Genomic DNA, 70,856 nt, shown 5'->3' with positions numbered 1-70,856 from the left:
AGGGATGACCTCACCCTCAGGCACCTAGGGTGTAAAGTAAGCCTTGTAAGGACCACATTAAAAGCAATATGTTATGTAAATTCACCTACGAAGGATGAAACAGAAACAATGTTCTCATGTTTTGTAAAAAGTTACAGCTTGGGATACAGTTTCTAGTGACAGCACCCTGCTTGACAGCACCTAGCTCAAAGAAATGAGACAAAACTGAAAGCCATATAATGTACCCTGGAAAACTATTAACTCACAAGTGGCAAAGAAACTGGATGACAAAGGGGCAAGTAAGGAGTTTGAATGATGTAGCTTCATTGAATGGGAGCACGGAAAATCAGCGAGACGGTCGTTTGGAATTGATATAGATAATACCTGATATTTTAATGTATGTAATGAAATTAATACATTTTATATTTTAGGGAAAGATTTGACTGTTTGATCTGGGTCATTAAATCTTTTATGGATTTTCTCACATGAAAATGTCTTTAATGGTCAGGGTCCCCTATCTTCGAGGACATGAGGGAGCTTCCTGAGTTTAGGTTGAAGCAGGAGACACCCAGGGCTATAGCATCAATACCGTTTTTGCGATTTTAGCTAATTAGCAACATGCTAATTTTTTAAAAAAATTTTTTGCCCACGCGGTTTGCAGGATCTTAGTTCCCCGACCAGGGATTGAACCCACGCCCTCGGCAGTGAAAGAGTGGAGTCCTAACCACTGGATCACCAGGGAAGTCCCGCAACATGCTAATTTTATCCAGGGCCTTTAAGACAGTCATCTTTAAAAATTCATTTCATAGGCTACAAGTAAATAGCCCATTATTTTACACAAAAACCAAGTCAACACAATTAGACCTCTTTTTCAGGTAAGAACCAAAAAATGGCTATTTCTTTCTGCCCACTTCAGTCCCCAAGGAAGGACAAACTTTGAGAATGTGGAGGACAGATGGGCCAACAGGTAGGGAGCAGAGAGAGGGCAGAGCGAGGTACAGGAATCCCCGTAGGACGAGCAAAGGGGCTGCATCTGAAAGGAGAGAGGAGACCCGGGGCTTTGGGGCTGGGGTCCCTTTAATAACAAAAACTCACATCGCCTTTTTCTCAAACACTTTGCTCCTGGTACAGCAGATGCCTTTAAGCAGAGGCATTCTACCTGGGCTCACCTGGGAATCTCCTGGCAGCAGAAAATCCTCCAGAGCCCCAGGTCTTGCCCCCATTGATTCGGACCTGAGTGGCCTGAATGTGGCCTGAGCATCCCTGGTTTTCCTGGAGCCTCACAGGTGAGTGTAAGGGGCGGCCAGAGCTGAGTACCGCCTCCAAAGAGTTAGGGACGCGCTTCCCTTCAGAGATGGGGAAGGGAGGTGGATGCTAAGCCAGTATGTTCAGAAGAGTCGCCAGCAGCCTGCAGGCCAGAGGGCTGACCCCCAGACCGACAGACCCCTCCGGTCCTCCTCCAGCCCCTCTCCGAGACTGAGGGGCCCCCCTTGATGGTGGGGAGCCAAACCCGCCCCCCCAACAGGTGGTCTTTGAGAGTCACCTTTAAGACCCAACTCCCACCCATTCTTGGGGGTGGTCTTCAAATTTTCACTTCTCTGACTTCTAGAATATTTTTGAAAGACCAGGTGCCTCCTTGCACTTCCTAAGCTGCTATCTAAACACTTCTATCACACATCTAATTAGTGAAGTATGGAATCCAGAATATTGTGAATATTGACATTTTAAATACAATTTTTTATCATCTTTAAAAGGTATCCAATAGAATCTAAATAACTTACAGATCTGACCGCCACCACTGGCCACTTAGAAAGTACAGGAACCAGTCCTTCTTTTACAATCAGGAATTTCACGTGGATTTTTTCCTCCCTGAACTTGCATTTCCACCCTCCCGCCCTCCCGATTTAATCCCCAAATAATCGGTTCAATATTGATAACGCTGAATTTTACCTGAAGGTTTAGACATCCCCTGACCCTTCTGTGTTCCGGTAAATGGCTCACAGCAAGAGCCACCCCCCCTTCTTCATAAGACTTAAGAAGGCTCCCAGGGGCCCCCTTGTTTACCTGTGACGAGGCTGTGTGCAGACCCTCCGTGTTCGCATTCTTTGCCTCATAAATGATCAGCTCAAGTGGTCATTCCCACTGATCACGGAACAAAACGCTGGTTACCCAGAGCGAAGCTTCTCTCCTTCCAGCCTCCTGAATTTTGGCCCGTGCCCCAGGCAGCCTCTCCTCCACCAGAACCCCTGTCTTCCATTCATCTCACTTCCCTGGGCCCCGTGCTTTTCTAGTTTTGTTCGCTCTACTCTAGGGAAGAAACCCCCTTTCGCATCATGAGATGCAAGTCTTTGCTCAGAGTGGCTCTCCTTTTGCAAGAGGTCCTTTTCCTCCCTTGCAATAGCCTTTCAGATACTGTCTCTCCTTACTAAGCCTGGATTCAATTTGTTTTTGATTTGACAATATGTATTTATGGCTTTTTGGATTAACCTGTCGGGCTTCCTTGGAAGAAAATGTAATTTTTAAATTACCTGAGGCATAGGGCACTGAGTGTCAAAAAAGCTCTTGAATTGTGAGTTTTTGTCACAATGCTTAATGCATAGCTGATGATGGCAACGTGAGTATATAGTATCAATTTTGATGCGATTGTAACTTCCATGTTTAATAAACCGTTTGTTGGAACAATTAATGAGATGGTGTGATTTGAGAATGGAAACGCATGCACACACAGCTCCTTCTAAGGAAACGTTACCAACCCACTGTCTTCATAGCATGATGGTACCACTCCTGGCGTCTGCTCCCAGGCAGATGGCTCGATCTTTCCTTACAGGAAATGCCCCAGAGGCCCATCAGCACTGCAGTGGCAGGTATCCGCAGACAGCACAAGATGCTTTCAAACCCCTCACCTCAAAATCCTCTCCTGTCTGTGTCCACCTACCCTACCATCCGGCCCAATTCTAATCAAACCTCTCTCCCGCCAGCCAGCCAGACTTCCAACTCACGAAAAATCCCGACCTTGTTCCCCCTTCGAGACACTCCCTCCCCAGCTCCGCGGAGCTGGGTGCTGCCCAGCCTGGTGAGCAAGGAACTCGGCTTGTCGTGGGAATACAGGCAATGGACTGCTCCAGTTTTCCCACCTTGGCTATGTTTCCAGATGAGTGAGAAGTCGGGCATCAGCTGGATCTCTGCTCTTTGATGTATAAATGTCAGGGCTGAGAAGCTTGCTGATCTCAGTAAGAAGCTGGGAACAAAGGGCTGGTCCAGCCACACTGCCCATCTTTGAAGTCCTTCCGAGCGCCTGGCCAGAATCGCATGATGTAAGCCAGGAAGCCAGGCTCACTAGACCTGACACCCCTCTCCCGGTCTCCCCACCTTCCAGGTGGGCCCAGTGCTGTCCAGCCCTGGGGGGTGTGCGTGGGCTATGTCGGTGGGGCCTCCAACAGTGCCTGGCACACACGAGGGGCCCCCTCCGGGTGTGAAATAATTTTCAGCACGCTTTCAATGATCTCTCTGTGACGACCCACTCAAGGCCCTCATCTGCCCGGGTTTAAAGCCAACCTGGAAACTGCACCCCTCACTTCCTCCGACTTAGGGGAAGGGCAAGGTCAGGAGGTGGGAGGGGGCTTGTTTTCAGCTGCCTCTCAGCAGAGCAATTTGAGTGTGGAGGCAAGTTTGGAGGGTGAGGATTAGACAGTGATAACCTTGACACCATCCTTGACTTAGCAGCCGTCAGGGACTCTCCGCTGCCCCTGACTCGGGAGCTCATCTCCTGAACCTTTTCCTGGACTTCTTCCAGCCCCACGGGGACAGCCTGCTCTGAGCTGCCTTTCTTCTTTGAAAGCAACAAAGGACGTCTGCATTCAAATACAGTTCCTTTCCCCAGAGCCCTCCTCTCCCTTAAATCCTCCTCGACTTCTGAGACGGCCTCTTAGCTGCTTTGTCTTCTCGGCAATGACCTGGGAGATGCATCTGAAGGGTCCTCTCTCTGCTGGCTACAGCTTCTGTTTCCAACACAAGAGTCAGCTGCAACTTAAAGGGGGGTGCGTTGGGGGATGTGTTTCCTGACCTACAGACCCCTCGGTTCAGATCCCAGCCCAGCCACTTATAAAGCGTGAGGCAACTCAAGCTACTTAACATCTTTGAGCATCTTTTCTTGTAAAATTGAGATTCCATCAACCTCATAAAGGTAGGACCTAGGCTGAGCAGACACTTAACTAGGTCTCAGATTGGGACCTGGCCGCTGGAAGGGGAAGCCGCTCAGTAAATGTGTCCAGACGAGTACCATCCCTGCCCACTGCTGCCCGGGCCTTCAGGCACCCCAGATATGGAGACAGGTGTCCCCCACCACACCACCACACTCTGCCCAGCCCTGGGCCCCTGATGGCCTCCAAGCCAACAACCCTTCAGGCCAGGTGTCAGCAGCGGACCAAGTTCTAACTGCAGCTATTTCTGTAGAGCTGTGAGTGAAAAAATATTGCCTGTCATGTCAGTAAACAAAGGATGTTGCAGCCATCAAGCCATCACACGCAGTCGCCCTGATGGTGAGCCCTGAGAGAACTCAGGATGGAAACAGGACGTCCCCCATCCAGCAGTCAGTTGCTGCAGTCACCCCTGACGGTGCCCCCTGAGGAGACGCAGGATGAGAAAGCACAGGGTACTGGCCCCAGAGAGCTGAGGTGCACATCAAAGGAATGATTTCAGTGAGCCCGGACTCTTGTATCTTCCCATACAAGTAAATTCCTTAACTTGAGACGTCTGGTTTTCTTTTATTAACAGCAATCTTTTGATGTTCCGACTGTCTGGTCTTTATTGCAAAAATCCCGTACGTCCTGGCTTCTCCCTGACCTCTTTGGAGCCGTCCCTCAGAGCCATCTGAGATACTGTGTCCCAGGCTTACGTCCTCAGAATGTCCGCCACATAAAACATAATTCTCAACTTTCAGGTTGTGCATTTTTTCCAGTTGACAGAGCCATACCTGTCACTCCAGAATGAACTCGTTCTTCAGGGTGGGGAGTCTTGAGAGCGGGAAGGCAGTCGGCACACCAGCTTTCCTCTGCCTCGGGTCAGGTGGTCCCAACTCTCAAAACCCACTGCCTCCCCAGGCCAGTCCCGGGGCTGACGAGGGAATGGTCCCTCCACCCGCGCTGTTGTCAGGATGCCTCTAGCCTGTATCGGTTCCCCACCAACGTGTGGGACGGTTCCGTCCTTCGAGTTCTGTTCTGTTGCATTGGTCTGTCTGCGGTTCCGTGAATGGGCCCACACTGGTGTAACCACTAGTCCTTTAGTGATGGTCTTTTTTTTAACATGCACAATTGGCTACACATTTTCTTTAAAACATAAAGAAAACCAACATTTCTATTTCCTTCCTGCAGGAGACATGGACACCCTGACACCCAGCTTCTAATGATCACTACTGTCACCTACTGGTTAACCTATTTTAAACACACAACAAAGGGCTGTGTGTGTGTGTGTGTGTGTGTGTGTGTGTGCGCCCACACATACTTCTCTCTCTATTAGTTTTCTTCTCTATTGCTGCTCTAACAAATGACCACAAACTTGGTTGGTTAAATAATACAGATTTATTATCTTAGAGTTCTGGAGGTCAGAAGTCAGACGTGCATCTGAGCTAAAACCAAGGTGTAAGCAGGGGGCTATGCTCCGTTCTGGAGATTCTACGTGGGAATCTGTTTTCTTGCCTTTTCCAGCTTCGTGGCATGTGTGGCCCTGTTCTCCATCTTCAAAGCCAGCTACCTTCTATCTCTCTGATCCTCCTTCAGTAGTCACAGTTATCTCTTACCTGGACTGGAAAGGTTCTTTCATAATTAGGCTGGGTCCACCTGGATAACTCCCCATCTCAAGGTCCTTATTTTAATCACATCTGCAACGCCCCTTCTGCCACACAACGCTGAAGAGTCCCAGGTTCTGGGGATTAAGGCATGGACATCTTTGGGAGCGCCATCGTTCTGCCTGCTGCACTTTCTGTCAATAGAACATTTAATTTCCTGCTGTTTTGTCAGTTTCTGTGTTCTTCATTATTTCTTGAATCACCTGCCTTCCCTGAGTTTCGATTTACTTCTCACTCAAGTTCTTATGCTAATTTTTTTTTTTAATGAAAAATGGTGAGTGGGAAACTCCATTAACCTTTCCTTGTCTAAAAATATCTGTATTTTCACTCTCACTCTTGATTATACCATTGCTGAGTACAAGATGCTAGCGTGACAGTGATTCTTGCTCAATGCTTTGAAGATTGTCCTTCCTCTGGGGTCTATTACTGGTGATGAAGAGTGTGCTGTCTGCTAATTTTTGTCCTTTTATTGGTAATCTGCTTGTTCTCTCTGGCAGCCTTCAGGATTTCCCATTATCCTTAAAATTCTGAAGCATCACTGCCATATCCTGCATCAGCCTTTACCTTCATTCGAGTGCTCAGGGCTTGGAGGCCACTCGGGTGTCAGAGCTGGGGTGAGGGTCCCCACCAACAGGCTCTGGTCAGTCAGGGACCTCGGTGCCTGGGTGGGTCATCCCAACTTGCTCTGCATATCAAAATTTTTAATTGGTAGGTAACTGACTTTTTTAGTAGCTTTTTTGAAATAGAATTCACATACCATACAAGTGATCCATTTAAAATGTACGATTCAATGGTGTATATTGAAGAGTATATATTCAATAGATATTTAGTATATTCACAGAGTTGTGCAGCCGTCATGACAATCAATTTTTGAACATTTTCATCACCTCTGAAAGAAACCCTGTCCCCTGTCGTATATCCCCATCCCATCCCCCACTGTGACCCTGGGCAACTTCTAATAAGTCTGCTGTCTCTGTCTTGCCTGTTCTGGACATTTTGTACAAATGGAATCATACGATATGTGACTTTTGGAACTGGCTTCTTTCACCTGGCATAACGTTGTCAGGTTCACCCACATTGTAGCAGGTGTCACTGCTTCATTCTTCCCTTTTGTGGCAGAATAAGATTCTAGGTAAGTCATTTTTAACCCTAAGGAAGGCATGAAAGAGAAGCAGAGGTCAGAGCTGAATTTACCATGAAATGAATTCAGCTTAAGCTTCAGGCTCTTCAAGTGCAAGAGCCCCGACCAAGGCCCTGGGCACTAGACACAGTGAAAGTCCAGCCTATGTGTATCAAGTGAAGGAATAGCCGGGACAATCTTAGGGTTTAAAATATTTGTAACAGTTAAGAGAATTTAGACTACTTGAGAATATAACAAACTGGATTGTGATTCCAATCTAATGTGTTTTTGAGTAATTGATGCAGATTTTGATATCAACTTGAAAGATAGAATCTTACTAAGTTTTTAAAAACATTATTAAATATTGGAAGATGGCTGGCAAGTCACTGTATTTATAACCTTAGATTGTTAAAATTACTTGGGTGCTTCAACAAGTTTTGTTTGTGAGATAACTAAAGTATTTGAAACAAAAATATAAATATTTAAAAATAAGAAATGCAGTTCAAAATGTTTAAGGACATTGAATAAACAGTTTTTGAAGCACCCTTCCTCCACTAAGGCTTATCAAAATTCTCCAGTTTTGGGGCTTCCCTGGTGGCGCAGTGGTTGAGAATCTGCCTGCCAATGCAGGGGACACGGGTTCGAGCCCTGGTCTGGGAAGATCCCACATGCCGCGGAGCGACTAGGCCCATGAGCCACAATTACTGAGCCTGCGCATCTGGAGTCTGTGCTCCGCAACGAGAGGCCGCGATAATAAGAGGCCCGCGCACTGCAATGAAGAGTGGCCCCCACTTGCCGCAACTAGAGAAAGCCCTCGCACAGAAACGAAGATCCAACACAGCCATAAATAAATAAATAAATAAATAAAATTTAAAAAAAAAAAAAATTCTCCAGTTTTGTAAGTAGAATAAGATAAGGTGAACTTCAAAGCCTAAGGAAAAAAAACAAGTTTTAAAACTTGTCACTATTGATAAATCAAATATTAAATTTTTTAAAAAGGCAGTAGTGGGTAGTTTTTCCCATGCACAAAAGAGGTCCTCCAGGACACCACGAAATCCAAACAGAAAAACACAAGTTCCTGCTCCAGTTACAGCTCTGAGAGGACTCACATCTTCTGTAAAATTAATTTGCCAGGAGAGAATTCATGTTCCAAAGATCAATTTCTTGCATGTCATAAATGCATTGGCATTTATGATGGAGTTTGGGTGTCCAGCCCCTTTGAGGTGAGCCCACCTGTCCCGATGCCGTGGATTCCTGGGGCTCCTTCCTCCTGGCCCCCTGCTCTCCATCCAGAGCCAGGTCCAACCCTGGCACTCAAGGGCCCTGTCCTGTCCTCACTGGGGGCCCAGGCCTCCCGGGACCAGTTTCCTGACAGCATCCCAGCGCGGAGGGGTACAGAGTTATTCCAGCCTGTGCTTCAAGCCCTGAGTCCGAGTCTGGCTCTTCATCTCTCCGGATGCCCCCCACCCCCCAGCCATCTCCCAGGCCACTGGTGGCCTCAGGGTAAGCGTTCTTGTCATTCAGCCTGTGGCCAAAACACCCATTGGCCACTGAGTACTTTGTATTTACGTTGCGTGCCCCCACAAAAGGGGTTTTTCTGTGTATTCCTTTTTGTTTCCTTTTTACTTATGTCATCCTTTGTTGCTGTATGTTTTGAGGCAACAAAAAAGTCTCAAGGTACCAGACTCTGGGGGAGGTTCTATTTTCCTCTTTATATATATTTCTGCAACATTTAAACTATTTGCAAACATTTATCTGCTCCTTTAATATCAGAAAAAAATTTCAAAACACAAATTGGGAAGGAGGGATGTTGTGGGCCCTCATCTGACTTGATCCTCGGTGGCACTGGATCCAATGATCATGACTGATCACGCCCTCTGGTGCACACTTTCTCCTGGGTTTCCGTGACCCCACCCGGAGTAGTATATCATAGTACTGCAAACTGTGCAGCTTAAACAACAGAAATTTACTTTCTCATTGTTCTGGGGGCTGGAAGTCAGAGATCAAGGTGTGGGCAGGGCTGGTTTCTCCTGCAGCCTCTCTCCTTGGCTTGTAGAGGGCCGTCTTCTCACTGTGTTCTCACATGGTTGAAGGGGAGCAGAACATGCCACCCCAAAATGTGCCTCTTTAGCCTGTGGATTCTTTTGAGCTGAAGGCAATCAAGACCCAGCTGACTTATATAAAACTTTTACCTCTCCCTTAACTGCCTGAAAGAATTTAGATAGAGGGCCCGGCCCAGAAAGAGGGCTCTTATCAGAGATAATTGTTTATCTGACAGACTTACCTGCATGGAAGGTCAAACATCTAATGACCAAACCTCTGCTCTTCTTAGCGTCCTGTGAGTGACCCTCCTCCCCTTGGGAGCCTAGGCCCCCGTCCCGTTCCTTAGCTCAGGGCGGTGTATCAGCCTCAATTGCGGGAAGGCCTCTGGGTCTCGTATTTTTATGCGGATCCCATACAGACAAATTATATGTGTTTTTCTCCTGTTCGTCTGTCTTACATCAATTTAATTATCAGACCAAAGAATTTAGAAGGGAAGAAGGGAAAATTTTCCACCACGTGGCCTTTCCCACTTGCACGTGCGCCCCGAGGGCTTTCTGAGTCCTCCTCTCCTCTTATTGGAAGGACACCAGTCAGACTGGATTAGGGCCCACCCTGAGGGCCTCATTTTACCTGAGTCATTTCTTTAAAGACCCTATCTCCAAATATAGTCACACTCAGTGGTATGGTGGGGTGAGGGCGGCAATGAGGGGGTAGGGCTTCGACATGGGAATCTGGGGGAAGTCACAGCCCAGCCCAGAGCCCCACCTTGCCTGGTCTTCCTCCCGCCCCTTTCCAGGATCTCTGCTGCCCCCAGGCCTCCACCCAGAGCTCCTTTCTCTGGCTTCCTCCCCTTGGTGACTGCACACAGCCACAGGCTTTAGACATTGCTGTCTCCACTTCTGTACAAATGATTCCCACATCTCTCCTCCCGCCCTGCCCTCTTGCCCCAGCTCCAGCCTCGAGTTCTCAGTTCCCTCTGTGATATCTCCATTTAGGTATCAAGTGAGCATCGCACATTTAACTTGTCCAGACCTGTACCATCACCTCCCCACAGACTTGCCCCTTCTCAGCTCAGTAGCTGACAACCCCATCCTTCCAACGGGTCAGGCCAAGAACCCTGGAGGCATAAGACTGGTCCTTCCCACTAATCAGGAGAGCAATGCGCTTGAGTGCCTTTCTTCTAAACTAACCACATGAGGCTGCAGACAAATCAAGGCCCAGAACTTGCTGCCGGCTGATGGCGGGTCTGGGCTTCGTGCCGGATCCCCATCACCTGCAGAAACAGAGGCTGGAAGGGCTTGGAGCATCCAGGTGAAGAAGGCCTTCCCAGCAGACCTGTGCTGGCTGGGCGTCTGTCCTCTGGCAAAAGCTGAGCGCTTCACAGCCCTGCGACGAGGCAGGGCTTGGTACCAGAGCTTCACCTTGGAGCACAGAGTGGGGTTTACCTGGACGCTAAGGAGGTGAAAGCCGTGGGGCCCTGGGAGCGTGGTGCTCACGTGAGCATAGCATTTTTGCAAACATCGTACAAGTGAGATGTTATACCTGCCATCGTGAGGACCGCTGTCTCTGCTCACACTTGCCTCCACGCCAGTTCTCCTGGTGATGTTGCAGCTGCCATGAACATATTTGGATGGCTGTTCAGGGGAAGCTGAGTCGGGGGTACATTGCAGTTGAGATGAGTAATTTTTAAGTTGTCTGCCATCGTGTGTAGGTAATTCGCTGTTAACTGGGAGGTGTGGGAATGGCTTCCAGGAATGCTCCTACCGCCCACAGGGCGAGCTGGGGCGCAAGGATGCTGGACAGGCGTCTCCCCAACGTACGAGCACAGTACGTCCTGTGGTGCCCAGCACCTGACCTTTGTGGGAAGTGGAGCAGAGCAAAGGGTCTAGACCTATGGATCCAGAAGCTGCCCTGCTAAGGAAAGGCACGGGGTTCCTCCATCCTCTGCACAGAAATGCTATTTTTAAATTGTTGTCATAAGAAGTAAGCAAAGAGTACGCTCCCTGCCAAAATGTAGTTTAAACGTTATTCTAGAATTAATAAAACCCTTAGGTTATTTTTCTGAATTTGTACTATCGTGGTACTGTTAGCTTGTTAGCATTTGCCATTTATTGTGGTTTCTCATTTTATTTTATTTTTTTGAAATTAAACATTTTAACCCTATCCATAAACACTTCTGCTCTATTCATGTTTTATTACACTTAAAAAAAATGAATTCATGACATGTAGTATAAAAACGAAGTAGCACAAAAGGAATGAGAAAAGAGTAACTATCTCTCCCCGTCCCTTAGTTACAGAACAGATTCTTACAGGAAATGCAATTACTTTAAAATATTTCTGTGAGCAGTATTTTGTGATTATCTTCAAATTACAAAAATATCACTATTTATTGACGTTCATGTTTTCCTGTTCCAATCGGCAAGGATTTTGCGTATTCCAACACCTCTGTTACTCCTCCTTCTACTCCTGGATTTGGATTGTTCTATCACTGGTTTTAGTTCCTTTAATGGATATCTCTGCAATGTGGATTCTCATTTTAAATAGATGTCTGATCTTGACCTGCTTTGGGATTTATAATTTTGTATTTTACTCCTTCAAGAGGGTCTTTCCAAATCAGATAAGCTCCAGCAGTGGGTCTGGTCCTGGTAGGGGCTCTTGCAAATATGCATCCCCTTCCTCCAGTAGCGCTGGGTTCCCAGGTCTGTGCAAACAGGTGGTTTGTTGACAAAGAAGGAGAGCTGGAGCAAGCCAGTGCCACAGAAAACCGGGCTTCCCACCTGCCCAGTTGCCTGTCCGGGTCGGTTTGAATTGAGGTTTTGTTTGGTTCTCTGCAATAGCTTTGCTCTTTCTTCTCTTTTCAAGCCAACTTCAGATCCATCATTTCCTGGACCGTTGACGCAGTAAGGACGGGCACACCCCCAAGTCCCTGCATTACAGAGCTGGACACGGTCGCCGGCCGGCAACCATCCCGCTAGACCCTGGGGGCCTGGAACCTGAACCCAGATTTCCTGGAAACTCCAGTCCTGGCCTGGATGCATGTATGGCCAGTGAGGGAAGTCGTCTGAAATTTCCAGCAACAGCAGAGATGTGTTCAAGGAACCGTTCTCTCCTCCGGGCCCAGAGAAAGAAGCCCACAGGCCCCAGGGCTTAATTGCCTCTGTGGGTGTTTCTGGTCCAACTGGAAAAACCAGGTAGGCTGGGCTCTGGGTGATGGGCCAGTGGGAAGAGGAGAAATGTTTCCTGGTGCACCTGGTGAGAAAGGGGAGAAGCAGAGAAGGTGAACCATCCGGCAAGGAGCACAGCCGCCAGATCTGCTGGGGGAGGGACAGAGCCGGTCCTGGGGGCAGTCTAGGCCCCACATGCAAGCACCCCGGCTATGGACCAGGCCACGCAGGCCCGGCAGAAGGAGGGTCAGGGCTCGCTTCAGTCTCTTGCTGAGTCCCCATTTCTACCAGCCCCCCAGCTCCCTATCCCACCTCCCAGGTGTCAACCGGCTCCCTGATAGGACAGGGGACCACACTTCATCCAACAACCTGGCCAGCACTTGCTCTGTGGCCTAGAAGTAAACTTGGAAATGTCAGAACCTGCCTGCCCGGCGTGCTAGACCCCCTGGGGCTGGGTGTACGGCCTCTAGGGCTCAGGCCTAGGCCTGACTTTGCTGCCTCCATCTCCAGGTATGGTGCAGTCCTGGCAGCAACCATGACCGCAGCCCCCCGGCACGTGGGTGCTGAGCCTGACGACACAGCTACGTTTAAGGACACGCAGCCCCTTCCCCGCCCCAGCCTCGACCACCTTGCGACTCTGAACAAGATGCTACAACGCTGGGCCTCATCTCTCAAGCAGGGCTAGTGACACCTAACTCCTTATTCACACTCAGGAGGCACCACTGATGTATATACAGCACATGGTAGACCCTCCAAGCCTAAAAAAATAATTAAACCTGTTAGTCTATTCAGGCTTCTATATCATAGATACCAGAGACCAGGTGGCTCAAACAGCAGACATCTCTCACAGTTCTGGAGGCTGGAGCTGAGGACACCAAGATCAAGTTGCATGTATGTTCAGTGTGTGGTCAGGGCCTCCTTCCTGGTCCACAGATGGCCGACTTCTCACTGCATCCTCACACGGCCAAAGGGGCAAGGCAGCTCCCTGGGATCTCTTTCATAAAGACGCTGATCCCATTCATGAGGGCTCCATCCTTAGGACCTAATCACCCCAAAGGCCCCACCTCCTAATACCATCACATTGGGGGTTAGGATTTGTGGATGAAGAATGTCACCTGCCATACCAGTAAAAAAAGAATGTTGTGACCAACAAGCTATCAGCTACTGCAGCAGTCCTTCGGTTCTGCATCAAACTGTCACCACCTTTATTCCCTAAAGATAGCAAGACCCTTTCCTTGCCTCTCCATTTTCTTGGGTGAACTGGACCCTGGAGAACACAGCAAAAGAATTGTCAGATGCTGTCCACGTACAGTAATAACAGGCTGCAACTTGTGCAGAATCCAGCAAACATAGTGCCAAGTCTGCTACACAGCTTGTGTCCTTTAATCTTTCCAATAACCCCATGGAGGCAGGCGCTACCAGTCCCATATCACTGATGATAACTGAGGCTTAGAGGATTTCAGTAGCTTTTCAAGATTACACATGTTGAGATTTTAACTCATATATTTTTCTTACACCTTCCCTTTTCCCCGTCATTCGGCTAGAGCTGGCTGTGGACATTATTTCCTGGAGATGGAGGTGGCAGATGGACAGAAGTGGGTCTTTCTGGTTCTTTTAGTCCAAAAGCCTAAATCCTTAGAAGAATTATTTAGAGAGCATCCTTTTAAAAGGCTGTAAAATGAAGGGAGGAGAGACTTTGCTAAGAAGGAGAGGAGAGGGCTGGGGTTTTGTGTTTGGTGTCTATGCCGTGCCCTTTTCTAGGTGGAGATCAATTGTTTCAACTTCCTCTTGTATAGACCGCTGGTCACCTTCTCCACAGGGGATGTGGGTTTCCAGGTAAGACGGTGACACAGTCGGGCAACCTGAGTAGCAAGTGCTGTAGTTTTGCCGGTTTTGCCTTTTCCCCACATGGGGCCTCATCTGGGCACCACAGGGCCCAAGGAGACAGCTACCAGCAGTTGTTATTCTTTACATTTGTGCTTTTTTTTTTTTACGGGACTGCATGGTATCTACTTTAAAATTTTTATATTGAAATTCGTGGATTCATGTGGTTTGAAAATTTGAGAATTTAATGTAGCCGTTGTGATAATGAAACGTATCTTGAAAAAAAGATCCAGGACTGGGAATCCCTACAAGGAGGCCTGAAAGGACTGGGCAGGTGTGTTATTTACGAGAATTGATTTATATGCCACCTGTCACAAGAGTCTGATGCAAGATTGCAGAAGAGAATAAGAAGACCAAAGCAATAAGGTGACTAAAGTCAACAAGCGGGATAGAAGGACAAAGAGGAATCAAAGCATACTGACTACAGAGGTGAACACAGCAAACGTGTTTTGTTTCCGAGCTTCCTGGAAACCGAGGGCGTGGGGGGCAGCACGACAGTTCTCCTTGGGAGCAGACAGTCCTTTCCAGAAGGACCGGATCTGACACTGACATCTTTTCACCAGGCACAGACAGGACCGTGTGTGATGTGGGGTCCACGCCCACAGGGAGAGCTGATAGCAATGCCCATTCCTAGGCTGGGTTTTCCTTCTATAAATAATATAGAAGAAAATCCTCCATTCTTGGAAGGACCTTAAGATTGCGCCTCCAAAGGGCATGAAGTGTCTTCTCCTCCCCTTCCACTCTCTCTCGACTCCCCAGTAACCAGATGTACCACCACTGGAATAGCCCTCACGGTGGTCCTGGGATCAAGCCAGGGTCCAGTCTGGTCCTTGCTTACATCACAGGCCAGCTTTCCCCTTCTGCTCGGAACCCCTTCTTCTTTCAGCCTCCCAGGCCCTCTCGCCCCTTGGTCCCTCCCGACCCCGATCATGGGCTGTGTCCTCTCATCTTCCTTCCCTGGGTTCCCCCCGACCAGCTCCATCCGTGGGGGACACTCCCTTCCAGGGGGCCTGTCCAGACCCCCGGCTCTCAGTAGCATCCTCTGCGGGTGACTCCAACTTTGGGTCTCCTTTCCCTCAAGTCCAACGCAAAGTCAACGTCTCCACTTAGAGGCTCAACTGGCAACCGTCTTAGTTTCCTAGGGTCACTGTAACTAAACACCACACACCGGGGGGCTGAAACAACACAGTTTTTTCCTCACAGTTCTGGAGGCCAGAAGCCCAAGATCAAGGTGTCGGCAGGTTTGGTTTCTCCTGAGCCTCTCTCCTTGGCTTGTGGGTGGCTGTGTCCTCACATTTTCTTCCCTGTTTGCACACATCCCTGTTACCTGTGTGTCCAAATTTTCCTTCCTGTAAGGACATCAGTCAGATAGGATTAGGGCCCACCCTACATGCCTCATCTTAACTGAATCACCTCTTAAAGGCCCTACCTCCAAATGCAGGGTATTCTGAGGTCCCGGGGGTTAGGGCTTCACCATATGAATTGGGGACAGACACACTTCAGCCCATAACAGCATCTCAAACTCAATCTGCCCAAGACCACGTTCTTAATCATCCCCAAATCTGCTTCCCCATCTCAGTAAATGGCCCCTCCAGTGCCCCAGTTGTTCAGATGAAAGCCCTTGGGGGTCCTCTCTGAGCCCCCGCTTGCCTCTCAGCCCACACGCAGTCGCTAAGGCCGCTTCTGTCAGCTCCATCACCATCCCAGCTGCCAGGACACTCTTGGCCTCACTGAACGCGCCTTCTCCGTGGACCTCCCTTATCCGCGTGGCTCCCGGGTAATTCGCTCTGAACACAGCGGAGAGCAGAGCGCCCCTTCCACAGGTCAACCAGGCCCTGGCATTTCTCTGCTCCCATCCAACTCAGAATACAGCCCCACATCCTTCGCGAGGTCCCGAGGGCTCCCAGAGCCTGTCCCGTTCCCAGTGCCCCCAGCTCTCCTCTCTTACGTGTTTTTTACGGTTCCTGTTTCTTCTCCCACACAGCCTAGGACTGCACCCCTGGGCCTCTGCCTGGAAAACTCTTCTCCTACACAGGGGCACCTGTTTCCCTCCAGCCTCATTTTGGGGCCTCCCTAATGAGAAGGAGCCCCCTGTCTGCCCCCTTGTCCTGGCTGAATTTTTCTTTTTCGCTCTTAGCCCCATCTGACACTCCGTGTTTATTGTTTATGAGTTTCTGCCTTTTCCGGTGTAGCAGAAGCTGCATGAAGACTCGCTCTCCCAGAGCCCCCAGCACAGGCCTGGCTCACGGCAGGGGTTCAGTACACTTGGGGGCCCCCAAGAGCAGAGGCAGGCGTGGGTGGGGGGACCCTCCGCTGGTTCCCCCACGGCCTCTACGTAAGGATGTGAGGAGTGGAGAGGGAGCACCGAGGAAGGCGGAGGTGTTTGGGTTGCTTGTCCGCAGCTTCTGGTCCCAACCTTCCAGGGAGACAGGGACCCAGAACACGTTGCTGGGCATCCGGCACTGACCGTGCTCCAGAGCTTCTGGAACAGATCGTACAGTGGTTCCAAGTGTGTTCCGTGCCAAGGCCAGCAAGGCAGATGCCCACGTAAACAAAGGAGAGCAAAGAGCTCTGTCAGGCACCCACTTCTACAAGGATGAAGTCGTAACCCACGGCAGTGCCCAGTCAGAAATGAGGGCAATGACGGGAAGAGGTACCCTGTGCTGTGGACAAGGAGGCCCCCCTAGATAGTTACACGCATGTTTCAAAAGAATGTCAGTGACCCCAGATTCTTGCATCTTTCATGCATAGAAAAGCACTGACATCATTAACTCGAGATATTTGTTCTTTGTGACCAGCAGTAAGTAATCTTTGACCAGGATGTATGCTTGCTGGCAGGTGTTTCCCAGACAAAAATCATGCATAAATCAGCTTCTCCCCAACCTCCTGGGAACAGTTTCCTCAGAGCTGCTATAAGGCTGTCTACCGGGCTATAGTCCACAGAAAGTCCCTGAATAAAACTTAAACTCACAACTCATACGTGCTGTGTTTTTTTCTTTAAGTAGACAGGCACGGGGCTCCTGGGGCCACCCCAGTTCCATCTAAAAGGTGTGGGCCCACTCACCCAGAACTTTCAAGTCTTAAAGAGAAGCTGAAAAGCTGGATTTATGTGACGTTTCCTGATTTTAAACTGTTGGTTCAAAATGGTTTTAGAATGTTGTGTTTCTGGGAAGACATGTCATACCTGGCTTGGCCACTACAAACAATTAAGAGCTTTGTTCTAGATCAATCTAAAGTGCCTTGACACATTTTTAAAGTGATTGACACTTTTACTTCAGGCCTCTAGCCATATAGTTAAGTCAAAGAGAAATTAGGACACAAAAACAGTGACTTAACTTTGCAAACCATGGAGAGGAGAATACTGCCGTAGGGTTTATTCCTCCTACTTACAAGAGGCTGCGGGGACAGGCAACCTCACCACTAGCTTGTTCAGCACTTTCACGTGAATTAGAATAAGTCACTCTTTCCACAAGACACTCTCTGACATCTGCTGGAAACTGTCGTGTTAAAGACATGCATCCCTCATGGCTACAGATGTGAACGGCACCCCCTGGAGTTGTGCAGTCCACAACCTGCACATCCACACACGACACCCTAGGTATGGATGCCTCTCTCCAGCCCTTTCCAGACCTACACCAGCTTGATAGTTGTCTGAATTCTCCACTCCTTGGAAAAGATGAAATCTTGGATTTGCCTAGCTCTTTTCAATTTGCAAAGTCTCTCCTTATTCACTGGTTAATCTAACAGAAGTATTTATGTTATTATGCCTGTTTTGTGGATAAAGGAACTAGTTAAGCAATTTGCCTGTGCGATTACAGAAGGAGTTAGAGGCAGAGGGAACTGGAACCTCAACGCTCTAACCTCAGGGGTCCCTGGAGGCGTGGAATGCTCCACCCTGCGTGGCTCTGGACATCCTCTTCCTTATCCTTTGGGTAGGTGGTGCTTTCACTCCCATCCCAGCACCCAGAGTTCACTGGGGGGCCATCTCCAGTCCCCACCAGGGCACCTCCTCGGGGGGGACTGGAGAGGACTGGGAGCCATCCTTTTTGAAGGACATAGTAAAGGAGAAAAGAGATTGTTGTTCTCTTCCATCTTTTATGCACAGTGATTTATTGTTTTACAGCAGACATTTTGTACCCAGGACTGAAAGACTTTTACAGCCGGGAACATGACTGCTGTTTAATTTTCTTTATTAGCTCTATTGAGTAATTTATCACTGTCCATCTACAGAAAATTGGCCCATTACTGTCAGGTGCAGGCTCCCTTGATAGCCCTCACCCTCTGAGACAAAGCCCAGCTCGCTAGTCATGGTGGAAAGGCAGAGTTCGCCTGTGTGGGAGAGGGGGGCAGGTGGGATCTGCCCTGGACTGGAAATTGGGGGCTCTTAGGGGGTGGGGGTCTGGGAGTGGGGACAGGTATGATTAGGGTTGGGTGTGGATCATGCTACCAGAGCCGGATTGGTGGGAACAGCCAGGCGAGGAATTTGAGGCAGGGGTTCAAAGAACCTTAGGGCACAAACTGTTGATACTTTCCATTGAAGAGTTGGTGGGCCGAAATGGACAAATTCTTAGAAAGGTATAACCTTCCAAGATTGAACCAGGAAGAAATAGATAATATGAACAGACCAATCACAAGCACTGAAATTGAAACTGTGATTAAAAATCTTCCAACATACAAAGTCCAGGACAAGATGGCTTCATAGGTGAATTCTATCAAACATTTAGAGAAGAGCTAACACCCATCTTTCTCAAACTCTTCCAAAAAATTGCAGAGGAAGGAACACTCCCAAACTCATTCTATGAGGCCACCATCACCCTGATACCAAAACCAGACAAAGATGCTACAAAAATAGAAAATTACAGACCAATATCACTGATGAATATAGATGCAAAAATCCTCAACAAAATACTAGCAAACAGAATCCAACAACACAATAAAAGGATCATACACCACGATCAAGTGTGATTTATCCCAGGGATACAAGGATTCTTCAATATATGCAAATCAATCAATGTGATACACCATATTAATAAACAGAAGAATAAAAACCATATGATCATCTCAATAGATGCAGAAAAAGCTTTTGACAAAATTCAACACCAATTTATGATAAAAACTCTCCAGAAAGTGGGCATAGAAGGAACCTACCTCAACATAATAAAGGCCATATATGACAAACCCACAGCAAACATCATTCTCAATGGTGAAAAACTGAAAGCATTTCCTCTAAGATCAGGAACAAGACAAGGATGTCTACTCTCACCAATACTATTCAACATAGCTTTGGAAGTCCTAACCATGGCAATCAGAGAAGAAAAAGAAATAAAAGGAATACAAATTGGAAAAGAAGAAGTAAAACTGCCACTGCTTGCAGATGACATGATACTATACATAGAGAATCCTAAAGATGCCACTAGAAAACTACTAGAGCTCATCAGTGCATTTGGTAAAGTTGCTGGATACAAAATTAATGCACAGAAATCTCTTGCATTCCCATACACCAACAACGAAAGATCAGAAAGAGAAATTAAGGGAACATTCCCATTCACCATTGCAACAAAATGAACAAAATACCTAGGAATAAACCTACCTACAGCGGTAAAAGACCTGTACTCAGAAAACAATAAGACACTGATGAAAGAAATAAAAGATGACACAAACAGATGGAGAGATATACCATGTTCTTGGATTGGAAGAATGAATATTGTGAAAATGGCTATACTACCCAAAGCAATCTACAGATTCAATGCAATCCCTATCAAATTATGAGTGGCATTTTTTATAGAACTAGAACAAAAAAATCTTAAAATTTGTATGGAGACACAAAAGACCCCAAATAACCAAAGCAGTCTTGAGGGAAAGAAACGAAACTGGAGGAATGAGACGCTCTGATTTCAGACTATACTACAAAGCTGCAGTAATCAAGACAGTATGGTACTGGCACAAAAACAGAAATATAGATCAATGGAACAGGATAGAAAGCCCAGAGATAAACCCATGCACATATGGTCATGTTATCTTTGATAAAGGAGGCAAAATATACAATGGAGAAAAGACAGCCTCTTCAATAAGTGGGGCTGGGAAAACTGGACAGCTACATGTAAAAGAATGAAATTAGAACACTCCCTAACACCATACACAAAAATAAAATCAAAATGGATTAAAGACCTAAATGTAAGGCCAAACACTATAAAACTCTTAGAGGAAATCATAGACAGAACATTCTATGTCATAAATCACAGCAAGATCCTTTTTGACCCACCTCCTAGAGAAATGGAAATAAAAACAAAAATAAACAAATGGGACCTAATGAAACTTAAAAGCTTTTGCACAGCAAAGGAAACCATAAACAAGATGAAAAGACAACCCTCAGAATGGGAGAAAATATTTGCAAATGAAGTAACTGACAAAGGATTAATCTCCAAAATATACAAGCAGCTCATGCAGCTCAATATCAAAAAAACAAACAACCCAATCCAAAAATGGGCAGAAGACCTAAATAGACATTTCTCCAAAGAAGACATACAGATGGCCACGAAGCACATGAAAAGCTGCTCAACATCACTAATTATTAGAGAAATGCAAATCAAAACTACAATGAGATATCACCTCGCACCAGTTAGAATAGACATCATCAGAAAATCTACAAACAACAAATGCTGGAGAGGGTGTGGAGAAAAGGGAACCCTCTTGCACTGTTGGTGGGAATGTAAATTGATACAACCACTATGGAGAACAGTATGGAGGTTCCTTAAAAAACTAAAAATAGAATTACCATATGACCCAGCAATCCCACTCCTGGGCATATACCCAGAGAAAACCGTAATTCAAAAAGACACATGCACCCCAATGTTCATTGCAGCACTATTTACAATAGCCAAGTCATGGAAGCAACCTAAATGTCCATCGACAGACAAATGGATAAAGAAGATGTGGTACATACATACAATGGAATATTACTCAGCCATAAAAAGGAACGAAATTGGGTCATTTGTAGAGACGTGGATGGATCTAGAGACTGTCATACAGAGTGAAGTAAGTCAGAAAGAGAAAAACAAACATTGTATATTAACGCATATATGTGGAACCTAGAAAAATGGTACAGATGAACTGGTTTGCAGGGCAGAAATAGAGACACAGATGTAGAGAACAGACATATGGACACCAAGAGGGGGAAAGCAGGGGTGGGGGGAAATAGTGGTGGGATGAATTGGGAGATTGGGATTGACATGTATACACTGATGTGTATAAAATTGATGACTAATAAGAACCTGCTGCATAAAAAAAAAACTAAATTAAAAATTAAAAAATAAATAAAATAAAATAAACAGAAAAAAAAAAAAAAAACCAGTGGGCCTTTTGGAGTTTTCTGGAATGAATGAGCAAGTCATGTGCCTGGGCCTCCTGGAATAGCAGTCATGCTATGAAGCCAGTGGAAGTAAAATCCTGTTGATGCAGAGACAGGGAGGTCTGGGCATGGGCATGGGTGCTTTCAGTGTTTGTATTTTAAAGGACAGAGTCACTGAAGCAGCTACAATTTCTAAAAACCAGTGAGAAAAGGAATATCTGTGTATTTGGATCTTTAAAAAAATATACACACACATTACATATACATACTGTGTATTTATACGTGTATGCACATGTATGGGTTTATGCACACATACATATGTGTACATATATGTGCATAGATATCGAAATTGTGCTCAGTGGGTCACACATCTCAAATGAACTGAACTAGAGGCATGTGAGTGCAGATGAACTGGGCGGCGTATTGATCAGTTACAGTTCGTTTCCTGAGTGCGGGTAGCCACACGGAGAGCAGCCTCCTGCCTGGAGAAGTGGAAGGAGGGCCAGGCGGTCCCTGCAAGCTGCGGGCCACCCCGGGGTTGCTCCTGTTCCGCTTGGCAGCACGTGGCCCCCATCCCAACAGAGCAGACGCCTCTCTCACATTCTGCATAGACTCACGGCTGGACACTGTGTCTCTCTGGGGAGAAAGAGATTGACGGGTTTTATGAAACTTTGGGCCAGCCATTAACAGGGAGAAAGAACCCAGAAAACAGATGCAGCTCCCAAAGTTGCCTTCCTGACCCAGAGCAGGAGGGGTTTTTAGCGGAGAGAACGTACTAGGGGTGGTACATTCAGCCAGTGCCAAGGTCTGGCTGTCGAAGCTTGGGGATCCCGAATGTCTCCTCAAAGTCTGAAGGGGCATTTAAGCATGAGCGCCAAGAAGAGCGTCTGTAGCATCACCAGCAAGGCTTAATCTTTTTCCAAAAGGTTATTTGAATGCTTATGAGCCAGAAAAGAGAAATCAGGTTCAAGCATGAAAAAATCAAGCATGTTTTATAATGAGAAATACTTGTGAAAAACAAAACCTCTGAGTTTTAGATCTTTAAGAACTTACTATGAATGGAATAACATTTCTAAGTTTTCTCTTTTGCAAGGAAAAAAATTATCCGGATCATCGACACCACTCTTTGTCAGCAGTGTGAAGATTCAGAGCTCACATAGGGGTTCAGTGGTGTCCATTTCATCAGAGCAACCTTTCTGCAAATATATTGCATTTGGTAATGAGCACATTTTAATTTCTCTTGACTGTAATGTGCGTTCTGCAAAGAATAATGAAAACTGTATCGCTCATTTAGAAAAAAAATTTAACAAAATGCTAAGAAATGTAGGAGGGGTGGAATATTATTTGCTATGTAAATGAAGCTTATCAGAAGAGTCCCCTGGGTGTCTGACCTCACTGAGCACCTCTCCCCCACAAGCACCTCCCCCTTCCTGCTGTGTACCTGCTGGGGGAAGGGCGGGGAGAAGAAACCAGGGCCGCAAATCCATCTCATCTCCCCTCTTAAGCCCTTGAAGGATGGCCCTGCACTGAGGTCCAGCCAAGCTCTTCAAATGGGTCTGTGCGGTCTCCGAGGTCTGACCCAGCCCAATGTTTTCAAAGCAGCACATTTCCAATGAAATCTTGTCCACGCTCCAAAATGGACCCAAGCAGACGTGGACAAAGGAGAGAGTTTGGACCTGCCGGGATTGTCCCACCTTGGCCCCTATGCGCCCACAGGACTTGGTCCTCTCCAAGCATGTGCAGTGGTTACAGGCCTCCCTGCCGGGGCTGGGGAGAAGCAGCTTCTTTACGCTGTCTCTGTCCCCCACTGGAACCACTCACTGGCCCCCTCCTCCCCCATCTTGCCAAGACTGCCAGCCTGGCTTTAGTCCTGGTCCTGGTTGGGAACTCCCAGCCCCTGGACAATCCCCGAGGGATGAGCTGGCCAGCAGAGCTGCTGGCCTCGGTCTTCTGGAAAGCACAAAGCTTGAAAGGGAAGGATCTGTGACCACGACCTCCCCCGAAAAGTGGCCCTTTATGCCTCAGCACCTGGCCGTATATAATCTTTCATTCAACTCTGCGGTTTTCAAAAAGCTCAAGATGTGGGCTTGAAATGTAACTCTGCTGCCTGACCTTTAGGGAAGCTTATTTAACAATAAATTGTTATTGTGAGAGTAGTGGGGCATCTACTAAAACGCTTTAAAGGGCATGGCAGGCGCCTGTATATAAGCTCGCATTTGCACTTTACCTGCAGTTCTGCTGCCATTTGTTGTCTGAAAATGTTGGCATTCAACGATATGATGAAAATATTAGTCTTGACCTAATAAAAAAAGTCTTTCACTCACTAAGGGATAGAAACACAATTCACTGGGCTCTTGACAGAGGATAGGTATTGGGGGGTCTGATGATAACAGTCTTTGGTGCTCTGAGGTAGAAATGTGGTTTGACAAGAGACAGAGCTTGAAACTCACCAGGCTGAGGTTGATGGTTCCTCCATCAAGGGGTTAATTCCAGAGTGGATTAATTAGAAATGGATGAATTCACATACATAGGAAGTGAATACCCTAAATTTATGGTTCTTAGGCGCATGTGTACCATCTTCAGAGTCAGGAACACGTCGCCATGATGATGTGGGTCCGAGTCAGGGGAGAGGTTTTGCTAGAGGGGTAGCAGGTCATGTTTTAGGGGGAGGTGCTGTGTCCTGAGAACTACTAGTAGTACTACCAGTAGTAACAACGGGGTAAGAGTAATACGTTTTCTAAACCTTTTACATGCCGCTATTCATTTTAACCAAACTTCCTCTCTATGGCTTTTCCACTGAGGCACTGAGAGGTTGAGTGACTTCTGTCCTGTGCCAGGTTCCCCGGGAGGCGGGAAGTTTCTTGAGGAGTGTTACTGGGGTCAGTGTTTTGGGAGTGAAGGAAGCAGAGTTGGACAGGGGATGGGCTGAGCTGAGGTGCCGTCACCACAGAGGCCTGGGCCACCCCTTTGGGGAGCAGAGACCTCCTACTCAGTGGTCATTGTGCAGACGCCCTCCTGGGAGAGGGGGGTCCTGGGTCTGGGAATCTGGTGCGTCAGGGTCGGAGGTGGGCGTTTGGGCGGGACGCAGCGGGAGCCGCACGGGATGTCATGGAAGAGCCGGTGCTCCCAGAAGGACTGCAGTTAGAGGGTTACAGGGCTGTCCCTTCATCGCTGTGAGAGGGGACAGTCACGGGTGAATAAACCTATCAGCTCAAGAGTTCATATTCTTGAGAAGAGAAAGAATATCAAGCGAGAAAAAAAGTCACAGAATCATGGAAAAAGCCAGAGCGTGACGCATGCCCCTGGCCTGGCCAGCACAGGGGAGGCCCCGGGAGGGAGTGGGGTCCCTCCCCAGCACCCTTCGTTGTCTGCACCAGGCCACCGGCCAGTCAGGGCCAAGGACCAGGCCTGGGTCTAGCTGTGAGGAGCCTGCTTGACCAGAACTGGTTGATGGAAACCAAAACCCAGCAAGCTGGCCACAGACCTGGAAACTGCATCTCCAGAGATGCCCCATGCAGCATGGAAAAGCCATAAAGCCTCCACCCGGAATTGCAAAAGGACGTCACTCCAGGGCGGAGCTGGGGGCCACCAGCACCTCTCAGGACGACAGCAAGGCAGGGAGCCCCGGTCCTCCCCACTGGAAGAGGGTAAGGGACGGCCAGGGGGCCACCAGATGCTGCTCTCCTCCTCCCCTTTTCCAAGCGGCATTTTTTATTGCCATTGTCCTGTTTTCTGTCCATCATTATGAATCTGGTGTGCTGGGGACAAAGTTGGAACTTAGCCCCCAGAGCCAGGCTCAAGGAGGCCTGCTGACCTGAGTGAGTGCACATCCGCCATTGCCCGGTCCTAGGTCCCTGGGTGCGGGGTGTCTCCCGTGGAGGTGAGAGCAGCTGGGTGGGGAGGGCCAAGTTCACATGCATGGGACCCAGGGCACTGGAGGAGGCCGGCAGAGGGAAGCAGGAGGTAGGGTGGGCTGTTCCTCACTCACTGCCAGCTGCTGTGGGTTCTCCCCACGCCCCTGGCACACCCTGTGCCCGTGCAGTTGTCTCTCCCTGGGTTCTGGGGCAAAGGGGGCCAGTAGGACTTGGGACAGACTGGGAACACTGGCCCCTCCCACATCCTCGTGCCAGGAGCCCCGGCCCCTGTCTGATGCAGCCACCCAAGCGATGGCTGAGCCCATAGACCCAGTTCTAGTCTCAGCCCCACCTGTGTGTGGAAGGCAGGTCAGGTCCCACCCCCTGCCCCCTGCCCTGAGCCCCAGGGTCCTCAGCTGTAAAATGGGGAAATCAATGTACCTGTCTCACAGTGAGGCAGTGTAAACTCCAGTGTGGTGACTGGCACAGTAAATGTTTAACGAAAGGTAATTGTTATTTTTACAGGGCCAGAGACCCAGGACACGCTGAGCCTTGGAGCAAAGCCTTACAACTGGCTCCAGCCACGAAAAACAACAAACATTGAAAACTTTTTCCTTGTTTGAACAAGTGGGATCTGAATTCACCCAAAGAACTTGCTGAAAGCACGGAGACGGTACCAAGCAACCATGGGAGATGTTTTTCCAGCAGTGGCGTTTGGGTAAGGGGCCTCATCCACTTCAGAAGGACGGGCCAAAGGTCCTGAGCTCGCCCAGGGATGGCTTCATGTGTCTTCTGAACAGTCCTCCCCATCATTTTGGCTTGGAATAAATTCTCTGTGTCCTGCATCCCTGTATTTCAATAGACTCAATTCTTTTTTGCTCCTTCTGAGTCTGGGTACCCATGGGACTCTTGGAGCTGGTGAGTACCAAAACCACAGCACAGGACTTCCCCGGTGGTCCAGTGGTTAAGACTCTGCACTTCTACTGCAGGGGAAGCGGGTTCAATCCCTGGTCGGGGAATTAAGATCCCACGTGCCGTGCAGTGCAGCCAAAAACAAACAGATAAACAAACACCACAGCACAGAATTATCATCTCCATCTTAAGCAGTGAGGGCCCAGAGATGGTCTTATTACTGACAGATCATGACTAGCTCCATCATTCCCATCAGGGGAGTCATGTTCAGTTACACACATTTTAAAACCAACTTGGTTAATGATATCACATCAGTTGTAAAATTATGAAATATTCCATGCATACAATAGCATATATATAACGCAAAAAGCTATAAAGAAAACATAAAGGGAACCTTTATGTTTTACCTACTAGGCAGTCACCATCCAGGTTAAGAAACATGTTATCACTGATACATTATGCATTATGTCCAGTTCCCCCAGTTTGCATCTCCCCCCCATTGAACCCTATCCATTTCCACCGGGGGAAAACCACAATACTGAATTGGGTGTTTATCCATTTCTTTCTCTTTTCCACAGTTTTGTCATGTATGTATATACCTCTAAAAACGTTATTTAATATTGAATGTTTAGAACTTTATCTAAATGGAATCCTCTGTATGTTGCCCTCCTGCAACTTGCTTTTTTGCTCCACATGTTGTGAGATTTATTCATGGTAATGGGTACAGTTGTAGTTTGCCCATTCTAATTGCATCATCTGAATAGATCAATACATACTTATTTCTTTTCCCATTAGAAGGGACTGACAGGAGTTTCCTGACAGTATTTAGGTTGTTTCCAGGCTTTTGCAATAGAAATAGTGCTTCTGTAAACATTCCTGTAGAAGGTTCTGGGCACTTTGCAAGAATTCTTCAGGGCACAAACTTGGGGGTGAAATTGCCGGGTGAAAGTTTTAAACAACTTCAACGTTACTGCAGGACTCTGAAGTTTTTCAAAGTGTGTTCACCAATTACACTCTCCTCCTTTATCCTCCCCTCCCCTCCAGCTGACTCAGTTTGGGCCATACATGGTAGCGAGTAATTTTAATTTTTGCCAATCTGGTATGTGTTTGTTTTTGTGGTAAAATATACATTACATGAAATTTACCGTTTTAACCATCTTTAGGTGCACAGCTCAGTGGCATTAAGTGCATTCCCAGCGTTGTGCGACCATCACCACCATCCATCTCCAGAATTTTCCACCTTCCTCAACTGAAACTCAGTCCCCATTAAACACTAACTCCCCATTCCCCTCCCCCAGCTCCTGCCACACACCATCTACTTTCTGTTTCTATGCATTTGACTCCTCTAGGGACCTCATATAAGCAGAATCCCACAGTATTCGTGTTTTCGTATCTGGTTTCTTTCACTCAGCATAATGTCCTCAAGCTTCCTCCATGTTGGAGCCCTCACTAAGTTTTAATTTGCGTTCCACATTCTACAATGATATATCTACAAAGATATGTCTGTTCTACAGTGATAACAACCCCCAAAAGGGGTTGGTTAGAGGATTTGACCTTGTGCTTGAGGAAGTTGTCTAACCAGTCTCTGTCTGGTTCTTGTGTTCTCATCTGATGTTGAAGCTCACAGACCACAGGGCACTGAGTGATCTCGTATCACTCTGCTCAGGCCACCATAAAAAAATATCACAGATTGGGTGGCTTAAACAGCAGACATTTGTTCCTCACAGCTCTGGAGGCTGGAAGTCCAAGATCAGGGTGCCAGCCTGTTTGGATCCTGGTGAGGACCCTCTTCCTGGTTTGCAGACAGCCGCCTTCTTGCTGTGTCTTCACATGGCCTTTCCTCGGTGTGTACAGAGTGAGAGAGAGAGAGAAAGAGATCTTCTTTCTATGAGGCCATCAATCCTATCAGTCACCAATCTACCTATGACCTCATTAAACCTTGATTACCTGAAAGCTCTATCTCCAAATACAGTCACATTGGGTTGGGGCTTCAGCGTATGAATTTGGGGTTCATAATTCTGTCCACAACAGGTGTAAAATGGGGGAGGGCAAGGACAAGCTGTAGCCCACAAGGTTAGACTGTTGCCCCTGACCTTGACAGGGGTGTCCTACAGAAGCTGAGGTGGGGCTCATCATCACAGAGGTAAACACATGTGGCCAGGAGTCCCAGAAGTGGGAGGGTCGGGGGAAGGGCCTGGCCACTGCCTCATGCAGGAGGTGAGCCAGCTGACCAGCAACAAGTGTGGGAAACCTTTCATTCCTGCTTCATTTCTCCCCAAATCTCCTTTATCAGGTAAGAAATCTTCCTTTTATTTATCTTTGCAAAGGACTTTTGTCATGAATCCATTTTAAATTTTATTGAATGCTCTTTCTATATATATTAAGATGGTTTTATGATTTTTCTGTTTTAATGTGTTATTGTGTTGAATTACACTAATAGCTTTTCTAACGTGAAATCAGTATTACATTCCTAGGACAAACCCAATTTAGTCATAATCTTTTTTGATACATTGTTGGATTCATTTTCCTAATTTTTAAAAGGATTTTCACTTTTATATTCATGAATTAGATTGGCTTATAATTTTTCTTGAACTTTCTTTGCTGGCTTAGGCACTGATGAGCTGGAGAGTATTTTCTAAATCCCTATTCCTTGGAAAAAATATTTGAAAGACTGGAATATTGTGTTTCTTAACTCTTTCTAAGAATTAACCTGGAAAATCCTCTGGCCAATTATTTGGTGTAGGCATCTGTATATGTCCATTAATAAAGTTTGCTCATTGCATTGTTCAAATCTTCTATATCTTTACTGAATTTTTATTTATTTGTTTGGTTGACCTATCATGACTAAGAGAGATGATGGTGGATTTGAAAAGATCTTGCAGTTCTATAAATTTTTCTTTGTACATTTTTTGGAGACTATGTTGTTAGGTATAGGCAAGTTCACAACTGTTATATTTCTCAAGTGATTTGTTTCTTTTACCATTACTAAGTGACTCTCCTTATTCTCAATAAAGCCTTTTATTCAAAAGTCTGTTTTGTCCATTATTAAATTAGCCAAGCCAGTTTTCTTTTACATATGTTCATTCTACATAGGTCTCATAAATTGCATGTTTCTGTCTTTAAAAATTAGACAATCTGATAATCTATATCTTTCAAAAAATCTATTCATATTAACTGGACAGTTGGGAGTATTTACATGTATTATGATTACTGATGTATTTGTATATATTTTTAGGTTTGTATTTTATGCTTTCTATTTGTCTTATTTTTTTCGGGGTTTGATTTTACTCCTCTTCCTCCCCTCATCTTTCTTTGCTTTATTTTGTTAAATTTCACTGAGTGTTTTCTTCCTTATCTCACTTTTTTCTTCTTTGGGTTTGGACTAGGTCAACATACATTCTATTTTTGTTCTTTTACAATTTTCCTTTTAACAAGCATACTCAAAGAAGTCTCAAGTTAATCTATGTGTTTATTCTCCTCCAGAAGATTACAATTATTACAATGCTGTAATTCTGTTCCTCCCACTTAGAGGAACAGAATTAAAGCATTTTCCAATATTTTAGTTCTACTTTTTGTTGTTGCTGTCACTGCTTTACCTATATAGATTAACCATTATCAGTGGTGCTTTTTTAGGGTGTCAATATTTGTTTAGATTTATTTACATTTTTACCTTATTCTTGCCTCACCATTTCCTTTTGCATGTGAGACTTGCCTTCTGGGATTATTTTTCTTCTTCCTGGACTTCATCCTTTTCAAGTTTCTTTGTTGTGGTCAACACTGTCTTGGTTTGTCTGTAAATGCCTTTTCCCTCTTTCTTGAAGGACATTTTTACAGGATATAACATTTTAGGTTGACAGTCATTTTTTTCTAACACTTTGAATATTTTATTCCACCATATTCTGTCTTCCATCTGGGGGCTAGGTCTTTCACTTCAGGATGTTTTTTAGATCTTTTCTTTATTTTAAGAGTTCTGCAGTTTCACTATATTACATTTAACTCTGGATTCCTCTTTTTTCTGCTCAGAATTTGTTGTGCTTCAATAATCTAAGGATTCATGACATATCAATTTTGGAAAAAAATTTAATCATTATTGCTTTTACCTTTTTTCTCTCCATTTTCACATTTTCGAGGTCTAATCAGACATATTTTAGATCTTCTTACTCTGTTCTCCATACCACTTAGCTTCTTTGTCATATGTTTTTAAAAATAATTTTGTCCTTTTATGTGAATTTTGGATAATTTCTTCAGGTCTGTATTCCAAGTCACCAATTCCCTCTTCAGCTATTGAAAATTTATATTGTTGTTTGTTTGTTTCTAGAAGTTCTATTTAGTATTTTACCCCTAATTCTGTTAATTTTAAACAATCCTTGCTTCTCATTCATTTTTAGAGTCTCTGCTTTATTTTTTCACCTAGCAAACATATTTATTTTGTCATTTGTATCTAATAACGCCAGTATCTCTGGCCTGATTCCACTTTTTGTTATGCTTGTTGATTTTTTTCATGGTGTCTTATTTTAATTGTTTTTAATTAAAGTAAGCTCATTTTAATTGACTGTGTGGGAGTTTCTCCTGGGTTGAGGAGTGTATTAGTCAGGGTTCTCCAGAGGAAAAGGAGCCAGTAAGAGATATATGTTATGTGTGTGTGTGTATATGTGTGTGAGTTTATTATTATAGAAATTAGCTCACCTGATTATGGAAAACAGGTCTCATGACATGCTGTTTGCAAGCTGGAGAACCAGGAAAGCCAGTGGCAGAATTTAGTTTGGGTCCAAAGGTCTAAGAACCAGGAGCATTGATGTTGGAAAGCAGAAGATGGATGTCCCACATTGAACAGAGAGAGCAAATTGGCCCTTCCTCTGCTTTTTAGTTTTATTTAAGCCCTCAAAGAAATGGATGAGGTCCACCCGCATTGTTGAGGATAGATCTTTACTCAGTCTATGGATTCAAATGCTAATTTCTTCCAGAAACACCCTCAAACACACCCAGAAATAATATTTTACCAACTACCTGGGCATCCTTTAGCCTAGTCAAGTCAACACATAAAATTATCCATCACGAGTGCATTCCACTAGAGAGGCTATGAGTTTGCTTCTGCCATGTGCCTGGGGCATTGCCAATCTGGGGCCACTTTTGAATAAATTCTTGACTTGATGTTTTTCTGACTACAAAGATAGTGGGAATTAGGGTTCAAAACTTAAATTCTCATAAGAGGACTTGCTGGTAGTTATCAATTCTCAGGAGAGCATTAGTCCCCCTCCGCTGAGAGCTAGGACTAAGATATAGACAAGTTTATTGGTCATCACCCATCAGTGGGGTAGATACAATTATTTTTTAATCATCCTTTTTCTGAGGGTAGGGCTTTTGGGTGTTGACGTTGTGGTATCCTAGCAACCTCCCACCTTGCTGAGGCCTGTGACTTTGTTTGTCATTCACCCCACCCCCTGCCCACAAAACTCTGCAGGACTAGAGGTGTTTAGGTGATTTCAGGATGCCTGCCACGACCCTGACTTCCCTGCATATCTGCTCCCACTTCACTTTTGTGTCTGAGTATTTTCCAAGTTTTCTCGCAAAATCAGCTGTAATTTTAAGCATAGTAACAATGTATATTCTATCTAGCCCTTTTGGTTATTTTGTAGTATGAGCATTATTTCAGGATATCTGGCCTGCACATTGCCATGAACAGAATTCTGCTACTTATTTTTAACCTATAATAATATTGTTTTGTTTTCATTGTATTATGGCTACTCCCCTTGGTCGAGAATTCTGACTTCCACTTGTGTTCATGGAAGATATGGTAAAGGGTGCTTAGCTTCAGAGCTGGTTGGATTCAGTTGTTCAATGCTGTCATCAAGAATTGGGTTTCTTGTCACCTCTATGCTGTGGGTTTTTTTTTTTTTAATTGAAGTATAGTTAATTTATAAAGTTCTGTTAGTTTCAAGTGTACAGCAAAGTGATTCAGTTATATATATATTCTTTTCCATTATAGGTTATTATATGATATTGAGTATTGTGCTATACAGTAGGTCCTCGCTGTTTATCTATTTTATATATAGTAGTCTATATATGTTAATCCCAAACTCTTAATTTATATCTCCCTCACCCCACTATCCCCTTTAGTAACCATAAGTTTGTTTGCTATGTCTGTAAATCTATTTCTGTTTTATAAATAAGTTCATTTGTACCATTTTTTTAGATTCCACATATAAATATCATATGATATTTGTCTTTCTCTCTCTGACTTACTTCACTTAATATGATAATCTCTAGGTCCATCCATGTTGCTGCAAATGGCATTATTTCATTCTTTTTTATGGCTGAGTAATATTCCATTGTATATATGTACCACATCTTCTTTATCTAGTCATCTGTCAATGGACATTTTGGTTGCTTCCATGTCTTGGCTATTGTAAATAGTGCTGCAACAAACATTGGGGAGCATATATCTTTTCAAATTAGAGTTTTCTCCAGAGATATGCCCAGGAGTGGGATTGCAGGATCATATAGTAACTCTATTTTTAGTTTTTTAAGGAACCGCCATACTTTTCTCCATAGTGGCTGTATCAATTTACATTCCCTCCAACAGTGTAGGAGGGTTCCCTTTTTCTCCACCCCCTCTCCAGCATTTGTTATTTGTAGACTTTTTAATGATGGCCATTCTGACTGGTGTGAAGTGTATGCTGTGCTTTTTGGTGGAGGAGCTATCTTCATCCTGGTACTAGCTCCCTGGTGATGGAAAGATGGCTATCAACAGTTCCTGTGACTACTTGCTTCTTCTTCCTCCAAGCACAAGGAAGAGGGTCTCTGGAAGCTCCAGCAGAGGAGTAAAAAAATACCAGCTTCCCCACCCTGACCCCAAACCTCAGAAAACCTCTCTTCCAAGTCTCACTGGCCAAAAGTGGGTTGTGTGTTCTCCCTGAAGCACGAATTCGGGCAGGGGTGGGATTCAGCTGCTGAGCCAGACACTGGCCACGTGCTCCCCTCTAGCAGTGGGGTGGAGTTGGCTCCCCAAGCCGGTGATCTGCTCCTGGGAGATGTGTAAACTCCAACAAAAGTTCGGGAAAGTTGCCAAAAGAAGGGAAAATGAATAGTGAGAAAACAACCACAAGAGGGATGAAGGTACAGACGCACATACCACCTGGTGTGTAGGTGGACTTTGGGGTTTGCTGGAGCAATGGTGCCGTTCCCAGAGGGCTCCAATTACGCTGTTTAAAACAGAAATAAGTGAGTCGCCACCAGAAGACCACCTGACCTGACCTATCTGCTGGAGACGGTCCTCAAGGGTCTTCTACTTGGACAACCTGGACACCAGTGATGGGAGAGAGATGGGAAGGGCTGGGGCATATGCAGGATGGTCTCCTGTTGTGGATATAAGGGTGGGAGCCAAAGGAGAGGGTGGAAAGAACTTACTAGGAAAGTCCAGTCCCAGGTCACCTGCTCAGGAAGGAGCGCTGAGCCAACGCAGCATGTGACTTGGAATGAATCGGGCTTTCTTCAGCTTCTACCTGATTCTAAAGCAATCCACGTTAATTTGCATATTGCAAACAGCATTGAAAAGAGCCTCTTAAAAGGAGGCAAGATTTATCTTACCCTCTTTCCTCACCCCCTGTCTCTTGCCTTAGGTGGGCGGGAAGACCTCAGGCCACTCTTGGGGACGTTCTGAGGGAGGAGGAGGGAGTTGGGACCTGAGGGCGGAGAAAAGCCGCCCAAGAGGACTGGGGAGGGTCCTTGGCGAAGAGGGCTGCGTCTTGGGCTCTAGTGTCCGGGCCAGCGGCCCTTGGGAGCAGACTCCTGGGTCCTCTCCGAGGGCACAGAGGCCAAGCGGGTCCCCAGCGCCAGGGCTCGGCGGGGTCATACGAGACTCGGTCAGCACTCCCCAGAATCTCCCTCCTGAGTCCAGACTTGAGTGTTCGGGCGCGAAGCGCCGGCGACCGGCTCGGTCCAGGGGAAGTGGGGAGGGAGATGCGCTCCTCCCCAACCCTAAAAGGCCGGCTGGGGACGAAAGCGTCCCCGGGCTCCCTCTGGGTCCCGCCGAGAGCGCGTCCCGGGCTTTCCCAGGCAGAAACTCCTCCTCCTGCCGCCCCCGCCCGGACCAGCCTCGCCCGGGACAGCCGTTCCGGTCCGTCCCTCCCCCTGCCCGAGGTGACCCGGCACCGGCGCTTGGGGGTGTCACCCTGGGCACTCGGACACCGCCTCCCGGATTAAAGCGAGAGCCGGGGAGGATCAGGGACTCCGAGCTGGGCCGAGGAAGACGCGAACTCCGGCGGAGGCGGAGGAGAAGGAGGAGGAGGAGGAAGGCAGAGGGGCGGGAAGCGCCGGGCCCGGAGCTCCGCAGGTAAGCGGCGCGCGCGGTGGGTTCCTGGGGATCCAGGGTGCGAGGGAGGCCCTGGGCGCCGGGGAGCGACCTAACCGCCCCCCGCGCTGGGTGGGAGTGGCGGGAGGTGAAGTCAGGTGTGAGCAGCTCCTGCCCGGCAGGTGCGTCCTCCCGCCCGCGGGACGCACGGGGCTGAGCCGAGCAAAGCGACCTGCGTGAGGTCAAGAGGGCTGCGCGCGCCTGGGACGCCTTGGCGCGCGGGTCAGAGGCCCCCGGCTGCCCCGTTGGCATCACTCGCCCGGGACAGGTTGCCCTGCGGGTCCTTAGCCAGTTGGTAGGAGACAAGCGTGCCGCGGGGTCCCTCGGGGTGGGTCCCCTCGGCTGAAGTCGGCTGCTGCTCCCCTGGCCTCTGGGCCCCGAGCTGGGGACGAGGGCTGCGCCTTTTCCCTTTGGGGACGAGGAAGAGGGAGGCTCGTCCCTCCGCTTCTTTGTTTCGGGAAAATCTCTGCAGCCCCGTAGTGTTACCTGAACTCCTGCTTCTTGGCTCCCTCCCGAAGTAGGGAGAAACTGGAAACTCTCTAAGATGCCGGGAGCGATACGGCCGGCGCGGCGGGGACGGGCCCGCAGGGCCCCCGGGCGAGGTGCTAACGGCTCGGTAGCCCCGGGAAGGCACTGCCCACAGCCCGAGCCCCACTGCGGCGACCCGGAGACGACGATCAGGGCTGGGCCGCCCGGACACCGGGCACCCCTGCCCTGGGAGGAGTGGTCCTGGTCTCTAGGCGCACGCTCCCCGCCAGGGACAGGGCCAGGCACCGGGGCGCTTCGGTCCACGGCAGGACCCCGGACCGGGGCCGGGAGGCTGAGCGCGCCAGCCGGATAGTGGGCGCCCTTACCGCGGCTTCGTGGGCCCTGCGGAAGAATTGCCTTATGGCCCCAAATTGCGTGCTTCCAGGCCCCAGAGGGCCTGGTTGCAGGTGGCCGCCGGCACTGCCTTGAGCCCGGGCTTTTGCGAAGGGCCCGCCGCGCCGAAGGGCGCAGCGCGGTGATCCCAAATCCCGAATCCGTTTCAATTCCGTTTCGGACGCCCAGGCGGCGGCGGGCCTGTCAGGTGGAATCCCAGTGGATCGTTTGGGAGGGAAAGGATTGCGACCCGAGGTCTGCCTATCGGGCTGGGGTCCCCCAGGGCTCTGCCTCCAGCGTGCGAAGCCCGGCGGTAGTCCCCGGCCAAGTACGGTAGGGGGCACAACGGGGCGCCAGTGCGTCCAGGGTCTGCTGGAGCTCACGGCTGCAGAGAGCCAAACAAATGACGGAAAATTACACAGGCTGCTAAGGAGAGTTTCCAGGTGTTTAGGAAACCTGCCGTGAGGGGAGGGTTGTTGACTTAGCCTGGGAGGCCGGAGAAGGCTCTCCGGGAAGTGAGGAGGGAGCCGACACCCCACCGCAGCCGGAGGAGAATGGGGGCTGGGAGTGTGCGCAGGGCTGACACAACCAAGGGACCTGGGGGCGCAGGCTCTGCTGCTGCTGAGTGAGGTGGAGGGGTTGGGGGGGCCCAGGGACCACTGAAGGGATGCTTGCCTTCCTCAGCTTTACCAGAGGCGGGGCAGGCCTGTGTCCCCCCGCCCCGGCCAAGCTTGCTGGACCCCCGAGGTCAGGTTGAAAGGCCGGGGAGCACCAGCAAGCACTCAACACAGGAGTCCGGGAGCTGCGGTGGAGGCCTCTGCCTGGAGGTTGGCCGAGGACACCTCCCTCTCTGCTTCGAAAAACATCACCTGGTGAGCAGCGTCCCCAGCAACGTCTTTCTTATTGACGCCTCCAAGGTCAGTCTTCTAGCAAGTTTGTGTAGTTGCCGGGAGCCTACAGAGCCCAGGAGATGGTGTGGAGCTTGGCCCCCTGGCACCCTGGGCTCAGTCGCCTTAATTGTAGGAGAAAGTTGGGCCGCACTGGTGTTATCATAATAACAGCAAATGTGGATGTGGCGTTTTCTTCCAGCCAGGCATCATTCCAAGCTGTTTATGACGTACTTAACTCAGGTGAGAGGAAACTGAGGCAGAGGGGTGAACTAACTTGCTGCAGGCCCCATGACCTGTAGGGAGAACTGGGGATGCAGGCAGGCCACCTGTCTCCAGGGAAGCTGAGCGATGCCTGGAATCCTCACGGGAGAGGGGCTTGCTCGCGAGCCAGGCTGGCTTCCCCATGACCCAGCCCCACCTGGGCTCCGTGCTGTCCGCTTCCGGGGTGAGCCGGGCAGGAGAGCCTGGGGCAGTGCAGAGGGTTGACCTCCCCGGGTGATGGGGCCAAGGGTGAAAATGTCTTGCAGGCAAGGAAGCCTAGACACACGAAGGACATTATGTCGCTTGTCATCGTCATCATCCTGTAAGCATACTGACTGCGACTCTGGGCCTGGCCTGGGGCACGGGGCTCTATCAGGATGTGCAAGCCAGGGCTCCGGGCTGGTGTCTGTCACTCTTTTCCACCTAAGCCTGGGGCAGGAGTCCTGGGGGGCTTTGTAACCATTTGGGGTCATTGCCTTGGTTTCAACTGCTGCATCAGACTCGGAAGGAATAGGAAATCTATTTTTTCTAAGCCCTCCAGAAAGTTCCAGGCTCGGGAACCAGGGGTCATGCCTGAGGCTTAGGCAGGGAAGTAGAAAGGACAGGCGACTGGCTCAACATAGTGTCTGGTCAGCCTCGCTTACCTAAGGAGGGGAAGCTGGCCCTGCTTGAGTGGGGGATGGAGAAGGGCACTCAAGTCCCACATACTCATCTGCCCTCTGCTGCTCTCACAGCTCTGGGTCTCCTGGGGTGCTGCTGCTTCCCACAATTGCTGAGCCTTTGCTGCTCTTCCTGGGCACCTGCCAGGGGACCCCTGCCGCTGGGCCGGCCCCAGGACAAGCTAAGTGGCCTCTGGGGATAGGGAGCAAGGGTGTCGCACACCTGAGTGCTGAGATGTGAATGGGCCAGGCTTGGTGAGCCCCTTCCTAGCTCGGGGGTGGGGAGCCCTATACATAGGCCATCTTGGGGAACCCTGGCTTGCAAGCCCCCCGGGGCTGTAGGCCTGGGTGTGTGGGAGGGGACTCCGGGTGCCCCCTGTGCCATTGACCATCCAACTGCACGTGGAGTAGCAAAGGGCTCGGCTGATCACACAGGCAGTTCCGGGGAACAGCCCAGAGACAGAGCTTGAGGTCAGGAGGAAGGGGAGGTGACCTAGGACTTGGTTTGCCCTGGCCACTGGACAGCGGTGGGAGAAGAGGAATTGGGAGCGTGGACAATGTCACTGGCAACCTTACAGGCATCCCAGGAGAACGGCAGACGCCGATATTCTGGTGAGGGTGTGGGCAGTTCCTTGGACTGTAAACAGTGTGGATTTTGAAGAGGGAAGGTGACCCAAGGACATGCTTTTTGCTCCTGTTAGAGGCAAGTCGAGGAGAAGGAGGGAAGGACTTGCTGTGGGTGGAAACTGCAGGCATTTAGTTTGTGTGTACCATCAGGCATCAGTGGGGTGGGGTAGGGTGCAGGAGGGGTGAGGGTGCAGAAGTGTGATATGAAAGCAGGAAATGTTTGAAAGGCACCAGCTGAAGTCTAGGAACTCATGCAAGGGCAGAGTGGACAGAATCGTTGGGAGCTCAACCAGGTAGGCCTGGGAAGAGAGACCGTGCGTGGCCTTCCGTGGACGTTTGTTAGAGAAATATTTTCTAGTGAGCTCTGATCTGGAAGATGAGACTAAGCCCAGGCTTTGTGATTACTTGTTTGTATGTGACCCCATGTCAGAATCCCTTTAAGGTCCTTGATTCCCGAGGGGCCCTCCTGGCAGGGCTCACACCTGGCCTCATTGGAGACTTGATCTGTACATAGGGCACATGGAGCCTGTGTTTTCTAGGGATGCATTTGGAGTTTATCCTTTGCATTTCCCATCAAAAAGAATAAAAGATCGTCATGTCTGGCCTCACAACTGAAGCCTAATTTGGTTCTAGAATATGCTGGAGAAACGACCTTCCAGTGTTGGATCAAACTTTTTTTTTGGTTTGAGGAACTGTTTCTTCCAAGGCAACCCAGTCGATATTGAAACTTTCTCATTGTTGGAAACTTGGTTTCCCTGGATTGAGTTAAATCTGCCTTCCTGATATTTCTGACCATTTTGATCCTGGATTCTTCCTTTGGATTTTCACAGAAAAAAATCGAGTCCCCTTTCCACACAGCAGTCCCTTAGCTGCTATCATTATGTTATTCCTGAGGGCTCATCATGTGAAGGGCACGGTGCTAGGACACGTACACACTTAATCCTGGCAAAAACCCCATTGACGTGTTATGCCCATTTCACAGATTGACTCGGGCAAGGTCTTCAAACCTTAGACAGTGGCTTTTGCACTTTGTCGAGGCCTCCTCCCTCCCCGAGGGATTGGGACACCTCTCCGGCCTGCCTGTCGTATTCAGCATGCAGTCAGCTCTGTACACCTGGACCTGTGAGGTCACCCACATCCTCAATTTGGAGGCTGTTTTTGTCCAGGTGCAGGCTTTCCGGCACTCTCTCTCTCTTAAATTTCATCCTACTCATTTGGCCTTTGGGATGCAAATATATATATATATATATGAGAATGCTTTCTTTGTATGGTACAAAGCTAGATTTGAAAAAAAGAAAAAAGGACCAGACCCAATTCCTGCCCTGAAAAGTTTGTAATCTCGTTTGCACCATGAGGCATTCATAGAAAAAGAGACTTGGATGATGCAGGCCGTACTTCTGAGCTGCTGTCTCTCTCTCCCTCTCCCTCTTTCTCTCATTCCTGTGTCAATCACGGTGTGTGCCGTTTTTCTGATGGTCTTACACTTGTTTATATTGAACTGTTACTTAAATCCACCACGGTCTGTTACCTTCCCTCTAACAGCGCATTTTGTCCCCAACAGGACACGAAAACATCTTTACATGTAAGGTGATTTTATGCAGTGGTTGAGGCATAAGGGGTTCCATTGGTCATGGATCATCGGATAGGGAGTGTCTGTTGGTGTCTGGAGTTTGCAGAAAGGATACTGGATCTGAGGTCAAGGAAGGTGGGGCTTCTTCCTCCCATCACACCTCATCACACCACCAGCATCTCGAAGGTACCCGGCGGGGCCCAGTGCAGGAGCCCCTGTGTGAACGGTGTGTCGGGGGAAAGTCAGTGGAGCCTTCATTACAGGGAAAACCCCTGACCCCCAGATGGGGGTCAGTATCTATGAGGCTGACCTCATTTGCGTTGGTTTGGTAGTTTTCAAAATAAACCTCCAGCAAATGCGTTCTGAGGTCCAGAGGAAAGACACGACAGTGTAAGGAGAGGCTCTTCTTGTTTGGAAATAACTTCATTACTTCATGGGAAGCTGGTAGGGTCCAACGGCAGCATTCTGTTGAGTGGTGGCCGGGCAGGTGACTCGAGGCATGAGCCAGCCCTCTGAAAGGAGAGCCCGGGGTGGCCCGGGACAGCCGTGCTCTGTTGTGTGACTCAGGTGGGTGAAGTTGGAGCGGGACCTCGCCGGGAACAAAGAGGGGGACCGAGCTTCGGCACACGTGCTCTTTGTCGCTTCAAGGAAAAGTGCTTCATTGAGGCTGGCTTTCTGGAATCGCGGGCAATCATCTGTGTCCTTTAACTGACAGGAAGGAACGTTGGAGAAGCAGTGTTGTCTCTCACCATCTGGGTTGTCTGTCTCCTTTCAGAAACCAGTTAAAGAGACTTACTATCTTGTGTGGGCGTGGAATTGCCTGTTTCAAAGATGAACCACACGGAACGTGATCTCCTGGTCCTCTTGGACAGCAGTGCATCTCCTGTCAGGTCCAGTTCCCGAGGGAGACATTTCCCCCTTCCTTTGTCTTTGGCCACAGAGAGTTAGAGGGGGCACGACTCTCGTCTTTCCTTCCAAAGTCCATGCAGCCGACCTGGGCACACTTGGTGTTCCGGGTTCTAAGGGTTTGTGGGCCGTGGGATCGCTGGGTGAGACCGGCTTGTGCTGCGATTGCTTCTGGGTCCTGGGCTTTTACGGGACAATTCCTGGCCACGGCTCCCGGTGCCCCTGGAGCTCCTGGCTTCCTGGTCTCCCGCTGTTAGGGATCTTGAATGAATAGGGAGTGTGGATTTTGGGCACTGATTCATCACTCCTTTCAGAGGGCTCTTAAACTGGGAAAGCCGCCAGTGGGATCAAATTTTCATTTCCTGAAACTTCAACCAACCCTATAACTGGCGAGATAGCTCAGAGGCACAGGGAGTGACAGTCACCGAGGGCAGAGAAACCAGGGGTTAGAATGTTCTCTGGGGCAGGACTCGCCTGAAACTAATCCGAGGAAGGTGCGAGCTTTTCCTGCTTAGACTAGAGGGTATTGTGCTGCTGTCAAGTCTCAGAACCCTCTCTCTTTACAGAGCAGACGTATGAAAGGTTATTAATATGTGATAAGCACACCCACTTAAAGGCTTAAACGTCATATATATTCTGAATGGTGATCTCTTCCTCCTGTATATTGCTCAGGTTTATTTCCTCATACTCGGAAAAGTGTTGACTCTTTTTTTAAATTTTAAAAAAATCTGAAAGCTATCAGTACAAACGGGTTCTTTTATTTTATCTTTGCATGAAGAGTAAATAAATGATCTGGTGCATCTTTCTTGTGACTTGTTCGAGGAGGTTTCCTGAGATTAAACAGCCATACTTATATTTTTATTTATAGCAAGTTAATATTTTTTTAACACCTTTATTGGAGTATAATTGCTTTACAATGGTGTGTTAGTTTCTGCTTTATAACATAATGAATCAGCTATACATTTACATATGTCCCCAGGGTTTTCGTTTTTTTAATGTAATGAGTCAAAGAATAATTTTGCTCTGGAGTCAGAGAGGCAGTGCCCGGCAGGAGCTGGCTCAGTTGCCTTTGGCTCCATTGGATTTTCAGAGCTGGTGGAGTTGGTATCTTGAGCACCCTTTCCAGATGCAAATCTGCAAATCTGCAAATGCTACCAATCAGGCCCATCCTGCCTCTGTGGGCTGTTCAACATTTATCAGCTTTATGATCACTTTATTTTATTTTATTTTATTTTTTGGCTGCGTTGGGTCTTCGTTGCTGCACGCGGGCTTTCTCTAGTTGCGGCGAGCGGGGGCTACTCTTCGTTGCGGTGCGCGGGCTGCTCATAGCGGTGACTTCTCTTGTTGCGGAGCACGGGCTCAGTAGTTGTGGCTCACGGGCTCTAGAGCACAGGCTCAGTAGTTGTGGTGCACAGGCTTAGTTGCTCCGCGGCATGTGGGATCTTCCTGGACCAGGGCTTGAACCCGTGTCCCCTGCATTGGCAGGCGGATTCTTAACCACTGCGCCCCCAGGGAAGCCCTTTCTGCTCACTTTCATTTAACAAAAGCGTATGTAGCACTTCCTGTGTGCCAGGCGCTAAGAGCTTCTTTATCAACTCATTTTACGCCCCTAACAACCCTGTAGTGGGTGCTACTGTTAACCCCTTTTGCAGACAAGGAAACCAAGGCCCAGAAACATTAACTGAGTTGTCCCAGGTCACAGGTAGTGAGTGACTGAGCTGGGGTTTGGATCCAGAGTCTAGTCATCTCGCTGTCTGCATCTGCTGTGTGCCAGGCACTTTACAGATGAAAAATGATCAGACCTGATCTGGCCAGCTCTGAAACCCAGAGCTTTCTCACTGTGGATGGGGTCCTGTGGAGGCGTGATTGTGAAGGCCGTTTCTTGGAGTATTGTTTGGTCAATTCAGGGCAGCCAGGAGTGGTGGATAAAGGCCATTATTTGCTTATGATGGGAAGAGTGACATCAGATAAGCCTTTACTATAAAACTTTTTACATTGATGGTCTTTCTAGATACTGCTGTTCACAAACGTCTGCAAACAAGGTGACCCAGGGCTTTCTCTTCATTACCGATATCCTTAGAAACCACCCAAGTGGTTAGTTCTGAATTTCTTTCTTTTCTGGATTTGGGATAGTGAGTGGAGTAGCACGTGGGTATGGGTGTGTTTTATGGAATTTCTCAATATGTTTGTTTATTAAGATTGGGGCGGTTCCGGGCAGATTATTTGAAAAGTCAGGTGTGGCCCCCACGTGGGTCTAAGCTCTAGACCACGTGCTCCACGGTGGGGTCGGTGGCAGCTCCACCGTCCCAGTGGAAGCTCTGCAGAATCTTATCACACCTGCCATGGCCTGGGCACGTGCGGTGTCTGCCTGCGCCCTCGCGTTGAATCCTCACTTGAGCAATCCAGAGTGATGGCTGCGTCTGCTTCTGTCCGAGATTCAGAGAGGTCGGTTGCCCAAGGACACCTCAGGGTGTGACACTGCCAGGAGCTGACCCAGATTTTTGCCTTCCTTCACCTCCACCCGACTCAACGGTCTACAAGTCCCTGTGCATGTTTCTCTTTCCCTGGATTCTCCTTGGGGTGGAGGTGACGTCGGGGAAGTCTGGGCCTCCCGGTGGGAGCTGGGTGAGTGCCGCAGGCCCTGAGCTTAACAAGCAAGTGGGTCCCAGTCTTCTTCAGGGTAAACAGCGGCAGGAGGAGGTGGTGAGGTGAAGGCGAAGGTGAGCGGGCAGAACCGCCGTGCTTCTGGCGAGAGGTGATCCTTTACTCCATTCTCGACTCATCGTCTGCGAACTCACCGGTACGGAAATAGCACAGTCTTGTCCTTGTTTCTTCTAGGTCAGCTTGGACGTTCCAAACACCTCCCTTTACCTGATGCTGCTGATAAAATCAGGATGGCTTTAAACTCGGTAAGTGGTTAATCATTACCTTCCTGGCCTTTCCTCCGTTCCCGGTTCCTTCTGTTATTTCCAGCTATGCGTGTGGGTCAGCGTTTCCAGGGCTGCTTGCAGGACTGCGTTTGCTCCCTGGGTGCTGTGAAGGCATTCTTGGGGTGAGGGGTGAGCAGGGGTTGTGGGGCGGAACCACGTGACAGCTGCACAGCCGGGCATCGCAGAGCTCTTGGAGGGGGTGTGGATGTGTGATTCTCCCCTGGGCCTCTTCTCTTCCTGCTCAGATTGGGGTGGGGCAAGGGACAGGGGTGAGGGTGTGGGGACAAGTAGGGCAGGACAGTGGTGAGAGGGAGTGAGTCCTGGGGAGAAAAGAGCGCTTGGGACACCGCCGGCCAGCAGAGCACAGAGTAGCCTTGCTTCCTGGTAGCCTGGGACAGGCTATGGCTGCATGGGGCATTGGCCTCGCTGCCCCTCTCCCTGCGACCCTGCCCCCCCCCCCAACACACACACTTTGGAGACAAATGCACTATCTTTATTCCCCATCGCATCTCACTCATCGTCTCATACCTGGGAATAAGTGCATTTAGGAGTTATTCTACTGGTTAATGACAAAAGTTTTCTCTCTCTTCTATCTGGAAAATAGACGTTTGCTTCCCCTGCCCCTTTATTTAGTATTATGTATTTATTTAGACTAGATCCTTTTTAAATTTTAAATCCACAGCACAGGAATTCACTGGGCCAAACTGCTGTGCTGGCTCCCACCTTTCCTGGGAAGGACGGCATGTTCTTAGATGCTTCAGATAGAGGCCAAATGCCTGCGCCGCTTTTTGGCCTCTGGTTCCCCCATTTAGATGAGAGATTACATTTCGTATTCCCTTTCTGTTACTGCTCTGGTTTCGAGTGTAATCTTTGGACTTTGGAAGGAGCGCATTGGTGAGTTATTAAACTCGCATTTGGCCCATTGCTTTCGAATCACGCTGCCCTGGAGGCCCTGTTTAAAATTCTCAGCATCAGGTCGCCTCTGCTCAGAATACTGGTCCTCTCTGAGCTCTCAGTCAACAAGGAGCAAGGGGAGAAATTACTGAGTGGGGAGGAGTGTTGCATGTGGACACTCAGATAAGAGGGCAAGTGTCGCTCCCGGAGTGGTCCAGCCAGTGGGCGGTTCAGGGGGGCTGAAGCAGGGCAAGGCAGCAGGCTGCGGGGGTCCGGAGTGTCCAGTGGGGGGCAGGGCCTGGAGAGGGCAATTTTTAAGTAGGCAGAGGGGGAGGGGAGGGCATTCTAAGAAGATAGAAACCAGCCAAAGGATGGAGCTGAGAGGGAAATGGAGTAGCTGGGCCCCCCTTCCACGTTTGTGTGTGTACACACTGTGTCCCAGAAATTCCACTCACAGGGACTGAGCTGCTGAACTCCACACACTCTCAACATAAACGCACGTGCCCTAGAAAGATGCTCGTGGGAGCAGATCTGCTAGCCGCCCCCCCAATTGTAAATCCTTCAGGTAGATTTCTTAATCTCTGTCACTCACGTTCCTGTCTGCAAAATGGGTATATCCATCACAGCTGTACCATCTTAGTGGGTTATGGTCACGCTTCAAGGAGGGCATGAATACAGATGCCCAAAGCAGGTGAGTTCTCGAATGTCAGCTATTATTATTCCCATTATAATTCTGGCATTGCTAGTCCATAACTTTGTACCCTGCTCTCAGGGGATAGGGTATTGGCCCATTCCCAGACTTCTACACACTTTTTTACTCAGTCTCAATGTCAGCCATTTGTTTTTTTCTTTATTTCAAAAGATGAATAGTAAACAAACAAACAAACCCCAAAACTATTGCCAATTAATTGGAAACGCTGGTGAGTTTTCATTCTATGTGAGTTCAGTGTTTGGCATAATTAAAGATGTCCTAAAAGAATCTGCAGCACTGACCCAGCAATCCCACTACTGGGCATATACCCTGAGAAAACCATAATTCAAAAAGAGTCATGTACCACAATGTTCATTGCAGCTCTATTTACAATAGCCAGGACATAGAAGCAACCTAAGTGTCCATCGACAGATGAATGGATAAAGAAGATGTGGCACATATATACAATGGAATATTACTCAGCCATAAAAAGAAACGAAATTGAGTTATTTGTAGTGAGGTGGATGGACCTAGAGTCTGTCATACACAGTGAATTAAGTCAGAAAGAGAAAAACAAATACTGTATGCTAACACATATATATGGAATCTAAAAAAAAAAAAAAGGTTCTGAAGAACCTAGGGGCAGGACAGGAATAAAGACGCAGACATAGAGAATGGACTTGAGGCCATGGGGAGGGGGAAGGGTTAGCTGGGACCAAGTGAGAGAGTGGCATGGACATATATACACTACCAAATGTAAAATAGATAGCTAGTGGGAAGCAGCCGCATAGCACAGGGAGATCAGCTCGGTGCTCTGTGACCACCTAGAGGGGTGGGATAGGGAGGGTGGGAGGGAGACACAAGAGGGAGAAGATATGGGGATATATGTATACGTATAGCTGATTCATTCTGTTATACAGCAGAAACTAACACACCATTGTAAAGCAATTATACTCCAATAAAGATGTTAAAAAAAAAAAGAATCTGCAGCGCTGTCCCAATGTCTTGTCTGAGTGTGATGGGGTGTATATTTAACCTTCAGGATAATTAAGGTTTTGTATCATTCATCTTCCTTTTTAATTTTTTAAAAAAATTTTTAGTGAGCTATAGTTGCTTCACAATGCTGTGTCATTCATCTTCTTTTTAATCATTCAGGGATCACCACCAGGTGCCGGGCCTTACTATGAGAACCATGGATTCCAACCCGAAAGCCTCTACCCTCCGCAGCCGCCCATGGCCCACCGTGCCTACGCGGGGTACCCGGCTCGGTACTACCCGCCCGCGGTGCCCCAGTACACCCCGAGGGTTCAGACGCACACCTCGACACCCGTCATCCTCATGCAGCCCAAACCCCCGTCGGGGACAGCATGCACCTCAAGTAGGACCCTTTTTGCATTTATTTCCTCTAATGGAGCCCGAGTTTTGGGTCTGCCTTCTCCGGTGGCCCGTCTGCCCCACCGGCTCTGGTGCCAACTCTCCTCTGCCAGGCTGGTCTGGCTCTGCATACCTCTCCCCTCCACCTCTCTGTGTCAAAGCTGTGGGCCTGGGTCTCGCCTCCTGTGGGCCTTTGGGGGCCTCTCGGCTGCTAAGACCTTCATCTCCCACTAATGCTCTGGTACTGGCTTGGCCTGTACCACCCAGGGTGGTCTTTCTAGCTGGGCTTCTCTGAACTGCTTCTTGTCTGCGTGGTTTATCGCTGAATCATCTTGAGTAGATGGTAAACCCCAATGCAGGGAGAAACGATTTCACCTTTCTCTGTGTACCATTCCCTGGGCACTGCAAGTCACATTCAAGGTGCTCAAAGAGTAGCTTGTGTATTTTGTGTTTGGTGAATGAAGTGGCCGGTGGAATTGTTGTACAGAAGCCTCTTCAACATTTCTCTTGGCTCGAAAGAGTAGCCAGACCTGACTGGGCCACGGAGGAGGGTTGAGGGACTGAAGGTGGTGTGTCCTCTGCCCATCACCTTAATCTCATATCTTTCTTACCCTCTCATTCATCTGCTTTCTTTGCATTGCATTTTACCTCTTCTCCCTCTAGACCCCTTCCTGTCGCACCCCTCCGCAAGCTTTTAATGCAGGCTAGTTGACGTGGTAAGGACTGCCCAGGCAGGAGTAGTACTGCCAGTACTAGTATGAGCACAGAGCTAGTACAGTGGCTGGACCAAGGAACATTTTCACTGATAACGTTTTTATTTTAATTCATGAGACATGCCTACCTATGTACACAACTTGCACAGTTAAAGATTAATGACAGAGTGAATTTCCACGCGCCACCACCATGCCATAAATAATGGCAGTAAGGGATAGTGAATAAGACCCGCACCCTTTGAAGACGCCCCTCCGCAGACCGCTCCAGCTCTTCACAAGTGCCGTCGCCCTTGGATTTCTGCCTCAGTCCTTGCCTCTGCCTCCTTCACGCTTCACAGATGGCTCTTCCATCCCTCCTTCTCCCCACCGCTACTCTCTAACATTCCTGTGTTTTCTGCCCCTGCTCCTTTCCTGTGTGGTTCTCTTTCCCTCCATTAATTTGTCTCGGATCAAGGAAACACTTGTCTCTGCACTAATGTCTCTCTGGTGGTGGTTGGTAGATTGAGACCAGTGGCTGCTAATCGGGGTGATTCTGACCCCCAGGGACATCTGGCAATGTCTGGAGACAGTTCTGGCGGTTATAACTGGGCTGGGGGTGCTCCTGGCATCTCCTGGGTAGATGCCAGCGACACTGCTAAACATGCTCCAGGGCATAGGATGACCACTCCCCCACCAAGAACGACCCAGCCAAGATGTCCATGGTACCCAGCTGAGGACCCCTAGTCTTAGCCTATCATGGTCTTAGCTCATCCTTCCCTCTCTTCCCCAGCACTTGGCAACCACTGATCTAACTGTCTCCACAGTTTTGCCTTTTCCAGAATGTAGAGTTGGAATCATGCAGCATGTAGCCTGTCAGAGCCTTGACAGTATTTTGCAAGTTACTTAAACAGCACAAACTCAAGAGAACCCCAGCGGGAATACAAGGGAAATTTTTATCTTAATGGCTCTATTTGTTTTAGCAAGAGTCATAGGTGTTTCACATTGAACCACAATGCATACACATGTTAATGTTTGGGTTTTGGAGGACTGAAGGTGAACAATCCTGTGATACTAACACTTGACCCTGGACACGATAGGGCTGCATCAACCATTGATAACAATGAAGGTAAATGATTAGTCAGTTATAATGACACTCACAATCTGTACAATTGCAAACCAGCACCCAGTCATGTCTGATCGACCAGACAATGATTCCGAAATGCCTGTCCACCAACGGTGAGATCCGGGGCTCCCGCTGCCCACGCTCCTAGTGAGGGCTGGGCAGGTTGCCACTCTCTCAACGAGAGGTTCAGGATACCTAAGTTTAATATCCCTCAACTCACCAGGCACGTTATTTTATCTTGGGTAAGATGACACATAGGGAAGTCTCCTAAAGGAAGAAATCGTCCTTGACTAATGGGTCAAACTGGCCATTTGGAATTTCCCCTGAGCTTCCTTGGTGACCCTGCCCTGCCTTCAGTAAGACACAACCACCGTACCAAGTCCTGATAATGTGGCTGGCGGCACGCGGAGCTCCTCAGACCGGCGGCTGTGACCTCACCCCTGAGCCTGTGGCACTGCAGACTCACGCCTCCTCCCCCCGAGCTGAGTCAGAATCTCTGGGTAACAGGCTCCCCGGTGATTTCTAAGCCGGTTTGAGCACAGACAATGGAATTTGCAGAACATGGTAACAAAATGAGAGGCGAGGCTTTGAGCCCTGATCAGATGGGTCAGCTCTGGTCTATCAACTCCAGAAGCTGAACGTCTTGGTCCGGTGGACCTCTGGAAGCACGAATGTGCACAGGTGGGGCGCAAGGCCCCCCCGCACTCCACCTCTGCAGCCTGGGTGTCCTCCTGTAGGAACTAAGGAGCTGGAGGGTCTGTGTGAGAGCCTTCGCCCCGACTCTTCCCTCCGCCTCTCCGCCTATCCCAAGGGAGCCCTGGGCCTGGGGCTGCTCTCTGCACAGGAACTGCTGAGGGCGGCGGTGGTGGGTGCCTTCCTCTGAACCTTGGCATGACGTTTGGCTTACACTCTGACCAACAATGGCGTGTTGGTTTGTTTTGACTAGAGAGCGCTGGTGACCTTCTCCAAAGACTTGTATTCTTAGCTGAAATGTGAGCCCAGAGTTCCTGCCCCCAGACCCGGGAGCGACGCCAGCGCTGCCCAGTAGAACTTCCTGCAGTGATGGAACGTCCGGCCTCTTCACAGTCCCGTGCAGTAACCACTGGTCACATGGGATCACTGAGTAGTTGAATTTACAGAACGATTTAATATCATTGAACGATAATTAATTGAAGCGCAAATAGCCACATGTGCCCAGTGACTGTTAAATGAGTCAGTGTGACTCTGTCCCGTCCCTCCCTAAACCACCTTGAGGAAGAGGCTTTTTTCCTGCTGCCTTGGGTACCACTGACATGGAGATGATAGTCTGAGGAGCATTATTAGTATTTTGCTTATGCTTATAATCACCGGAACAAGGTATGTTTCCTTTTTTCAGCCATTTATTTACATTCAGCATTTATTTGACTACCTTCAGGCCATACTTTTTGAAGAGCTTAATTTTAATGTATGTTGCTTCATATCACGGCTTCCTGCTTCGGTTCTCAAAAAAGCCTGAAGTTCAGTGCTGTGGAAGACGTAAGACCTCCCAGGATATGTTCTTAAAGAGAAAAGTCACATTTTTAAATGTATAAGAAATTATTATTCCTTGATAGGATATACCATATATATTTGAGAGTCTAACTTCTAAGAAACTTGGCGACTAAGTTGTTTACTCAACTCTTTTCTTCCAGGGACTAAGAAAGTCCTGTGTGTCACCTTCACCCTGGGGGCCCTGCTGGCGGGAGCAGTCCTGGCTGCTGTGCTGCTGTGGGAGCTCTGTAAGTGCAGGCCAGGGCCGAGTCGTGGTGTCCCGGCCCTTTAGCGGCCCTCCTCTCTGGGCTGGGGGCTCACCTACAGCCCCTCATGAAATTCCTCATCTATTTCCTCCTGTTTGGTTACGTGATGCATGAATAACCTTTCTCGGAAGCGGCCAATCTCGTTTGCATGCTTCCTCTTAATCTGTGGGTTGTCAAGATCCCATGCCCTTTGGGTGTGATATTGATACACGTGGGAGAAGCACGTTGAGTTTACCCCATGCTTCAGGGTGCTAGGCGGCACCTGGCACTCGTGAGCGCAGCACCTCGGGGCCACTCCTGGTCCCTGTGTCTCAGTGCACAGCGGTGGCTGCCACAGGCCCCTCCCGTACCCACAGCCAGGTCTCCTCCATCAGCCCGGGGCAGGGTTTGTGGATCCCAGGACTCACCTGTGTGGCAGAGAGGGCAGGTGCTGTCCAGATCCGAGGCTAGGGGGCCTCCCCTGACCAAAGTGACAGACCCGAGGGGTTCAGGATCCCTGCGGCCAGCCCCGCTTCCTGTGACGTACGTTGTCGGCAAGGGCTCAGCCCCTCCTTTTACACTAAAAGAGGAAAAGCTCACTCCCTCTTGTCACCTGGGTGCTGGGAGGTTTTCTCGGTTTCTCAGCCTGACGGACATCTCCCTTCCATTTCTCTGCCAGTGGAGGACCAGTGCTTGGGGATGGAATGCAGCTCCTCGGGGACCTGCGTCAGCCCCTCTCACTGGTGCGACGGCATCCTGCACTGCCCCGGCGGCGAGGACGAGAACCGGTGCGGTGAGTGGCGGGGCCGTGCCGGCCGCCTCGGGAGGGGACCACAGGGGGCAGAGCGGTGCAGGCATGACGGTGTCAGACCCGTGTCCCGAACGTCGAGCGTTCCACAACTGAGTCCCTTCCTGGAGGCCGAGCCTTGCGTCTAAGCCCGGTTTTCAGAGGAGGAGACAGGCTCAGAGGGGGCGAGCGCCAGCCCTCCACCAGCATCGCACAGCACGGGGGAAGGGAGACCACAGCCCAGGGCCAGGCCAACGTGCCTGCCCCGGCTGCCACAGGAAGTCACTAAAACAGGCAAACTGTTTAAAACATAAAGCTGGGAGTGGGCTCTGCGTCTTCTAAACAAGCTGCCTTTCAAGTGATCTATGTCTGTTGTCACGGGGTGGGCACCTCTTCTGCTTTTATTATTTTCAATGAATTATTTCACGGGTGGTAAAGTGGTCACGCCAGGGAAAATGATGCTTGAGGACGAGGCTTGTGCTAATACCCACTGAGGGCCATACCCAGAGCCTAAAGCCTGCTGCGTCCTCTGGGAGCTGTTAACTCTGAATGCAGGTGATGCCAGACAAAGGCCGGGCTCTACCCCCCCTCTCCCTTCCTTCTGCAGCCATCCTGGGGGAGGACGGATCTCCCGTACATCCCGTTTCCAGGTCAGGGCACCTGTGTGAGATGCAGTGCGGACTTGGCCGTGGCATCCTCAGGGTTGGGCGTTAGGCCGGAGCTCAGCCTCTGCTCCACCTGCACGGAGCCGCGTCCGCGCTGGTGCCTTGGCCTCTAAGCGCCGAGCTCCTGCAGTTCCTTCCCGGACAGGGTTTGCACTTGGCAGTGACTCTCTCACTCTGTAAACTGTCGACAGAGTGCCTTGCCTTTATTTTGGTGATAATATATTTGTCACCATTTTCTTAAGTAAAGTAGGGAGTTTTTGAGGTTGAGCAGACGTGGTTTAGCTATCAGGCGGAATGACCTTTGATGCTTTCCTACCTGTGCACGTGCATGTGTTGATAAACTCTAGCAAGACAAACTCATGTTACCTGGAGAGACTTTCTCTCTCTCTTCTTAATACTGAAGTTGTATTTATTTAAATATATTAAGAGTTTATGTACTCAAATAGATCATAATTCAGGAAGTCCCTGAGGGTATGCAGTGAAAAATCTCATCTCCCCCATTTCACTTACACTCTTGCACACTCACACATAACACACACACACACACACACACACTCACATATTCACACATAATATATACTCACACACTGTGAGATAATAGAGAATATGTATTGGTCTCTGCCCCCGATTCCCGGCACAGGGCTCCTGAAACTCTGGTGATTCCTAAGTGATAAGACCACCAGGAACATCTTTGGTTCTAGTATTGGGTCCTTGACCCCAGTTCCTGACACAGAGCCCTTAAAACCCTTGTCATTTCCTGGATGATAGGAGTGTCTTTTGTTCAAACGAGGTGACTCTGGGTGGGCTCCTGAATGGCTCCTGGATGGGGGCTGATCATGGCAAAGAACAAGCCATGGTTAGAAGCTTAGACTGTAGCTCCGCACCCCGTTGTCTTGAGAGGGGGAGAGGCTGAAAATGGAGTTAATGATCGAACATGCCTACGTGATGGATCCTCCATAAAATCCCTAAAGCACAGGGTTGGGGAGCTTCCGGGTTGGTGACCCCATGAAGATCTGGGGAGACCGGTGTGCCCAGAGAGGGCACGGAAGCTCCTGCCCTTCCCCATATACCTTGCCCTATGCATCTCTTCCTCCGGATGTGCATCTGTGTCCTTTATCCTATCCTTCATAATGAACTGGTAAACAGTAAGTAAATGGTTTTCCTGAGTTCTGTGAGCTGCTCTAGCAAACTAACTGAACCTGAGGAGGGGGTCGTGGGAACCTCTGAGTTCTAGCTGGTCGGTCAGAAGTACAGGTGACAATCTGGACTTAGGGTTGGTATCTGAAGTGGGGGGGGGTCAGTCTTGTGGAACTGAGCCCTCAACCTGTGGGATCTCACACTATCTCCAGGTAGAGTGTCAGAATTAAATTGTAGGACGCCCAGCTGGTGTCGTGGAGAATTGCTCGGTGTGGAGAAAACCCCCTACACATTTGGTGACCAGCTGTGTCAGGAGTGACACGTTCTGTGTGAGCAGTAAAGAAGACACACAGGAAACAAGGATGCGACAGACACACACACACACAGACACACACGCCTGTTCATCAGCCAATCATGTTTTTTCCTTAGGGGCAACTAATAAGAGTATCTTGCTTCTCCTTGCACAGAGTTTTTGCACGAAGAAGTAAACACGTGTTTGCATTGTTAATGTGCCCATTTCCCGATGGTTACCGTCCAGCGGACTCCTCAGGACTTGATGACACATCCTGGAAGTCACTGTTCTGTTGGGACGTGAGCCTCCCCTTTCCCTCTGCTGCACTCGCAGTGTTCCTTTGCACGGAGTCCTGAGCAGTTTCACGTGTGCAGAACGAGCAGAGTTCCCATTCCCCCCCCTCCACCCCTGCCCTCACTTACAGTCGCCCCTGTTTGTAACATCTTGCACTGGGGTGGTACATGCATTGTCAGTGATAAGTCGATATTGATACATTATTATTGACTAAAGTCCTTAGTTTACATTAAGGTTTACTTGGTATTGCAGATAAATGTACAATGTATACATCTGGACAGTAGGTTTGGAAAAATGTCTAACATGTATCCATCATTAGAGTATCATACAGAGTAGTTTCACTGCCCTAAAAATCCTCTGAGCTCTACCTTTTCATCCCCTACTCCCCATCCCCGAGTAACCACTGATCTTCCTACTGTCTCCACGGTTTTGCCTTTCCCCAAGTGTCTTAGAATTGGAATCCTACAGGATGGAGCCCTTTCAGATGCTTCTTTCACTGAATGATGTGCGTTTAAGGTTCCTCCACGTCTCTTCGTGGCCTGATAGCTCATTTCTTTTTAGTGTTGAATCGTATTCCATTGTCTAGATGTCCTACAGTTCACTTATCCACTCACATGGTGTGTGGAATCACTCATCACAGAAGCCGTAGGAAATGATCAGACCGAGGCTGGTCATTCCACAGCAGAATGAGCCCCAGATGCCAGGCCCTAAGCGACCACTAATCTACTTTCAGTCCCTGTAGATTTCCTTCTCTAGGCGTTTCACAGAAATGGGATCATACAGTTTGTGAGCCTTTGTGTCTGGCCTCTTTCACTCAGCAGAATGTCGTGGGTGTTGTATTGTGTCAGTGTTTCATCCCCTTTCATGAACAAATAATATTCCATTGTGCGGATGGACCATATTTTGTGCATTCATCAGTAGATGGACATTTGGGTTGTTTCCACCTTTTGGCTCTTGTGGATAATGCTTTCACGAACATTTGTGTACAATGTTCATTTTTGTCTGAATACCCGTTTTCAGTTCTTTGGGGTGAAGGGCATATTTTGCGGGGAAAGGCTGGGTTCTCGGCATCCCTCATGTGTAGCTGGTGCCTTGGGAAGAGGGAGCCCAGCCCTGCCTCTGGGTCCCAGGGCCTCTGGGTCCCAGGGAAGGTGGGGCTCATGTGGCGGACAGGACGATGGTTTGAGACTCACCAGAATCTCCCTTCCTGCAGTTCGTCTCTACGGACCCAACTTCATCCTCCAGGTGTACTCGGCTCAGAGGAAGTCCTGGCACCCCGTGTGCCAGGATGACTGGAGTGACAGCTACGGGAGGGCAGCGTGCCAGGACATGGGCTACCCGTGAGTTCCGAGCCCCGTGGCCTCCGTGATGATGGTGACAGGCACAGAAACATAAGATCAGTGCTTCCCTCTGCCCCTCCCTGGAAGTGCCAACACAGGGGCACCATGAACCTTTGTCTCCTTCCCAAAGCTGCTCCGGGAAACCGGCAGGGGACTGTGGGCACCACACTGCCCCATCCCCGTCCATGGCATCCCCCAGCCCTGCCTCTGGGGCCTCCATCCGCTCCTGGTTACTCGAGGCTGTCCAGTGCTGTGGTCACCAGGGTCCAGGGTGCTGGCCGAGGGCCTTGGGTGGCTCATTTCCTAAGGAGCCCCCAGGCAGGGTTGAAGCCTTGACTCCACTCACCTCCTGGGTGGAGGCGAGAGGGGAGGGCTGCAGGGAAGGTCGGAGGGAACAGATCTGCATAACCTTCACTGCATGAGTGCAGAAGTTGCTGGAGGCCTTTGAACAGAAGAGAGCTGATCAACAGATTTATCCATTAGAGAATTCATTCCTCATGCAGCCACCAGAGGAGGTGGGAGAGGGGGGTGGGAGTGCCCCCTCCTCGGGATTCCAGCCAGGGACACGCCAGACCATCCTTGTCAACGCGTGGCAGCCGTCTGGCCTCCCAGGGAAAGGCTGTGCTATTTCATTGCCACCGTTTCTTCCTTGGGGGTGTCACCGTGTGACTTCTGTGCAATTCTAGTGTGTTGCCTTTATGCCAGTTTTCAAAATGAATTACCACTTGATAAGAAAGTTGGCATCTTAGCTAGTGAAATACTTCAAAATACCAGCCCCCAATAGCAGCGTATGTCACTGTGAATGACGTAGTGAGGCCCCATCGTGGTTCAGGGTCTGTATTTTATCACTGGGAGCATTTTAACGTGTAATTTTGTTACATTATATGTACTCACATCCTTATTCTTACTGCTTCTTTATCCTAATCCAGATTAGATTAGAAACACAACTGATGGAGGACTTTTCCCTGACACTTCAGGCTTATCGGATGGAAAGATGGTTATAACGCAGCGTCACTTGACTGGAAGTTGTGTTTTTGTTTTCCCAAATGCTAAGGTGTTCCTCGTAACCAGAATGTCATATTCTGATATAGCTATAACATAGGATTAACGAATGCTCACCAAAAAACCCACTATTTTAAATAAGATTTTCTGTCTCTTTCAGGAATAGTTTTTTTTCTAGCCAAGGAATAGTGGATGACAGCGGGGCCACAAGCTTCATGAAGCTGAATGTCAGTGCCAACAATATCGATCTCTATAAAAAACTCTACCACAGGTATTTAATTTGGTGATTTCTTTTTTAAAATTTATTTCATTGAAGTATAGTTGATTTACAATGTTATGTTAATTTCTACTGTATGGCAAAGTGATTCAGTTATATATACATTCTTTTTCATATTCTTTTTCCATTATGGTTTATTAAAGGATATTGAATATAGTTCCCTGTGCTATACAGTAGGTCCTTATTGCTTACCCATCCTATATATACTAGTTTGCATCTGCTAATCCCAAACTCCCAATCCATCCTTCCCCCACCTCCCTCCCCACTTGGCAATCACAGGTCTATTCTCTACGTCTGTGAGTTTGTTTCTTACATAAGGTCATTTGTGTCATATTTTAGATTCCACATATAAGTGATATATGGTATTTGTCTTTCTCTTTCTGATTTACTTTGCTTAGTATGATAATCTCTAGGTCCATCCATGTTGCTGTAAATGGCATTATTTCATTCTTTATTATGGCTGAGTAATATTCCCTTGCATACATGTACCACATCTTCTTTATCCATTCCTCTGTCAATGGATATTTAGGTTGTTTCCATGTCTTGACTATTGTAAATAGTGCTGCAATGCACATTGGGGTGCATGTATGTTATCAAATTGTAGTTTTGTCCAGATATATGTCCAGGAGTGGGATTGCTGGATCATACGGTAACTCTATTTTTAGTTTTTTAAGGAAGCTACATACTGTTCTCCATAGTGACTGCACCAATTTACCTTCCCACCAACAGTGTAGGAGGGTTCCCTTATCTCCACACCCTCTCCAGCATTTATTATTTGTAGACTTTTTGATGATGGCCATTCTGACTGGTGTGAGGTGGTACCTCATTGTAGTTTTGATTTGCGTTCCTCTAATAATTAGTGATGTTGAGCATCTTTTCATGTGCCTGTTGGCCACGGTGATTTCCTCTTTCCTTTCAAAAACTGTGTAATGGGAACGAGCACAAGACATCAGGGAGAATCACTGTACAGAGTTTGATTTCTCTGCTGCAGCTGCAGGTTTGTCTGAGTTTCTCACGGGGAGGAGGTTGGACTTTAAGTAGGACCCGTCCCTCTCAGCAGCTCTGGGTTTATTCTAGGGAAGTGGCTAAGGTCTATTTGCCGTCTTGTTTGTGCCCTCTGCCCTCTGCCCTCTGCCCTCCATGGTATTGGGTAACATGGCACAATTGAAATTCCTCTTTCCTGATTTTTTTCTCTCTCCGGACATTAGACATGTACCTTACTGTGTGTCAGGGTGTGTGTCTAGGAGTCCAAAAGAATGTCTCAGGGTCCCCACTGGGGTGACCAACTCATCCTGGTTTGCCCAGGACTTTGCCGGTTTCACACTGGAAATCCTGCTTCCCAAGAAGCCCCTCAGCCCCAGGCAGCAGGGGTGGTTGGTCCCCCAGCCCAGGCAATCGTGTCAGAGGATGCTGTGCAAGGGGTGGGCCTGGGAGCGAGCGGCTGGTCCAGTGCACCAATGTTTCCTGTACCTGGAGGCCCACTTGCAGCGCTGGGCGGGTCACAGTGCGTCTGGTGGGTGGAAATGAACCTGAGCTGGTCCCATGGTTGATGGTTTAACTGGTTAGGAGGGTGGGGGAGAGGGCTGGGCTTGAGCTACTCATTTTGTGTTGCATATGTTTAAAATGGTTGCAGTCTTCCTAGGATCATTATTACTATCCGAATGTTCCTTAACGTGAAAGATACACAGTGTCCTTCTTGCTTAAGTCTTCCTCAGCTCCCAGGTCCCTATCTCCCATCCCCAGGTGGCCAGCCAGGCCGTCACCTCCCTGCTGGCCAGGTGCCAGATGCTGCATTTAGGGGAGGTTGGACGGGTCACACTTCCCCTCCTCCCCTGTGAGTGGGAGGCTGGGAGCAGCTTTGCGTTCCTGGTGGCCCGGGGGGCTGGCTTCTGCCTGGGGCACCTGGTCTGGCTGTCCCCAGGAATGTGAGAGGGTGAGCCCAGGAGAAAGGGTGCACACGGCCAGGTGTGCGCATCAAAACAGCAGGCCGTGGTTTGCCCTCCCGAGAAGCTAAACACAGCTGCCTGGGCTCTTTGTAAATGCCCCCGACTGTCTCTTCATCGTCTTTGGTTACATGGAATCAGGGCTGAGCAGAGCAGGGAAGGCTGCCACCTCTTGGTAACTCACAAGGTGGCTGCAGGGTTTGGAGGAAAGAAGAGAAGGTCATCGCCTGGCATGCGGTGTCCCTGCCATGCATGGCGTGAGGTGGTAGAACTTCTTTCCTCTTTGCTTTCAGAAGTTGCTCTTTGATACCTGAGTCCTCGCAGGGTTTGTCTGAGTGGCTGCTTCGTGCGCTGATGCTGGTGGCTGCACAGTGTGCAGAGGAGAATGCAGAGGACAATGACCTTATGATCCTTAGAAAGCATCTTCTCTTAATGGGAACGTGTCTTCTCTTGGCATCCAATGCCCCCCAGCCAGAGACCACCAGGACATGCCTTGTCCTGGAACTGTGGGTGTCTCCATGGAACGGGGTGAGAAGGGACTTATTACAGGATGTGGGCTTGTGTTGAGTCATTTTGGGGAAGGTTCCAGGAAGCAGGGCTTTGCCCTGCATTGGATGCTGTCTGGAAGTGAGGGTGATTCTGTAGTTGGTACCTTAATGGTTTTGTTTTTATTTTTTAGAAGGTGGGTGGCAGGCATGAAGCCAGGCTACGGCTGGGATTGGCAAAGAAGTGCGGCCACTCGTGTCAGCCAGCATAGGGGCGTGTTGGTCACTGTGTGGTTTGGACCAGGTTAATGGGGTTGTGCGGTGGGCGTGCCTGCGTCCTGCTCCGTCATGTAACAGTGGTCTGGCCGCATGTTGATGCCCTGGGAACTGTTTACGTTCAACAGAACATGGCCAGGTTCGAATGTGTGGATGTCAGGGCTGTTTCTCTTCTCCTCAGCATATTGGGGGAAAATTCAGTGTACAGTGGAACGCATTGGTTGTTTCTTTTTCATACGTAACCTGGAATGTCTGCCCCCCAAATGAGTAACTTTTCTTCTGTTCCCAGGCAAATGACTGACTGTACAGTTTCCTGTGCGGTAAATGTAAAGCAGTTATAGGAACCTGGAAGTTTACGAATGTCTTCCTTACAAAATTAAAGGATGATTTTAAATCGCAAGGAAAAATAATAACAGCTGATATGATGTGTGCTTATCTTCACAACCACCCTATGAGTTGGTACTATATTAGCCCATTCTGCAGATGGGGAAATTGAGGAACAGAGAGGTTAGGAAGCTTGTCCAAGGTCACACAGCTTGGATTTGAACCCTGCATTTTGACTCAGTGTCTGCTCTTTACTACTGTCCCCTATGTATATAGATTTACTTTCCTTATTCAAGTCTTCAGCTGTGGACTCTTCTATGTCTGGGGAGGCAGAGAAGGAGAAGAGTGGAAGAAAATATTTATTTCTAAGTATTTTGAGAATCAAGTGTCTCGTTTGTTAGAGTGACCAGAATTTTCCCCTTTTCTTTTGTAGTGATGTCTGTTCTTCAAAAACTGTGGTTTCTTTACGCTGTATAGGTAAGTGATTCTTGGTTTTCCTTTTTGTGTTTCTAAAATAGGAAACATTTGGTACTTATAGAAATGTATCTCCCTGTGTCTCTGGGGGATGTGGAGAGATGAGGTGGGGTAACAGGTCAGGACATGCCCAGCACTCTGCCCAAGGGGCTCCTTTCTTGAATTCTGATGCACTTGAGACGCCTTCAGCCTGAAGTCCAAGAAGCAGCTGTCCCATGAGGACGGGCAAGCTCAAGAAACTGACGGGACCTCACTCTAGGGCATCCCCGCCCTGGAGCTGGAGGCCTGTGGGTGTCCCCATCCCTGTGTTTGGATTATTTATAGTTTCCAAACCTCCTACTGGTATGCAGGACAGTGTCCGTGCGCTCCCTCCTCTGGGACAGCCCCATCCTGTTCCCATACGGGTCTGAGGCCTGAAGCTTGGCTTTTCAGTTTGAACAGGTGAAGCTAGCAGATGCCCCTAGGTGGACGCATGCCCCAGTGGTCCCGCTGGTACCTTCCCACCCAGGCTGGCTCAAGCTTCTTTAGGTACGGAGAAAGTATGGTGCCTGCCCTGCCTTCCCACGCACGCTATGCCATCCACCTCCTGGCAGCTTGAGAGCAGCACACATGAGAAAAGCCTGCTTAGCTCTGTTCAGGAATCTTGGGGCCTCTGAGCATTCGAGGGGGTGCCAGGGCCTTTGTTATCCAGGCCCCACCCCGCCGGGTGTACGGGAGACGCCGATGGAATCGCACGAGTGCCAAGGAGCAGGGGCACACAGTGCCAGCAGAAGTGGTGCTTCCTGGGGGGAGCGGGGGCTGGAGGGCTGTCCTCTCACCCCACCCCCAACCCAAAGAGACCAGGACACAGTCTCTGAAAGTCGGACCCCCAACAAACAGCAGCAGGAGGAGACAACAATCACCCTCCGGCCAGGCAGGACCCTCGGCCTGGGGGCCGCCTGGGCACTCGGTGTGACGGGCGTCAGGGGCCCGGGAGGGGGCGGCCCTGCTTCGCTCACTGGCCGGCTGCTCTGTGCTTGTCGCCCTCAGAGTGCGGGGTCTCGGGGAAGACGGGACGCCAGAGCCGGATCGTGGGCGGGTCGAGCGCCGCCCCGGGGGACTGGCCCTGGCAGGTCAGCCTGCACGTGCAGGGCACCCACGTCTGCGGAGCCTCCATCATCACCCCCGAGTGGATCGTGACCGCCGCCCACTGCGCGGAGGAGTAAGTCCCGAGGGGGCGGGTCCCGGGGTCGAGAGGCGGAGGCTCTGGGCCCTGCGACCCTGAGGGAAGTCGCCGACTCCTTCGAGTTCCGGTTTCCTTGTGGGCAAGTGGGGATTCTAAGGGCGCTCAGGTCGTTGCCTCGCTGGGAAGGTCGAATGACTCGTGAAGCGCGTGGCCAAGCCCATCCCTTCAGCGTGTGTCCATTACTCGCGCAGGGATGCGGTGTGGGGCTGGGGTGACGCTGTGATCAGAACTCCTTCTAGGGACTTCCCTGGTGGCGCAGTGGTTAAGAATCCGCCTGCCAAGGCAGGGAACACGGGTTCGAGCCCTGGTCCGGGAAGATCCCACATGCCGCAGAGCAATTGAGCCTGTGCTCCACAACTACTGAGCCTGCGCTCTAGAGCCCGCGAGCCACAACTACTGAGCCTGCGTGCTGCAACTACTGAAGCCTGCACGCCTAGAGCCCGTGCTCCGCAACAAGAGAAGCCACCACAATGAGAAGCCCGTTCACCGCAACGAAGAGTAGCCCCCACTCACTGCAACTAGAGAAAGCCCGCGCGCAGCAACGAAGACCCAACGCAGCCAAAAATAAAACAAATAAATTTATATATAAAAAAAAGAACTCCTTCTAGCCCACAGTCTTCTCAGCTCTGTCCCACCCTTCCTGAGGCCCCTGCCCTCTTGGGAGGCCTGGTCTCCCCTGGGTGCTCGTCCCCAGAGAGGGTGCACTCAGAGACACTCAGACCTCACGCTGCCATGCCGGAAGGTTCTCTCTGGTCCATTAAACACCCTGGGCCACAGCACTGCCCATACAGGTGGGGGGGAGGGGCGAGGGCAGCCATCATTTATAGTGTTAGCTTTTGTAGAAGATACCGTTCCCCCTCCTTTTCTCTTAAACATGGAGGGTTTTTTTGGGTTTTTTGTTTGTTTGTTTTTTGGTCACATGGCTATTTTGAAAAAGCCTCACTCATCAGAGCTATTTTTCTTTAGAGTGAGGCCGGGCCTGGCTTGGCCATTCTCTGGCTGAGTGGCTTCAGACAGTTCCCTCGAGGTGTCTGACTGTAGCATCTGCACCTGTAAGACAGGTGTGCTGCTGCAAGGGCTGTGGTATGGTTGAAGAAAGCAGTGTTTATTGCCCAAGAGCGTTCCCTTCCTTCCATCCAGCATATTCCATGGGCTGTAGGATTTAGGATTTTCTTAGAAGGGAAACACCCAGATAAAGGTAATGCCTGGACGGCTATTAGACTCAGAGTCTATTCATCAGTACACACTTATTAAGCACCTACTGTGTGCCAGGAAATGCTCTAGCATGTAAAAGTCAGTAAGACCCAGCCACGCCAGAAATGGGGTTTCAAACCTCAGGAATGCACTTCGGCGCAGGAATAAGTGTTCTTGGAATTGCGAGGGTTTGCAGGCTGGCTCAGAAGCACGGGAGGAATAGGATTCACTGATGAGGTAAAGGAGGGGAGGGGGAGGCTGTGTGAGGTGGGGAGGGGGAAGGGCCTGAGACCACCTGGCCAGTCTTGTCCTGGGGCTTTTGACAGATCACGTCACCTTGGAGACCTTGGCTCCGGCGGATGACTTTTGAAGACCGTCAAATGAGCGTTTCATGTTTGTGGTTCTGACATGCTGAGTGGTGTTCATCTCTGTCTTCCAGACCTCTTAACAATCCCAAGATTTGGACGGCCTTTGCAGGAATTTTGAGACAATCTTTCATGTTCTATGGAAACGGATACCGTGTAGCAAAAGTGATTTCCCACCCAAATTACGATTCCAAGACCAAGAACAATGACATCGCTCTTATGAAGCTGCAGACGCCTCTGACTTTTAACGGTGCGTAGCTGTGTTCCTACAGCCCAGCGTATGTGAACAGTTTTGACCACATCTTAAGGAGAGGGTGACTGGAAATAAAATGTGCCGTGATGACCAGAAGGAGGGAATTTGCACTGAGTTGTAGTGTGTGGGGCCAGGGGGAGGGGTTGGCTGCTAGAAGAGGGCTCAGCAGAGGCCGAGTCACCCCAAAATGTGCCTTTGGCCACCGAGGGATGCGTTCACTGCGGCACTTTTCCTCCTCGGCACGGTGACGACTTAATCAGCACACGTGAACGTCTAGAAAAGTTGTTTCATAGTCAGCATCTGGTGGGTCAGACTTCACTCGGTGCTGGTTTGCAATTGCACCTGTTGTGAGTTTAATTATAAATTGCTAATCATTTACCTTCATCCTCATCAATTTAGTCTGATGCAGCCCTACCACGTCCAGTGTCAACTATTTGCATCACAGGACTGTTGATCTTCAATCTTCCAAAACCCTCACTTCCAGAGGGGGACGTCTTGCCTGTTAGAAGGAGGGTCCTGGCAGGGACAGGAAAGGGGATGCCAGGACACACTGGAATCCAGAAGTCTTCTTGGGCAGGAGGCTGGTGGTCCCAGGCCCAGGGAAGATCCAGGCAGACACTGTCGCCCGAGGCCTTCAGTTAGACCGGAACCGCTCACGTTGTTTTCCCTTCTTGAAACAGACAGAGTGAAACCAGTGTGTCTGCCCAACCCGGGCATGATGCTGGAACCGACACAGTCCTGCTGGATTTCCGGGTGGGGGTCCACCTACGAGAAAGGTGAGGCTCCCAGCAGGGGATCTGCGGGTCTCAGGAGCAGAGCACTGGGTCCTGAAGCGGGAGGTCTAGGTTTTGATCTGGGTTCCACCACTAAATGATTGGACTTTGGGCAGTTCACCCAGTCTTTTTGCCTGTTTCCGCACGCGCTAGATGGGAAAATCCTAGCTGCCCTACCTACCCCATGCCCTTATTAAGACCAAATGGAACAATGTGCGGAAACTGCTTTTTGAAGGGTGAAGGCCACCTAAATGTGAGGGGCACACGGCCCCCTATGTTTGTATCCCATGGTCGCTAACAGGCCACCCGGAAGTCTGCCTGCCTTTGATGGCCGAGTGATAACGGACTCAGTGAGGATGGGCTTGTGTGACTGGCAATGCCAGCTGCAGGCGTCAGAGGCTCTGTCCTCCTGCCCTGACATCACAGACAGGGAAGAGGCACTAGACCCTCCTGACGCAGGCTGGCCCAGCTGCCTTCAGTTATAATTTGCTTTCATCTCAGATAACGTTTTTCAAACGAAGGGATCCTTGCTGTTGAATTCTTATGGAGCATTGGATGGGCTTAGTCGTACATTTATATATTGTTTACATCCTTCCAAAAGTGTTTAGGGCACACCTACAAGGGATCCTTTAAAGCACGGTGAATAGCTCAAGGGCGGGGTGGTTTGGGGGGGTAGGGGAGGATGGTGGTGGCGCTGGGTGTCCTGGCATCTGGTCTAAAGAAAGCTCCTGGGTTGAGCCTTCCAATTGTGAGCAAGGTTTCCCAGCATCCAAGACAAGAGGGAAAGTCAGCCACGATTTGTGGAGCACCTACCAAGAGCTGGGAATGCAGCAGTGAACAAAATGAGACAAAAATCTCTGCCCGCAGGAACTTCACATTCTCCTATGTATGTGTGGGGGCAGGATGTGCTCAGACAGGAAATGAATAACTGAACTAGGTGCTTTCAAACAGCGGAGGTTTGCGACAGCGAGAGGTGATCAGGGAAGGCTTCTCGGAAGAGAGGACACCTGAGCCAAGATCTGCATGACGAGAGTGCCTTAGGAACAGAAGGGCCAGTGTGGCCAGGGCACGATGAGCCAGGGTGAGGGGGCAGGCTGGGGCCAGCTCGCATAGGGCCTTGTAGGCTATAATGAGGATACTGGAGTGACTTGATCTGACAGCTGTGTAGGGAGTCACGGAAGGATTAGGGGTGAGGGCAGACGGAACAGCATGGTGAGGGGACCAGTGCTGTGTCCTCCGAGACCAGGGTGGGTGGTGTGGGAGCACGTTCGGGACAGAGCCACCGGATCTGCTGATGGATGGAGTGTCAGCAGGGAGAGGGTGAGGAGTCACGGGAAGGCGGCTTCCGGCTGTGACCTGAGCCCCCCGGTGGGTGGTGGGACCATTTCCCGAGTCCGGAGGACGGGGTGGCGTGGCTGTGGGTGGAGGAGCCCTCTAGGAGAGGTACTGCTTCAGCACGGTAAGCCCACGGAGCCCAGAAGACATCCAGGTAGCAACCGGGGGACAGAGAGCGCAAGTCCCAGCGAGCGTCTAGGAAGTTTCCACCTGCCGGGAGCCGAGGGCAGGTGGTCAGAGTGGAGGATCGTGTGGGGTTGAGGACGGCCAGGTGTTTGAGGTGGAGACACAGGGCCCCTCGGGTGGCCCTGGGAACGGTCCAGAGAAGAGGGAGCAATGGAGGAGGAAAACTGATCCCAGGGAACCAAGTGGCGGGGTGACGGGAGAGCATGACTCTAGGACACAGGTGGGGCTCCCCAGCCCCAGAGGCAGGCAGTCTGCCCCAAAACCGAATCTGGAGCCGCTTTAAACACAGGCCCCAGCAGCTGGAAGATACCCCGGTGCCCCAGGAGCCGGTATGGGAGGAGGGACGTGGGGGGTCTCTCCATGCCCCCGGGAGGGAGTCCAGGCTCCCTGGGAAAGCCAGGCCGTCCTCTGTGGCAGGGAAAACCTCGGATGGGCTGAACGCGGCGATGGTGCAGCTCATCGAGCCCTGGCGGTGCGACAGCAAGCAAGTGTACGGCGATCTCATCACGCCGGCCATGATCTGTGCGGGGTACCTGCAGGGAACCGTCGACTCCTGCCAGGTGATGACCAGCTTGTGTTCGGCCTCTGGGCCTTGCCCAGCTCCCACGGGGCCCCTGAGGAGCGCCTTCTCCCCGACCTGGGGCCCGGGGGGCGGCCGTGGGAAGCGAGGGCCATGGACGGTGCGAAAGCCCTGGTACCGCCAACAATGCACGCCGCTGCTTCCTCCGGAAGGCGCTGTGTGGTCCAAGTATCAGTGCCACAGAAATAAGTATTTTGACTATTTAAAAGTATGGACAGCCATTTATTTGGTAACTATTAACTGATGCAGACTAAAATCCGTCGCTGGTACAGTCCCTTTGGGGGATTATATTACTATCACCTCGTTGGAGGAGACCTGCAGACCCTCCCATTACCCCCACCTCCTTGCCCTCCGTGATGTACGGCTTGTGGTTTCACTTCTGCTCTGCAACCTGCTGTGTCCCCCAGGGTGACAGCGGAGGCCCTCTGGTCACTCTGAAGAGCAGCATCTGGTGGCTGATCGGGGACACGAGCTGGGGGTCTGGCTGTGCTAAGGCTTACCGACCGGGAGTGTACGGAAACGTGACCGTGTTTACAGACTGGATTTATCAACAAATGAGGGTAACTTTCCCGTCCTCCTGAGTGGGTTCTCTGACTCGCTGTGTCAAAGCCTAGGAGGTGCGGTCCCCGTGCCAGGTGGCATCCCCTCCCCCACTGTCCAGGGCCCACCACTGGTGTTTGGATGAAAACGTCTGGGGCTCAGCTTTGCAGGGCCCAGAGCTGACTGTGATGGGCTTCCTTGTGCTCTGCTGACCACGCTTAGTTCTGGCTCAGGTGATTCTGTTTACCCACCCAGGCGTCATTGAATCAAACTTCTGGTGATGGGCAGAGAGCAGGGAGAGGCAGGTCAGCCAGCCATGACTCTGCCCTGTCCTTTTCTGGGCTATCGAGTACGCCCTGGGGCGGGGGAGCAGCTGGGGTTCTCTGGTACAAGGAGAGGTGGTGAGGAGGGGAAAGATCCCAGGGGCTCCCGGGGACCCTGCCACCTCAGGCTCCCGGCCTGGCCCGCAATGCATAACGGAGTCCAGCCCTTGGGCTCTGCCTGCATCCTGGGTGAGGACCAGATGTCTGTCCATCGCACGGGCCTCGGGACTGGCAGAGCTCCCAGATTTCGGCTCCTTCTAGGGGTAGGCTCCTGGTGGAAGAAAAAGTTCTATTCTGTCCCCTCTCAAGTCTCCAAAGGTACCCAGGTGCAGAACCAGAGGGCATTGCCCAATAAGGTCCAGCCTGCATCTCCCGAGAGTGAAACCGTAGGACCTAACACCTTCAAGTGGCCATGGGGCCCATCCAGTCCCCGCCCCACAAAGGGCCGAGTGCTGGAAATAGATGACCCCCTCTGACCCGTGGGGGGCTATGTGGTGGAGGGAAGCTGGGGGGCTGCGGTGGGGCTGGGAGGAGAAGGCAGCCCCGACCCCTTGAGGGAGGTGAGCCAGGCCAAGGGGAGACTGTCCCTCCAGGATGAGAGAGCAAACGGGCAAGGTGTGTTAAGGTACTGCCAGTGGCTCAGCACGGCCAGAGCGGGGAGCGAGAGGGCTGGGTAGCAGCAGAGAAAGTGGGGTAGAAAGCAGGACTAATTAGACACTTGACGTCTTTCAGTGGCTAAGGTCATGCTCGGTTTGCCCAGAGAGGCCTGTGTCCCAGCTGTGCTGAATGATTGGATCCCTACACACCCCGTTCCCCCTTATGCCTCAGGGCCTTTGCACATGCTGTCCTCCACTGTCAGCCTAACCCCTTGACCTTCATGCTGTAGAAAAACAATATCCCTTTGTCTTATTAAGCTTACTCATTGCTGTATAAGGGCCTCACGTTCATTTAGGGGAAAAAATAATTTTCTACCTTTGTTTGTCTCAAGAAAATAACATCGTTTCTTTTTCCTTTTTGAACAGGCAAACAGCTAATCCATACAGCCTGGGTCCTTGACACCATTCCACAAGAAAATGAAGGGGCTGATTTTTAATCGCCGTGCACAATTATTTTTAGAAATGACTCCCAGGTCCTTTTGTTTTTATTAAATAGTGAACCTATCTGCCTTTGGCACGCTCCACAGTTCTCTGCAGGCCACGTGGCCTCCCCCACCCTGGACCCACACTCCCGGGCCCCTCGTCTGACAGGGGAGGCCCAGCTGGGTGTGGGCACGCAGGGCCAGTGCAGAGCAGAGGGAACGGGTCTGTCCCACGGGGACCTCCCTTCCAAGCCCCACTCCAGGGGCCCCTCTTGGATGCACATGGGGCTGCTGACTTCTCAGCTGTTGGACGGCTTGAGACGGGAAGGGAGGAAGCCAGGTAGAACCTGCAGGGGCCACCTTCTGGGGCCATAGCCAGTGAGGGCCACTTGGGGTAGCCCCAGGGCCTGTCTCCCCATGAGGGATTTTGCTGATCATTTTTTAGTGCCTTCTTAGCAGCCCTGGAAGGTGGCTGGAAATAAAGGGACCAGCCCTTCATGGGTGATGACTGGATAGCCACTTGTCAGGGCACTGAAACCTTTTTTCCTTCTTGGTGGGGGGGTGAGGGTGTAGACGGAGCCCTCAAAGCAGATGTGTTCAGTTCTGAGCACTGCTGGGGCAGGGGGCCCCTGCCTGTTGGGTGGGGCTCTGTCCAGGGAGACCAGCCTTACCCCATGTCTCCATCCTGTCCCTCTCCCCGGAGACTGTGCTACACCCCACCCCCTACTGTGGTCCCCACCCCGAGTGGGGTGCCTGCTGACCCTCTTAAGTCCTGCTAATCACGTGGAAATTGAGGTGACCCAGGGCAATCAGGGATGCTGATTAAAGATACACTGTTTCCTGTAAAGTTTCTACATGTTACTACCTCAGTGCTCATGGAATCTGGGCCGTGATCCTCTAAGTAGCTCTACACTTGGCTCTCTGAAACTACTGTTGTCTTTGCCTGTGTGAACAGCAGTGGACTTGAGCTGCTCTTACAAAGTGCCTGGCTCCGAATTTAATGCTCTGTAAATGACACGCTAAAGCACAGCATCTGTGGAGAGAGAGGAGTGTGTTGGACTCCCTGTGGCCCCTTCCAGCCCCTAAAGTTTCCCTGGAGGGAAGGTCATGTTTCAGTTGCCAAGTGTGAAGCATAAACGCAGGGCCGTGAGGTTCTGCCCCCCCTCAGACACAGTGGTGTTTCCAAGAACAAACTGAGTGATTCTGTGCTAGGACTTAACCTTGGAACGGAAGGCTGTACGATCCACTCGCAGGATGCTCGGGCAGCAGCAACCGCAGGGACCATCCTCACATGCCTGCTCCCCGAAGCGGATTTTAAAAAGCATTGTCATGGTGAGAAGGCGTTCCTTCTTTAGTGCTTCTCTTAATTTATGTAACCACTGTTTGTCTTCTGTTTTGTATCTTTTTTTAAACTGTAAAATTCAAGTGTGAAAAATTGTACAAATAAATTATGCATTCTTTTTCCAAACGTGTGTCGAGGCTCTGGCGATCTGTGTGGCCACCGCGAGCCAATCTGCGTTACCTTGTAGGGCCGGGATGTTGGAGCAGCTGCTGCGTGGTGGGGTGGGTCTGAGGCGGGGGGGGGGGGGGGGGGGCGGGTCTGAGGCGGGGGGGGGGAGGGGGTAAGGGGGTGGGTCTGAGGCCTGGGGGGAGGGGGTGGGTGGTGGGCGGATGTGGTCTTCTGGTCGCCCTGCCAGCCTCCCGGCCTGTCCTGTAGGAGGTGACCCCTGGTGAGCTCCTGAATGGGCATCGCCTGTACCTCCCACTTCTCCCAGATTCAGACCCCGAGACCCAACTCTCTTCTAGAACTCTCTGCCCAGTGTCCCAAGAGTTTTCACAACCTGCCTTCCCAAACATGAGTCTAGCATCTCTTCCCCTAAAGCTGTCTTTCTAAAATCCCCGTGAGCTCACGGTGGGAGAGCTGCTTCCTTAACTAGCAAGCATCTCCGTCCCTGGAATTGTGACCACAAGTGGGAGAGAGAGATTGGGTAAATGTTTTCCTGCCTGGAACAAAAACCCATCCTCATTCTTCAAAGTCTCCAAATCCAGCAGGTCCCAAAAGGTAACAGGTGATTGGAGAAAATGGCCATTGTCTTCATCATGTCAATTTGTGTTACAATTATGGAAAAACTTGTAATTAAAAAAGAAAAGCACATGTTTTTGTTAGATAACATTCAAAAATAGAGTTGATTCTTGTTACTCGTGGCAATTATGTTGTACAAAGTCATCGTGAACCCTGAATTAGTGAATATTGAATCATGGCTCCTAAGGGACAAATAGGGGCAGGTGCTTGCCAGCCACTGGTCTTTGTCAACCCATCACTACATAACCTTGTTCAGTACGTGTTTGTTTAAAGACACCTTATGGGTATATATTGTTGGTTCGTTAACACTGAACTTATGGCCAACAGCCCTAAAACTCACTCCTGAAGGACGCTTCTCCATAGGGCATGGCCCAGCCTTCCTGCACTTAGCACACTAGACAGCTCTTTCCCACTCTGCTTGGGGCCATTTCAAAAGTACAAAAATGCTAAAAAAAACACTGCACTGAATAGACTGAATATGATACTTCTTTACAGTCTGAGCTGAAACTCATTCAGCAACTCAAATTTTTTGCCCCTCTGCCCCGTCCACAAGGGCTGCTAGTGTTGATTTTGGGGGGAACCAATAAATTTTAGCAAGTAGGTGAATCCACCCATAAGGGATCTGCAAATAATAAAGACTGTATACCTAAAAACGTCCATGTGGCCAAGGCAGTTGACATTCTCTCCAGTCATATTTTTCATTTTGGAGTCCCCTCGTGAATGGTTTTACTTTTGGATGAGGCTGATTTCACCTAAAAAGTCCAGCCAGAACACTGAAAATATTGATATTTTTGTACTTAAACCTTTATAAAAGACATAGGTTAGATTTGCTTAATATAAATTAACCCAAAATACTAATTAAAGTGGAAACGAGTATTAATGAAAGTGTGGAATCTGTGTTGATCATTTTGTGGCTTCTTGCGGCTGGGGCAGTAAGTGAGTTCGCAGCGTGGAAAATGAATGAACTTTGATTCACTTCTTGCTGAGCTGTTATGGAGGTCGGGGTACAGTCCTACCTTAAACTCAGGTCCCTGGTCTGTTCTCAGCTCCTTCTCTCTGGTTCTCCTGTGGTTTCCCTGACCTGGCTCTGATTTCAGAGACTTTTTCCTTATGACCAAGGCTTCACCCTGGAACCTGACTTTGTAAAGAGGCACACACACACACCCCTGGTTGAAGTCAAATCCTTTGCTGCTTTGGACACAGAGAAGGTGATGTGGTACAGGCCAGAGCTCTTCTCCCAATGCACCCAGTGTTTTAAGGGCTGCGATTTACGCTACTTCCAAAGTAACACTTAAAACATTCACTGTTGTACCAGCTACCTCATTTTAAATGGATTAACCCCATAAACATGGGTGTTTGAGCCATTGCGTTGCTGTGATTAAAGAACCTGATCTTATAATCCCCTGAAAATCCACTGATCCATTTGAATCCACTGAAGGTGAGTAGATTCAAGGTCAGTGCCCCTTTTGCTGCTTTTATGGCTACCTGGTGGATGATTTGCCCCTGGGACTGGATTCCTTTCCTCCCAAACAAAAACTGACCATGGGGACTTTTCTGGCTGGCTGGCAGCTTCTGTCTTTGCTTTCTGCTCCAGAAGGAGAGAAATAAAGGGAGGTGCTCCATACCATCTTAGAAAATAGGCACCCAGCAAGTCATTTGGACAAGTGCCCAGCATCTCCTACGCCCACTCCACCCCTCACAGCATTTAGTAAGCACCTGCAGACCCTGCATTCTGGAAAACGGAGCCTTCCTACTCCGGTCAGTTCAGTGTTATCTGGCCCCTCTCCTTGCTCTGCTCCAGACTCAGCCCCATCCTATGGGATCAACTGAAGCCCAGGCTTGCCTGGAGGGAGGGACCATGAGTGGCCATCATTGCTATTCTAGTATATTCTGCACA

At 49.4% G+C, this 70,856-nt stretch overlaps 1 protein-coding gene and 1 non-coding gene across 6 annotated transcripts; both read left to right on the top strand.

Annotated features, from left to right (window-relative positions):
* The first annotated feature begins 26,180 nt into the window (after positions 1–26,180).
* On the top strand, positions 26,181–26,253 carry TRNAR-UCU (transfer RNA arginine (anticodon UCU)). Its single transcript has one exon. It is a non-coding gene; the product is annotated as a tRNA-Arg (tRNA).
* An 8,056-nt stretch (positions 26,254–34,309) lies between these two features.
* Positions 34,310–67,908, top strand: TMPRSS2 (transmembrane serine protease 2). 5 transcript variants are annotated; one of them, XM_007172708.2, is made up of 14 exons: positions 34,310–34,478; positions 43,109–43,179; positions 45,941–46,163; positions 49,645–49,731; positions 50,408–50,521; positions 54,117–54,243; positions 55,406–55,516; positions 58,984–59,027; positions 60,054–60,225; positions 61,883–62,058; positions 62,742–62,837; positions 64,773–64,915; positions 65,343–65,495; positions 66,821–67,908. In XM_007172708.2, the coding sequence occupies exons 2-14, from the start codon at positions 43,165–43,167 to the stop codon at positions 66,830–66,832; spliced, it is 1,473 nt and encodes a 490-aa protein (XP_007172770.2). In that variant the 5' UTR covers positions 34,310–34,478; positions 43,109–43,164; the 3' UTR covers positions 66,833–67,908. The 5 variants fall into 5 exon arrangements, with proteins under 5 accessions (XP_007172770.2, XP_007172771.2, XP_007172772.2 ...); XM_007172709.2 differs by lacking the exon at positions 34,310–34,478 and adding an exon at positions 35,560–36,229; XM_007172710.2 differs by lacking the exon at positions 34,310–34,478 and adding an exon at positions 36,199–36,274.
* Positions 67,909–70,856: the final 2,948 nt, after the last annotated feature.

This window comes from Balaenoptera acutorostrata, chromosome 4 (genome assembly GCF_949987535.1).
Source record: "Balaenoptera acutorostrata chromosome 4, mBalAcu1.1, whole genome shotgun sequence".
NCBI lineage: Eukaryota > Metazoa > Chordata > Mammalia > Artiodactyla > Balaenopteridae > Balaenoptera > Balaenoptera acutorostrata.
The sequence above is the reverse complement of the archived record's forward strand: the minus strand, read 5'-3'. Positions and strand labels throughout refer to the sequence as shown.

Bases quoted from the DNA above. Each gene is read 5' to 3' on its own strand.
- TMPRSS2 (XM_007172708.2), top strand. The intron at 46,164-49,644 runs GTAGGACCCTTT...CTTTTCTTCCAG, and splicing joins GGGGACAGCATGCACCTCAA to GGACTAAGAAAGTCCTGTGT. The intron at 54,244-55,405 runs GTGAGTTCCGAG...TGTCTCTTTCAG, and splicing joins TGCCAGGACATGGGCTACCC to GAATAGTTTTTTTTCTAGCC.